At 36.3% G+C, this 72089-nt stretch overlaps 1 long non-coding RNA gene across 1 annotated transcript; it reads right to left on the bottom strand.

Moving 5' to 3' along the window:
- Positions 1-55703: 55703 nt before the first annotated feature.
- On the bottom strand, positions 55704-61123 carry LOC127461893 (uncharacterized). The gene is made up of 3 exons (XR_007900226.1): positions 60976-61123; positions 58138-58175; positions 55704-56040 (listed from the first exon to the last, which is right to left on the bottom strand). It is a non-coding gene; the product is annotated as an uncharacterized LOC127461893 (long non-coding RNA).
- Positions 61124-72089: the final 10966 nt, after the last annotated feature.

Here is a 72089-nt window from a genome sequence, read left to right as displayed (position 1 = left end):
TTTATGATTCTGCACTGTGAATTTTGGGGCAAAGTTATACTTCAGTAAAATCAACAAGTTAGGCTCCAAAGGCCTCACACACTACCATGGTACTGCAATAATTTTTGCTGGGTTCAGAGACAAATTTTTCTCTAAAGAGTTTCTGGAAATGTGTCCTTCACATCATATCGATTCATATCTCTCTTGCAATGATACATTAATTTCCAAAATTATTTGTGATAACAGATAGCATTGAATATATTAGATGTTCATCCTCTGTCTGCACATTTTTACCTGGCCTCCAAACTCAGGTGCTCCAAATTTCCTGGCAGTTCATCTGCATGGATGGCCTGGCTTGAGTCATCAAGGAGCATGCAGTGAGGTAAACTACAATTCTGAGTGCATCAGTATATGATAGACCCTAGCAGCCATATTTGCATTAATTTTGGAGGGAAAAAAATATTTTTAGATTAACTGAGATATCCTCTAATTACCAATAGTGTTAATTTGATGAGGGTCTCTGTGATTTAAACATATGTCTGGTGGTTAGGAAATATGGTCATTCAATATTTTTGCATTAAACTTTTCTGATACTTCTGTGCCATATTTTTTATATTTTGCAAAGAATATGCAATCAAAAACTGTATTAAAGTTACACAAAAATTGTTTGATACTTTATATGGTTGAAAATATCTAGATACAAATAAAAAGTGTGTGAATTTTTTCCATGTGAATATTTATGGGACTTTTTAATTGAGTACCTACTTAATCAAAGACAAATTAGATCCTGTATGATCCTAATTACAGGGCTACTACAGCTAACAGAGTGTCTACATTTATACATCTTAAATTAATCAATCTTCATTCACTGAATATTTGAACAGATTTTCTTAACATGACTGTATTTTTAAATGGAATGAATCAGCTGCTGCAGCACAGTGCTCAGGTTCAGTCTAGAGAACAAAAGGGTAGAATGACACCTCCCAGACATTGAGTCATGCTAGTTCTTGAGTGGTTTGCTATGCAGTGTTTCTGAATGAATCCTGAGAACATTATGACTACCCTAATTACTCCTGTGCATGAATCGAAAAAGGCACCTGGAATCTAAACAATTACAGACTCATTTGGCAGCTCCTGGCCTCAGGATACATGGATGGTTTGCTAGCCATCACATCAGGTGCAGCTGCTTTTTCTAATGTTCTCATGGGCTATTTTGCATCTAGGAACCAAGAAGTAAGACTGAGTATGACTTTTTTTCTGTTTTCCTTTTTTTTTTGTTCCCCAAAATAAAAAGAATTCTCCCTGTAAAAAGGACATACTTAATTAGAAACTAATCTACATCCAGAATCTATTTTTTCCTCCAAGTAAATGAAAACTGAGTTAAGATAATGAAAAGTACATCCAATTAATATCAAAGAGAGATGAAATTTTTTAGCAATCAGAAGCGTCATCAGATATGTACTGCTGTACCTCCAGTTGGTAACAACACAGCTTTTCTAAATTATGCTCTTCCAGTAGAAGTACCTTGAGTAGTGATGTATTATGCATATAGTATTTGTGATGAAAACAAAAATATATTTTCTGTGTATTTGAAATTGAAATGTGTGTCTATTCAATATTATTTTGTCGATTAAACTGAACCAGGGAGGCAAATCTTCAGGGCACTTTAGCTTGTGAACTTTAAAAGCAGTGAAAAAATTAATTTGTCCCCATGCAGTAACTCACTGAGAGTGATGTCACATCTCTAGTGTGAAGTGAGAAGTACATCAGGGCCTCATGCCATCCATGAAGACTGTTTATACTGGAAATGCCTGCCCAGACTCAGGTTGCTGTCAAATTCTGTGCACTGCACTGGAATGTTGGCTTCTGCTTAAGTTTGCATCACTGTGTCTGTGTGATCACTGGCTCCCAGGGCACCACAAATACCACTTCTTGTAAGAGATTAAGGAGAAAAAAGCAAGTAGGATATGCTCATAATGTTCTTGTAAAGAAATAATAAACCTTACTTTTTTTTTTCTCTTGCAAATATAGTGCAGTAATTCAAAGGAGCTATCATTTGGTTATTGTCAGTTGTGACTACAGGACTGAGATCTGGGAAAGACCAGCTACATCAGAAGTCTGGCTGTCTGTCCATTTAAGCCTATGGAAATATCGCAGTTGTCTCAAATGGAAAGAAGAAAGTTTCTCCTCCTTCATCCCATTGACACAATGAGGAAAACACAGATCATTGCTAATAATTAAATTTTAGAACTCATCTAATTCGTTACAAATTAATATCTACATGTAGATAAGCAAGTTACAAATATCCTTTAGGAAGGAATGCATTTTCATTTATTCATCTTGCATAAAAGCATGTTTTTCAATCACCTTTTCTCAAATACTATACATCAGATCCTGGAATGGAAGCTGTCAGTTCATTCCATGCATGTGGATGAAGTCTTTGAGGATACCACTAATTGTTTTTGCTAAGGACATTGGTACAAGAAAGAAAAAGCAACTATTTCTCTTTTTGCTCTTCATTTTCCATCCTGCTTAATGGAGACAAACACAAGCTCTGTTTCTATCTGTTTATTGTTGCTAACCCAGTAGCAGACTGTGGGCTGAAGACAGAGTACTGGACTACTGATGTAGATGGAAAGGTGTTTTTATTTTCTCAAGTTTGCAGACTTTGTGGCAATCAGTCCTGGTTTTCCCAGATGCCAGTAGCGTGTTCCTTCTTCACTTTCAGGAGCAGAATCAACAGTGCCAGGGGACTGTTTAGAGGGGACAGAGTAAGGCTGATGAGCCAAATCAGACAGTCAAGATATAGACTGAAAAATCAGCATAACAGCACAGCCTGCAGTGCTCCTATAAATTCATTACCTGCCAGATACATTTATTTTACTTTTTGAAAGAATTTCTTAGGGCATTTCTTAATGTCATAGAGTACCTTACTGTAGTCCAATAATAGGACTGCAAGGACTAACAACTACTAATTTATTTTTAATCTTTTTACATGGTGGAAAAGCTCAGTCACACTCTCTTATACAACAATTTGAGAAGCTGGTTAAATATGAGATCTGACATTATTCACAAAATTACTGTGGTGGTAAAAGGGACTGCCTGACCAAAAGAGTAAAGAGAAGTAATATCAGGCAATGAAAAACCCATTGTAGAGCATTAACTGAAAAGATTTGCCACTATGAAGAAATTCTATTTGCTTTCTTCTAATACTGCTTATTCAGAACTTGCATCTGTTGATAATTCAGACTGTCAGACATTTCCTTTTGTATTACTTTTCTTTGGACCTTTAAAAGGTATAAAAGACCACTACATTTTCAAGGTTGTTTTCATAAGCCTCAATTAATCCTCGTGCAGTTCATTGAGTATATGACAAAGAAAACCATTTGTATATATCTAGTTAATGTTCTAAGGGAATAACAAATGACATCACTAAAAATAATCAATGACATGTAGTAATTCTGATCCCCAAACCACCTAATCCTTAGCTAGCTGGTAGCCACTGAGTTATGTGTGCCAAGAAAGCCTTGTATTTCAGTTTATTGAATAAAATTTTTGTGGAAGACAATTCTCAGGCTATTTATAGGTCAGCTATTTCACAGTATGATTTATATTAGTGACATTTTTCCCATGAGAACTGCGCAGGGAAAGCTGAAAGAAAGTACCCAGTGTCAATATAGAGACACTGGGGAGGAAACCCAGGAATTTGAAGGGATGCACAGTGCAGACACAGATGCCAGGCAAGACAGCACCCTGGCATAGCTGAAGTTGGCCCAGTTACATCTGTTTTTACTTGCTCAGGAAAATACCTTAGCCCTGATTACTGAAATGTATTGAAAACTGAAGTCAGTATCTACTATTTTTTTGTAGGTGAAGAGTAGAGAGAAAAACATACTACTCCAGAGGTTTTAATTTATATTTGCATTTAATTATAAGTCCGGAAGAGAGCAGGCCTTCTAAAAGGTAGGCAAAGTGCAACAAAACTAGCATAAACTACACTAAATTACACTTCTCTGCTGCACGAGGAGAGACTACTTTGCTGTCTGAGCTCTTTCAGCCCAAAACCAGGCTTAGCCCCTGTCAGAGTTCCACTGGAAGTCTGTTGAAAAGAAGACCTAGAAGAAGCTGTTGAAGGGTCTGTATGAGGAGTGGCTGAAGGAGCTGGGGTTGTTTAACCTGGAGATTCAGAGGAGACCTTATCAGTCTCTACAACTGCCTGAAAGAGGTTGTAACCGGGTGGGGGTTGATCTCTTCTCCAAGAAGCAAGTAATAGAATTAGGGGAAGTAGATTCAAAATGCTCCAGGAAGGTTTAGATTGAATATTAAGACAAAACTTTTCACCAAAAAGGGTTGTCAAGCATTGGAACAGGCTGCCCAGGGAAGTGGTTGGGTCACCATCCCTGGAGGTATTTAGAAGATGTGTAGATGTGACACTTAGGAACATGATTTAGTGGTGGACTTGGTAGTACTTGGTTAATGGCTGGACTCAATGATCCTAAGGTTCTTTCCCAACATATACAATTCCAAGGTTCTAAGAGACTCTGGAAATGTGTTTTCCCTATCTGCTTTTACTCCTATAGCTTTTGAAGACTTGGGTTTTGTTGCTGAGTTTGCACTGGTCACCAGTGCATGCAGCTGTCAGCACAGGAAGATTTAGGCTGCTCTGCACAGTTGCAAGTGCTTTTCTCTGGTAGATCATCAGTGACCAGAGACTCCTGCCAGCACTGTGCTAGCATTACACCTTGATCAATCCTTTCTTGTCTGTGTGGGGGTGTAAATGGCAAGATAAAAATTGCTGAATGCACCTGTAGTTTGCTCTAGACAAATTAAGAAACTAAAGGCAACATATAACCCTGAGTGGCAGACCCTGGTATGTGCAACCAAAGTTGAATTGCTTATGACAAGTGAATTTTCAAAGGGCCTGACTGTATGTGACAATGGCAAGGGGAAGGACAAACAAGTTTGCTCATCTGTGTCCAAACTCATGGCAAGGCATATATGGGCTGCTGAAAACTCATCTAGCTGAGACTGTTGAAAGAGCATATCAGTGTTATTTCTGGTGTTCTCATATGAGAAACTGATGCAAACTGACAAGCACTGTGTTTGCCTGTAAGGGCTGATATCTCCAGTGATTTTAGTCAGCTTAAGTGAGCTCTTCTTCCTGTATTTGCATCACTGTCTTACATTTTACTTAGAGAGCATTGGGACACAAATTAAAAAGGTGGGTTTATTAGTGATGGTTATCTCTAATGCTTCTGTAGGAACCCTACACTAGCAGAATATCAGATGATGACACTATTTGACCTCTTGACGAAGGCGACTTATGTTTTTATGATTATGGGAATCAGAAGAGATGCCCCTGGCAGTAATACTGCAGGGTAGGTGTGCTGTACAGTGATCTCCATGGCCTTGACCCAGGACACACACCAGCCAATACTGTAAAGGTGGTCTGAGTGTTTACTGTCCACTGGCACACACTGTTTTCCTCTGAAAAAAAAAGGCAGAAGAGGGAGAAAAGTTCAGAGACTTTTGTGACTGAAACAGTGGCTGCTCAGAGCCTGTAGATCAGTTGGCTCAAAAAGGAATCAAGAATAACCCACTAAAATGCAAGACTGAAATATGCATTTGTCTCAGGAAAGATGAGAAGAGAGTTGCCCAAAACTCCTGTACAGAACTTGGCAGAATAAAATGTGTTGAACTGTCAAATAGGTATAAAATTCATCTTCACGAGATTGAGGGAAATTTTCATTTCTCTTCCTTTCTCTTCAACACTTTTATAGCAAATTATACATTAAAAAACCCTGTAAATTCAGCTCCTTACCTAGGAAGCACAGTGTATTTTGAATAGTGATGCTGTAACAGGTAATGAGCATAGACGAGAAAACCAAGTTCAAAGATATCTCTCAGCCTCATACAACGTATTTCAAGTTTTGTTGACCACGATCAAATGAAGCCTTTTTAATTATCACAGATCTTATTGGCTGGCTGAATTTCACAGAACTTAATGTTAGAAATTTTTACATGAAAAACCAAACATCTTAACCAGACAGGTTAAGATGTAATTACATCCTTGCACATGCTAATGTGGGATTTGGCACGTACAAACAAATGCACTCACAGATTTCATAACACAGCGGTTAGAAGAGCCTTCTCAAACTTCTGTACTACTTTTGGTTGTTGTGGAAAATTAGGGAAAACAATAGAAAAGACATCCCTGAAGTGAGAGGGGAAAATTTAAAGGTTCGCTTAGCCACTGCATGACCAGGCTTATACTTATAATGGCAATGAGGCTGCAGCAGTCTAATTCATCAGACTAATGAAAGTGGCAATGCAAGTGAAGAGTAAGACTCCAGTTCATCTCCTGCCCTTTGAGGAGAAAAGCAATTTCAGTCACCCAGTGAAGTGTTCATGGTTTGCTTTGACTGCCATTTTGTCTCTAACTGTTGGACATTTCTAAAGCCATTACATGACATCTAACAGTCTTGAGGATTCAGCTCCAGACCCTGTCCTGACAGACTTTAGGTAGATTGTCCCAGGTACCAGTTTTACTGAAAAAATGTTTGTTATTCATTCCCCAAATTGAAATAGTTTTTATAATATTATAAATATTATCTTTTGTAATCAGTTTGTCACTGTTGAAATTGGTGTTATTTGAAATTAAATGGTTATTTATTAGCCTCATTTCTGTGTAATTCGACTTGTGTGCTAAAGACATTAGTCTAATAACATTTTGATGATCACAACACCTAAAATTTGCTTTTTCCTTGTCATATAGCAAAAATCTTCAGTGTGCACAAGAAAAGTAAGCATATATTTCACATTGGAATATTTTTTTTTAATGTGAATTGTTGTTGAACAAAGATAGAAAGTTGCATAAGAGATGAAATTAATTTATGTATGTAGATACGAATACAAAGCGTTATCAGAAAAGCTGTTACTCATTAAAAGTCAGAAAAAAATAATACAATCCTTCTTTTCCCTTATGACAGAAATACATCTAGTTCACCACAGGAATGAAATCCTTTTCTTGAGGATTTCACACTAATTTCCAGGGACATAATCAATTGAAACAAGATTTTATACAGTTCCTTAAATACATTCAGGTTGGTTTAAGTCCTTCTAGCAATGTTATCTAAAAGCAAAACAAAATACTGAGACTGTTAATAAATTTACATTCTTGTTTTATCTACCACAAACAAGGGAAACAGACATTTTAACTAGAAAGAGGAGAATAGTGAAACTAATGATGCATAACATGCCAAACAAACCAAATATTACAGGAACTACTCTTTTAGTAAACTCAGCTTCTAGTAATTGTAGGTATTATTGGTAATAGTAAGTACTTTTTCTACATGGTCTTAAGAGCTTAATTATTTTTTTGAGCAATCCTCAAAATTGCTCCCTTATTCCATTTTATTTTTAGTGTAGGCAAATAAATAACATTAGGAGACAATAATTTACTAGCAGCTCCCACAGCCACAGGATATCACGAGTGTCTTCCGGTCATCCAGGATCTCCTGCCCCACTTCTGGTCACTGTTGACTCTGCATGTGTCTGGAATGCTTATCACATGTCATGCATGACTGCTTTCTATCTTTGGGGAATCCTTTACTGAATTCTCTTAAAGTCTTATCCTTTAAGTCTGCAGTGTAACTCTGCCCACATGCCTTTTTCTTCTTTTGATATGATCTGGTTTTCCTAATTCTCTGGACTTCTTTACCATCTGCCTCATTTACCATCTGTTTTCTTTTTCACATTAAGGATAAACTGACTGTTCTGCAGTGCTGCTGTGTCTGCTGAGAGTTAGGTTCAAACATGGACCTATCATTGCCCAGTTTCTTGACTCAAGTCTTCTCAAAGAGGTGAAATTTCAGGCATGGAAATCTTGTTGGAATCATGCTCCCTGATTTTAAAGGGACTAAGAGTTCCCCCATGAGCTGTGGGAATAAAGCATCAGGCACCTACAGCAAACATGAACCACAAAAATAATGGAAACATTTCATTTTCCTTCTTTGGCCTTTTCCTTGTGTGCCAGTGGCAGGGTCGGTTGGAAATACAGTATTCATGGTGGTGAACAAAAGCTGTGTGTTACTATGAATGGATAGGTGTTCTGCCTTGCAGCCTAGTCCTGCCTGAATAGATGGCTGTATCCAGCACGTGTCTGGGCAAGGATTGTGTTGATCAGTTCACAGTACTGTCTTTCCTCCTAGCTTGTGCTCTGGACATTTGGGGAAGCAAATTTCTCTCTGTACCGTGGACTGATTCAAGATTTACCAAAGAGAGAAGTCTCATTTAAGATCTATTTAGAGATGGTGAGTTAGACAAACATTTTGCAGACCTTCTACTGCCCTTGCACAGGGACACGAACTTCACCCTAAGACTGTGGTTTGGCAATATATTGTCTGACTTTAGAACTCCTAACACCAGATCAAAAAATCTTAAGTATTGTTCCATCTGTGACAGTTCAAATGCAACAAAAAATGCTAATGTTCTGGCAGGTTTCTTGTAAGATCAGAAACATCTGTCCCTAACATCTTAACTTGAGCTTTGGTCAGCCCTAAGCAAATCTATCCCAAGAAGGTAGCAAACCCTGGTGCCACACAAGCATGACATTATGATACCTCACCATAACTCGTGGATAACTACATGGCTTGTGCAAAATTACAGCGTTGTGATAGATCTGATTCAGGTCAGGTGTGGATAAGTCTTGGTTTAGTTTTTAATGACTGTGGAAATGGTGCCTTAAGTAAAAGATTTGAAGGGTTAAGTGCACTTGTAATATTGAACACCTCCTTCAATGACTGAAAGAAAAAAAAAAAGAAGAAAATATAACTCATTTATGGGTACTGAAAGACAGAATATGATTTATAAGCTAAGAACAAATCAGATTGTTCTACCCCTTCCGCTGATTCTTTGTGGAAAGGTATGATCAAGATGATCAAGATGAAAATTCTCTGTTTTGAATTGAAAAGAAAATCCTGGGTTTTGTCCAGATAGAATTTTTTCAAAGAAAAGAAATGAACAACAGAGTCCTTCCTTTTGGTTTTCTTCAAGGCAGAAATGATGTCATCTACCAAGTTGTGTGGCAGCTGATGCTGGAGTCAAAGTGGGAAAATTCTTTTTCATTCATTCACCAGCCACTTCCAAGCACTTCTGTTAAGAAATAGAGAAGGAAATTGGCTATAAATAAGGGTGAACCATCTGTGCATAATTTCTAGTGATCATGGTATTACTATTTGGGTAGCAAAGCATCGTCAGCGATGGTTAAGGCATATCACTTATCTGGAAATGCCTAAAATCAATATAGAGTATTTCAACTGTTTACAGGAGGTGCCTTAATGATGCCCATTCTAGTTCTACTGAATGATTTTCATTGTGTAGTAGTATTACCTACTTTTTTACATAAAGAATTTGTCTAAAACTTGAAATTTAAGTGAATGTTAAGTGCTACCACTCTGCAGAACTCCATCTCTACTTTTTTTTTTTTTTTCTGATCTGTTGAAGTCTCCTAAAGATAATCCAAAATTCAGATTTAAACCCAAACTTTGTCACGGTTCATTGACAGCTGAGGTTCGCACTGAAACCTGCCTCTTGCCTCTAGCATTTCCATACATTTCTTTCACAGTACTGTTAGCAAAATGTGAATAAAGCATTCTGCAATGGATCAATTGATGTTATTCTACTGACCTAAGTGGAAGTATTTGTTGGAACAATTTGGTGGTCTTTGCGCTCCTAAATGTGACAATTACAGTACTGGCACGCATAGAAGCCATTATACAATGTCCTTACAGTGTGAGATTTCCAGCTACTGTTACCTTCCCCAAACCATCTTTTGTCTGAATTTCCCCTGTTGACAGCTGACCTGCTGAAGCAAGACCTTTTGCCTCAAACAGCAAGTGAGTGAAACACCACCTAACATGATGTGTTAGGTTTCGTCACACACCCCTTGGCATCTTGCTAAAGCAGCACAAACTAATAGAGCTTTCTCTTTCCGTTCTAACATAGCATATGTATGCCTAATATTAGGTGAATATCAAGAGAAACTTAAAGTCAACCGGAAAAGTTTAGCCACAGGTTCCAAGGGCTTTGGTGACACAGAAATTTAGTGCCATTTAGGGTGCCATCTTGACTGTGATGTGAGCTGGGAAGAGAAGCATACTTGGATCACCACCAACTGTTTTACCTTGTTAAATTTAGGTGAAATCAATGGCATGCATCTAAATTTTGAATGAAAAAAATTTATCAGAGCCAGCCCCTTTTTTTCTATTTTCACAAAGGACTTGGGATGTGTGTAAGTTTCTTGAAAGAAATTATATTTTAAAGTAAGTAGAATTTTTGTTTCTGATTCAACCTTTAGCTTTTGCTGTCAATACTTACATTTATATTAAGATGACTGTGTTAATTTTTGCAACCTCAAATGTTCACCAAAATTCTTCACAGCCTCACTCTTCTTTTATGAAGTTGATTTGTTTGAGTACAAGTTCTGTCAAGCTTTGAGGTTAATGTAATTTCCCCCTCTTCAACAACAGAAAATATGAAACATTATAAAATTTCCTAGCTTCAGAATCCAGACTAGATCTAGACTTTATTTCTTATCTGTGAAAATAAAAAACGACTAAGATATAAATTTAAATGTCTCTTGTTTATTATTCACTGGTTGAGGTTATTTGATAGAAAGACAATTTCCATGGCAGCTCATCATCTCAGCTGTTCATTACTTTGCAGTCACATTCCTCTCCATTTGATGTCTATTTTAGTCCAGCAAGGTCTGTTTACTTAATTTTCCTTAGTAAGAAAAAAAGTTATTTATTTCTTCAAAAAATATATATGTTCCAAGTGCAAAGTAACTATCTGGTATCTGAAACAAAGATTATCCTTGCATAAATTATTTTTGTAATTTTTCTATGTCATAACAGATTAACAAAAAGAGAAATGAGGGAAGATGATTCAGAAATACTGTCTCTAAAAGTACTCAAGTTTTCATCCTTTTCCAGCATTAGCAGGAATTTCCATTAGACATCCCTGTTTGATACTGGGACAACTTTTTCCCACTTAATTGAGAAATGCCAACAGTGGCACTGAGTAGTAGCTGCTTGAAGAGTACCGTTATCCTAATTTGCAAGAACTTTAGAAAGACGGCACATTTTAGCACTTTCAGAAAATGGAGGCATGTCTACAATAGAAGAAAAGAGCTTTCATCGCAGTGAAATCTATATATGTGGCATGTTCATATGCAAAATGCCACTTCAGCCAGAGAGTACTGTCTAAAATTCAGAACCTCAGATCACTTTCATCTGTTCTTTGCTAACGACAGGATACATTTTTACAGGATCAGCTGCAAAACCAGCTATATTCTCCTTTGCCAGAACAGAAAGTCTGTCAGTAATAGTCTCTTTCTGTAAGCAGATAAACTACAGCACTGCATAGAGGTGTGTAAGGATGCATAGAAAGGGTCAGAGGAGGAGTAATCTAAATGTCAGCAAAATACCTCATTACATGTCTCACAAAAAGGGTAGGGGATCACTGTTCTCCTTTTCACTGTATAACTGGCAGACATTCATCCACATAGGTTTTTATGTGCTCAATGAAAGGTGACTTATCTGTTTTACTGCACATATCTATCTCAGAAGGAGTTGTATCTCACTCCCCTCTGTCTCTCTCCCTGGCTAATGGACTTGAGAAGATCAGTTTTGACCAACTCTGTAACAGTGGGAGTCGAATAGTGTGGAAATAATATAAAGAAGGGAATGTCTGATACACATGTTGAAACCTCAGAAGTTCTGTGAAGTCGGCTAGAAGTATTGATCCTTACAGCTCCTAGACTCTTACACAAAGTTTAGGCATGGAAAATAGGAAAAATTCTTAGGGTACATTAATTTTGAAGGCCAATATTGTTGATTTCCATACACAACAATTAATTTTTATCACCTAGAATGAAAAAAGTAATGTCTAATACATGGGCAGAAAAAAAACCCAGAAGCATTTGAGAAGCTAAAAATTAAACAGAAGAAGTCACATTGATTGAATTTTTGGTTGTTTGCAGATAAAATTCTCTTGCTGATATTCATCTGTTCCCTGTGCTAAACAGGAAAAGTACAGATCTCTTGCATCTATCAGTCTTCTTATGAAATCATGCTCATTTCCCTGCTTTGATAAAAATGATGCACCATAGCCGTTACTCACACAGCTATTCCAGTTTAAAAGTTAATGCTACTTGAGATTTAGTCATGTTGAATTTTAGCTTATACAAATGAATCCAGTATTAAATATTTTGTGCAACTGCAAACTCTACTTTTTATCCACAAATAACACAAAGATACCTTAGCAGTATTTTTCTAAGTAAACCTCTTACGGAATTTAGTAATTTGCCCTGGAATTTCACTAAAAACCAAGCAAAGTTAATTTATGCTTGCTCACAGACATGCAGGTACCCTTTCAAACATCATATCCATATTACTCCCCAAAATTGCAGATTATCACATTAAAGTAGACATTCTTTAGTCCAGTTGTGTAACATAGTGACAATAAAAGAAATTACTGAGTTTCAGTCCCAGTGGAGTAAAAGATCTAGATACAGAGTTAAACTGACAATATATAGTCAACAAATGTTGTATATAAACACTTCATAAGATTTAGTTAGTATGTGGTTTTACTAATAACACAAGGAAATGAAATATGAACAGAAAAGCAGAAAGAATTTCTATTTCCTGGTAAAACATTAGCATAAAGATTCATCGCTAAGGTGATAATATTTTTAATGTTGACCTAACAAGACCATTTTCATTCCAACAGGAACATTTCTCATTTTCATCATAATTTAAAATGTCCTACTTCATTACTAGTATATTTTGTAAAAATATCTTTTATTGTATGATGAGAAGAAAGCAGTCATTCTTCTTTTGTTTTGATCCTTTAATTTTTTGAACGGGAAGACAAATAGCTTTGTGCTTTGGAAGACATGAGAGTATTTTCTTGGTTGAGTTGCTACACAGCAGTGTCATGGCCTCTTGAATTATCTTCCTCTTCATAACACCAAAAACATTTCCAGTTTCTGCTGACACTGCCAATTCTTCAGAGGCCTGATAATTATGACATCGCTTCTTGCAAAAAAGGGATAGGTACAAGTCTTTATATATATATCAAATAAACACTTTTACTCTCATATTGCCCTTGGATAGCAACCAATGTGTTTCTTTGTATCAGTTTCTTTTACAACAATTTAATAATGGTTGTATGTGTTGACCTTTTTGGCAAAGTCAAATGGAAGGTAAAGTCCTTGATTTTCTGCCTCACTCCTATTTCTTATTTTTCCTATATTTTATTGTATAGTGGACGTGTGTTTGCATGTATGGTGGGCCACAGATTTGTTCATTTATGAATACTGGGAACACTTTCTGCTGCCTGAACAGATGGAATCAAACGCCTGCACTTGCCAAATTTTTGTATTGATTGTTTCTAAGATGCTTTAACTGTGTCAGATATTCCTATGAGTTATAATAACAAAACTACTTAAAAGTGACAAATTTATGAAAATGTCAAACCTTAAAGTGCCCTGCTTTTTACATTTCATATCATCAATTTAATGGATATGACTTTTGCAGGTAACCTTTTCCAAGGTAATAATTAGCATCTTTTTTATCAAAGGTTTGCTTTTTAAAAGGTGCTCACCACATACTTTTGTCCCTAAAATGTACAGTTCTCCCATTACCTACTCACTTGTTTGTTTTTCTTGTTTTCTGAAACCTCAATGCATGAACATATTGTGTAGAAATGTGGCCTCCTGTAGGAGAGAAGAAACATTCACGCACCAGTGTCTGCTTTAATAACGTGTTTGGCTTTCAAATTTCAGCATATAGTTAAAAAGTATACCAGATCCTTTATCAATATCCCATCAAAATCAGCCAAAGCTTCCTCAGGGCTCTGATGCACTTTCATATCAAGTCCTACTGATATTAATAATTAAAAGCAATAGTGATTCTGAGGATTACTCAAGAGAAAATCATGCTTTATTGTATTATAAATCAAGCTCAACAAGTAAAGAACTAAGTAAGACAGTTACTTTCTTGCCCAATTGGTGTTTTGTAAATGCTGGTGTTTAATATCTAGGTTTGTAGAAGTACACATTCTATGTTCAGGACAGGTCACAGAGTGGTTTAACCCATTAGGATGTCACAGAATACAATGAACTTGATCATCTTATTCCAGAGCATAACAAATATTTTTTTTCATCTGATGACTGTCCACTATTCCATTTGACGTGACTGACTGGCATTCAATGAGGCAAGGTTAAAGACTTTACTGGATTTATTAGATACAGGCTTGCATTCCATTGCTAAAAATGTTGAGAGTTGCACAAACACTAATATGATTCATGGTTGCTTAGATGTAATTCATACAGATCTTTCATTTAGTTTCACTCAACAGCACCACTCATATTCAAGAAACTGTCATCACATGAATGTAAAGAGTGAAGGTTTTCCTAAACTGCTGCTTAAACTTCCAACTCATGATCAAAGAGTAGAGATGGGGGGAAATATGATAAAAGAGGATTAAAAAGTACTAAAACAGAATTTCAAGTGAAAATTGTAGTGGTTTTCCCAAATCAAAAGTGTAACTCATGAATTTCACTTCAAAGTAAAAGAACTACTTTAGTAATCTCAAAGCATTGTGATTTGATTCAAACTTTTACTCTTAGTAAAAATTAATTTATATTCATTAAAATGTTATTTCTCATGAAAAAATGAACTCTCCATTTTGAGAGATCAAGATATGCTACTCTGAACTTTCCTGAAATCCATGTTTGAGCATTTATAACTGACAAAAATGGATCTTTTCTTGAAACAGTCTTTTGGTTGTTCTTTAATGAAAGGTTGTTTTTTTTTTTTCTGTGAAAAAAATTCTGATTTTTCACCTGTAGGAACACAATATCAAATACTAGGGTATCCAGTGTGTCAAAACCAGCCCATGCACTGTAAATCTGAATGACAAGCAAGGGAATTGTAAGCACTTCCTGTCTAAAACCTCAAGTCTTTAAAGGACAGAGCAACAGGAGAGTACTGATAGAGCTATCTAGAAAAAGTTGGCATATTTCTGTTACAAAAGCGCTCCTGAACAAAGCTCCACTTCTCCCTCTTCTGGAGACTTTCTTCATCACTGTAATATGACTGATGACACTTTAAATGTCTTGTCATTCTTGACTGAAAGTCCCTCTGGCTATATCTGTGTTATCTTCCCAGAGTAGATCTGAGGCTGGAATGATAGATAGCCATTAGTGATGGATGACTTGATGAATTATCATTTTCCCTGTTGACATTGAAGAGGACCACTGAAGGTGGATTTACTATTGATCAGCTTTTACACAAAGAGTTGGAGCTGAGGCAGTATGTAAGCTATTGGTATTGCAGGAGAGGTGTTAACTGCATTTCACACCGACTCCTGGCCGGGACAGATTCCAGTGGTTTTTTTAATTGGGCTCACCCCTATGTAGGTATATGGAAACAGAGGTGATCTGCTGTTTCAGTATTGGCTCATCACAAGTCAACATGCTGAGATGCATAAGTCCACACAGACCTTGGTTTTTAATAAGAATGCCCACTGAACCCTAACACAGACATGTGAGAAAATCTCATAGAAATTTTTTTCTTCTCCAATAATGATGAATCATGTTAAAGTTAGTTGGTTATGAAAGACTTTCAATATTGCAGTAAATCAATATATTCTTTTTGTTACCAAGTCTCAAAACACAAGCACATGACATTGACACTTATAAATTCTTATTTTAATAACCATGAAAAAGTTGTTGATGGAAACTGAAAATATCACATATGCCAGTGAAAGCAAAAGTAACAGGACATTTATAAATTTCTAGTGTTGGATCTTAAAGCAAGAAATTCTCTCTCTCTCTGAAACAGTTTATTGTACACAGGACAGAAGTAATGCATCTCCCATTCTAACTGAAGTCTCAGAAATTTGAGAGTATTAGTGTATTTATAGAACTAATTGACAGTAGATGAATTGCTACCATTAACAACATGGCTCAAACATCATGACTGTCTGACAAAAATCATTCTCATTCTTCCTTTTCAATCTAAAACTTACTTTTTTCTCTTGGATAGAGCTGAATTCACCTTATTTGACTGAATATTAAATAAGTGACAGAAATTAAGCTGCATATACTCTTTAGACTTTATATTAATTTAAAGTCATTAATGAAAGTATATAACCTTTATAGTGAAGGCAGAAGAATTCTGTCAATTTTAGACTTTCATAGAAGAAAATTATAAAAATACTGGAAATGGGCATTTATAAGCATTGGGGTATTCCGAATATATGACGCTAACCAACATTAGTGCACTTGAAATTGTGTGGCTTATGAACGTCTGAAATGTATAAAACACTTTTAAAGTATACTTACAGAGAAAGTACTTGATATAACAAACTTGCAGGTGAGAATTACTTGACCTTATAAAAGTAGCTTCTGCTTTTAGAAGGCAAAAGCAACTTATTTAGTACTCTTCTGATGAAGAGTAACATTAATAGGATGATTATGAGCAGTAATGCACATCGATTCAATCAACTCAAAACATTCTGCAGTTAATTACTATCTGAAAATCAGTATCTGAACATCCAAAAAAACAACACAAGTTGCCTGCACTCAGTATCCAGGCTCTCCTCAGGACATGTTGGATGTCAGAAAACAAATGAAAATGTTAATATGATTTAGTGCTGCAGTACTTTCTCGCTGCTATTGGCTATTAATGATCTCATTGTACTTCTTGCAGTTAATTAAATGCTTGTGTTTGAGTCAGACTTTACACTGTCATTTCACTCACCAGTGTCTGTTAGCTGTCTATGATATTCTTTATGTTTTTGTTTTCAGATTTTTGTTCCACTGGAAATAATCTAAGCAGTCTAAGGTATGCCTCTTTTGATTACAGTAGTAGGGACTTACTGGTAATTGTCACCTCAGTACTTGTTTAATGTGCATCACAGCCCTTTAGGTTCCTCCTCAGAACTGTAAATACACTAGTTTATAACATTCAAATCTGGTTTTGTGTTGCCTTTAATCTACTTTGCTCTAGTTCCTTCCAAAATGGACAAGACAAGTAAATGAGGAAGCTGTAGGAGAAACTTGGGTGTAGTATAAGAACATCGAATATAGAATAAGAACTGAAGTATCCCTGAGTGGTCTTTCAGCTGTTTAAGGTACATTTCAGTCATACCTCAAAATAACTGCCAGTCTGGATACACTGATGCAAAACTGGCAAGTTTTAAGCCTGCATATAAATTGTTTACAGACTTTCAAAATCCCATTATCACCCCAAAGTGTCCATAATACAGGTAATGTCAGCTCTGTCTTCCACGTGCTTAGTACAGCTCAGGAGAGACAGCAAACTTTGATACAGTATTCTTGATGATTACTCTGGCTATTTTCCATTGATCCTGCTATGCAGAAATCCTTTCCCTTGGCTACAGGCAGCTTAGAGAAGCTTTGATCCCTTATTCCCCTTTTAATTCTGTCAGAACAGATATTATCACTTTACCATAGACTTACTACAGCTCAGTCCTGACCTTTCTAACTAAGTGGCACATCTCTAATAACAAAATAATGTTCCCTCATCCTGAAACTGAATGTTGTAACATAGTTCAGATTAGGTTGGTTGGACTTCTTCCAACAAGTAGATTTGCTTCATCCATACCCTTTACTGGCCCTCACATTGTCCCTCTCATCATACCCCTAAACTGTTTGGGAATATGCTATTTGGCTCAAGTCAAGTAACCTGCAGATAAGTTGATCATAGGGCAGTGCTTGAGCCTGACCCCGCTTAGTTTCTTAGTGAAGATATAGCCAGTAATTTCACAAGCAGCAAACTCAAATTACAAGTGAAAAAAGAGAAATCAGAACTGAATCCATCCTGCAAACACCCATGATACCTTACTCATGAAAAAAAGATTAGCTACTGCAATCATGTTTGCTTTTTTGAGAATCATTGTTTTAGAAATCAGGAAGAACTGCAGTTATTGATACATTAAACAAAGCAGGAATGCAAAGAAGCAAAGAATCACTCATGCTAATGGTACATATAAAGAAACTGCTCATGAAATAATTCCAGATAATGCATTAATGTGAAGCATACAGCAAAGACCCTCAAATATTTACTCATTTCATAATCCAAATATCTAATAACATGGTTAAAAGTGGTTGATTTAAAAGAAAGCTTTTACTCAAGAAAATTAATTTCTAAAATTTGTTGCAGTGTTTGTATTTAATATAATAAATCTGATCTGGTTTAGAAATAAAATGCTCTAAGTATCTCGGTCTCTGATGAGTAAGGTCCATGCTAGTGGGGCTCCTAGTGTAACATTATTTTGGTGGTGCCAAATGCATCAACCATTTCATTAGAACAAAATAAACTTTCACTATCAGTACTAATCTTTGTAAATATATGCTGTTTGGAATTGATCATCAGTTGCTAATTAGCAGATAAGAATGTCAAGCTGCTTGTTTTGACTAACACTACAGTAAGTGATATTTTTTTTAGTCTGAGAGAACATTTAGTAATAAAGTCACCAATAAAGCAAAAGCAAAGGCCACAAGCAAAAGCAAAGGCCCCACACAGAAGCAAAGTAAAACAAAAGATTTATTCTGTAGTTCCCATCAACAGGTGATGTCAAACCACTTCCTGAGAAGCAGGGCTTTGGTATGTGTAGCGTGTAGCAGTCACTCCCAAAAAAAATCCTGATAATTAATGCCACACCTCATCCCACCCCGACTCCCATTTCCCCTAGATTTTATCACTGAGCAGATGCCATACAGTATGGAGTATTCCTTTCCTCATTTAGGATCAAGTATTTGTGTTCAGATTGATGTTATGTGTATGTTTAACTTTCTTCTAAAACAGTAAGGATTTAATATGACCTTTATTTTAAACATAAGTCAAAGCTATCTAGTGAATGAAATTGAGTAAAAGTTGAAGATTGGGCACATGTTAATTGATTTACAGAATCAAAATTTCAGATTTCTGGGCAAAAAATTATTTAAGTCCTGACTGACATAGAAAAATTAACCATGTTCATTGTTACACTGAAGAATACTCATTTCATAATTCAGTTAGACAGTAAAGTGGTTGGATCACTATAAATTGGGCTTTAATTAATATAATTACATAAAGTAAAAGGATGCATTAATATTCTATGGATTAGCAAGCTAAATAAAATTTTTAACCTCACTAGTGAAGTTTCCCCAAAACTGCAGTAAAAACATGCCTTGCAATGAAAGTACAGTGGTGTTCTAGACCCAGCCAAGTGCTCAAATCATCGGGCTACAGAGTCAGACCTCATCTGGCTCATTTTTTGTTCCCAAAAACGTTGATTTTTGCTGGCCTAATGTGCAGAAATAAATGTTTTGTAAAAGTAATGAAGGATGTCCCAAAATACAGTTTCCTTTGAACTGACCCTCCCATTTGATCCTGTGCCTATATAGCTCGTACACATGTCCCAAACGTGTAAGTTCTAGATTTAAATTTCTACATTTAATGAAGTGGATGGATTCAGGTCTAGCGTTTTCTAAGTGACTGATCTACCCAGATATGATAACAAAGGTATACACTACTATCCTCCTTCTCTGTCAGTTCAGCCAAGGGGATGTTTCAGTCAATTATCAAAAATAGCCTCTAAGAGAAAACTCTTTGGCAGAGTAAAGGAAAACAAACAAAAATCACCAGAAAAGAAGAAAAAGTGCAATAATTTACATATTTAATCTTTCTTTTTTTCATTTTTTGTTCTCTGACACCAGTAAAATTAGATTATTTTTCATATGAGTAGATGTAGCTAAATACTTGTTAGGCTTTCATAAGACTTTTTAATTTAGGTGGCGAGTGTATATGTATATATGATTAAATTTATGTGTGTGAAAGATTTTACACTTCACTGTTACCCTACAAGATTGTTTACAACTAGATGAAAGGAAACAAACCCAATATTTATGTAACAAGATTGGTAGGAGGTCAATGCATTACAGTTTTATTTATTTTTTACTTCATTACTTTGCTTTTCAGATTATTCACTAGCAATGCATGGAGTTGTATTATACTGTGTGATGAAATTCTTGCTGGACAAACACATTTTGTGACTGTCCACTGAAATGCAGGAATATTTTCCTCCCTGTCTGCAGCTCACTGGTGATTTTACAGATGGATTTTGAATTATTTTTGGACCCAATGTTTTAAGAGATATTAGTGATAACTTAATTTAAAGCAAATCAGAGGTGTAATTGAAGATGTCAGAGGACATCATCAGACAGAATGAGAGAGTATAATACTTTTTTTAACCATACGTTTTAAAGCCTTTCAGTATATTTCTCCCATTTATTTTTGCACTATATTAAAATCAGTCTCAACCAATGTTTAGCATTTTTTGAATGACAGAAAAATGGACTGGAGGGTTCTATCTTATGGGTGTAATAATAGTACTGGTTATGAGACTGTGAGAAATATGAACACACAGACAGTTAGAAAAAGACCAAGGTAGTGTAGATATGAGTGCAGGTCAGCTATGGACATTGGAGGCATTGGCTTAAATACATATATTTTGGATTTGAGAAAATGCACATCTTCTGTTTGAATTTGACTTTTATGAAGTTCCATCAACAAATATCGATAAATCAAAAGGCACAACTGCAGTGGAAGTGTGTTACTGCACTTTCACTATGAATAGTTTTGTCAAAATTGTTTAAAAGGGAAAATCTAAAAGTTTATGTGCTTTTTTAGTACAGAACATTATTAAATGTCTTTGAGTTGTAGCTTGTAGAGAACCTTAAAACTACTACTGCAAATATTACTGATCTTTTACACTAGAACAAAGAAGTGTCATCATCTATGTTTTTTCTTAGATTTCCTCTTTTGCTGAGCTAGAAATTTTCAAACAGCAACAAACGCTGCCACTGATCTGTGCCTATGCAAACTTATCTGATAAGAAATCTGATTCAGAACCAGTTTAATTTTCAATGTAAGTGCAGAATTGCAACATAATTATTGGCAGTGATGAGAAATCTTGCAGTCTTATGCCAAGCTTATTTTAAGACCACTGTGGTTCATTCTTGCTGACGCCAGTCTACATCAATTACCATTACCAACAGTTTGGATCAGTGCCATTGATTAAGAATCACTGACCTTTGCAAAGATAACTGTGTAGAATTTACAAAAACCTAATTTCTGCACAATTTTAAGTAAAATACATGCGTCTTTTTTTTTTTTTTTTGAGAAATACATCATATAAGATGAAGGATTTCCCTCAGGGATCCAACTCAAACAGCTAGAAGTACTTGCCATGATGTTCTATATAATCAATTCTGACTGTTAGAAGTGTTCAGCTTTTAAATTTTAGCTAATTATGTATTAGATAATGCCCAATTGTACTAACTATACAAGATGGATAAAAAGTTTTATTTTTCACCCCCAAAACTCTTTAATGATTACAATTCAGCTTTTTCATTTCCTCTTGCTTTAGAATTAGCATTTAGTTAAGGCTCAGTTGACTGATGTTTTGCTTCATAATTAGAAAAGACTTTGCTTAAAAGTAATCATCCTTTTACATTTGACTGGTAACAAGGGGGAATGATGTATACAAACTGTATAATTGAAGACAGTATACCACTCAAAATTAATTTAGATGATTATTCACTGTAAACATGATAAAAATTACTGAGGTTTTTTTTGTATCCATAGGAATTTGATTTCTGGAAAGATTTCATATGTAGGGTAAATAATTCCAGAAGTCTCTATGTAAGAGGTGCAAAAATACTGCATCATGAGTCAAATTCATTAATAACACCATCAGCAAAAGTATTATATTTCTCAATGTTTATTTTACTTTGTAGAGGTATAAAGGAATTTTGATTCTCATATCCCTATTTTTGGATTGCTAGTAAATGTCCTGTATTAACAATTTAGAGAAAATAAAATTCAGGATTTTTTCAATGATAAAAAGACCATCAAGATTTTACCTTATCTACACAACCATTTTGCATATAACAATTTAATCCACTATCCTTAGTTGTATCCAGTTCATCTACTTGATCTTTTAAATCAAGTATCAGAATGCATGATTAACTGAAGTCAATCCTTGACCTCCCATATGAATCTCTCAAAGTCTAAGGCTGTATACTGCCTTTAAACTTTTATGAAGCCACCTAGCTTATTTCAGGATTGAAATTACAGGGCTTAATATATTCAAAGCTAATTATAAAGTCATTCTGAGTAGAATAGAGACAACCAAAGCAGATGGAATCCATTACCAATCATACTCCCGAGACTGTGTGGCATTATTAAAATGTATAATATTTCCACGTAGTGGTGCCTGTTTTAATCAATTTCTGTTTAGGTACCAACACCAGAGCTACTTCTATAAGCTTTACATAGATGTTACCTCCACTCATTGCAGCAACAGGTTCTGTCCTACTTGACTCTTTCATCTTAATTAAATGAACAAGTCCAAAATAAATTTGGATGCTTAAAGAGCAAAAAAACCTCAGAAAAAATAGTTCAGGATTAATTGAAATAAAAAGAAATATAAGAAGCATGTTTAACAGCTGATGGGTAAGACAATGTTACTTTGGATGGACCAAGAAAGAAATTGTTTTCCATTTGGAAGCCCCAAGGAAAAATCTGGAAAAAAAAAAAATTTCTTGTTAGCATGCCTGCCCCCACTCCCCCTGCTTCCTTCATCTTAAGGAAGAGAAAAAGTAGGGAAGCAGGACAGTAAATGCCACTAGATTTTTAACTTCTAGTAAGCTTTCAAAATTCATTTAGCCAGACTGAAATATATTTCCTACTCAGACAGAAGTGTACTTAACCATCTGCACTCCAAACTAGTCCACACTATCAGGTTGTGAGTGCAACTTAATATATCTTGCCTTCCATAGTAGCTGGTTAGCTGAATAATACCCTAACCACTGCTATATCATTTCCATTGCAGAGCTGGCTTGGGTCCACAGGTCCTAGGGCTCGTAGAGGGGTCTGTTTATCTGCAAAATCCACTTTGACATAATAGCACAGGAAAAAAAAATTATCAGTAGGAAATAACTTCTATTAGTTTGAAAAATTATCAAAATCAGATATGAAACTAAGCATAAAATTGCAAGTTTAATCATCTTAGCAGGAAACATAGCCAACATGTCCACAGGACTATTGATTATTCTCTACTGTTTCCAGTTTCACAGCTGAAGAACAGGCTCATGGGACTGAAGATGTGGAAAATAAGATTTATAATTTATAAATTAAGATAATGATGTCTTAAATTCCCGTCTCAACATTATGTTACTTTCCATTGTATATGACTCACACTTGAGCAAGTCTCCTGGTTCCTGCTGTCAGCTTATTGGAGACAGTCAGAAGAACTTCAAGTTACTTATTTTGATCTATAATCCTTTTTATCCAAAATTCATACTGTGTATGCTAGTTATACTTTCCAAATTAGATCATTAGTTAAAGAAATTGGGAAGCAATTTATCAAATACTGTAAAATAACACAGTAAATTCTTAGTGACTATCTGTTAAAAAGTCACTAGGAAAAGGCCATAAATGGCACTAGAAGTAGATCCCATTTAAGCAGAGATGAAGATTAATCCTTTTTCTTGAAGAATAAGAGCAGTGGACTCAAGACAACTGAGGCTCATATTGGATTCAAAGGTGAAGTTTCTGTTTCTTGGCATCTGCTCACCATGTGGATCTAGTATAGAAAAATCTGCCTCTGCCCTGGTGTGCAGCGCCTGCCCCCAGGAAAGGATTTTCAGATCTGAACAACTAGGTGGAGATGGTCATTGTGATGTTCTGTGTCGAACATATCTGTTTAGACCCCATCTGATATTTTCTGTAAGCTAGCCTGAAGCAATGCACTCCAGCCACTGAGTTGCAGTGCAACAACTTCTAGCCTTTGTGTGGGAAGAAAACATGCTTTATTTAGGAGTCCTAATCCAAGGTGCGCCTTCAAACCTGGCTGGCTTCCACTGATGTGGGATCACTTCAGTACAAAAAACTCTCACACCTGAAATCAAGGGAAAAAAGTCCCAGCCCTAAAATTTGTCTTTATGGAGGAAATTTTCTAACAGGGTAGCTTTTTTCCAAAGTACATCTAGGAAACTGTTACAACTGCCACTAAAAAGACTGCAACAGCACCCAGGTTGAATGGGTTCATGTTATCACTTCTTCAAAGTCTTAGCTCTTAATTCATCCAAGATGGGAACTAGTGAAAGTTTAATACTACCCAGGAATTCCACACTCCTGGATTTTTCAGTTTACTTTGAAGTACCACAAGTGAGATGACTCACCAGCTCAAGGTGCTTCTTCACTCACTGACCATAGCAGGGGTCTAGATGACTAGGTCAGACTAGAAGTCTAACTCTTACATAGCAAGATAAATCCCAAATTGACTTCATTGAGGTATATCTAGAAATTTCTTATAGATCTAACTCGAGTTAGGATAACACAGAGAGTGAGGAAAAAATATTTCAGCAGCAAGTATGCATCAAGTTATGTTCCATAAAACCTAAAATTATTCTTAAAAATAAGAAGGCTTTCTCCACTTGGGCAAGACAAAAATAAGTATTTAGCTGAAATGGTGTGAAAGCCAGCTTGTTTCTATGGTTGCGTATTATTGGATTTCTCATTTATGAACTTTAAAATTAATGTATGCAATAAAGCCAACCAACTGAGTAGAGTTCAATATGAAGCCTATGAAAAACCTATCACCTGCCCTTCTTATAAAGCACATGGAAGACATGTAGCACAAAAAAAACCTAATAGGGGAAACAAACTGATTAATATGGTAAAAATTCCTGCACTTGCAGCACTAATGTGTTTATTGGCAGAGATGCAAATATGCATGTAGCCTACTTTCATTTTCCCAGAGCACAACCGAATTAACACTGTCACGTTGCTCAGGGTAACAGACTCCCACCTAAGAGTCCTCCTACGTCACAAGATCAATGGGACCCTGGAAGTTACAGCAGAAAGAAATTATAATGTGCACAAAATTGTTGGAACTGATAAAGAAAACACATCTACCCTTCATGTATTTTTAAAGAGATTCTTTTTCATTATGACTTGTAAATGGCTCCTCTGTGAACTGCACAGATAAAATTAAAAGATGCTTTTTTCCCCCCAGCTTTTGGAAGTCTGCATGGATCCTGTCTCGAGGATGTTAGTATTTCAGGATTATAGATTAAGCTAGTCCACTTCCCTGTTTTGAGTCAAGGTCAAGTATAACTGAACAGTTTCTGACAGATATTTTTCTCCTATGTTAATCATAAAAACATTCAGAATGGAGATTCAACTTCCCAAACTAGCTTGATCCTCTGTTTGAAAACCCTTACAATTATCAATGTTTTCTAATAGCTCATCTTATTAACTGTTGAAGAAAATTTAAACTACTTTTTTGTTGTTTTTTTTTTATCTAGACCTGTGCTCTACGACTGTGTAATGTTATTCATTACCACTTTCTTTATTAAAATGTCACATATTTGAACTTCTTTGTGGTCCTTGCTCTGATTTTCTTAATGACACTGTTATCCTACCTTTTCCTCTGCAGCCTTAACAATCTCATTCCTGGATACAGATTATTTCCAAATTTCCTTTCTTACTGATTTTTCCTGAGTTCTGTCTAACTGACAAATGTTTGAAACTCTTCTTATATACCAGAAAGACCTTGGAATAGAATAATTACTGTCTTAACAGTAATGTGTCTTACAATGACATCTGGGTTTAATGGAAAAGCTACTAAGTTGAGAAGATATTTCCAGACTTTGTATTAAGCTTCTGCAGCATTGCATTCAGCTAGTTAATTCTCAATTTGTGGTTATGTATTTGATTTTCTTTCCTGGATGTGATATCTCCATGTAATACTAAGAAAAATCATCTTATTGATATCACCATTTCTCCAGTTTATCCACACCATTTGAATTCAAATCTGATCCTTCAGAGCATTTTTGGGCTAAATATTATACAGAGATTTTATAGTCATGGGCCCTATTTTATCATCCAAACATCCCACCAGATACATCCTTCTGATTTGACAACAGATCATTGACAACTGCTCTGAGAATGCTGGTTTTTAACCATTTGTACTCTGAATTATTAACACTTTTTTCTTTTCTGTCTTTCTCTGACTTCCCCACTGCAGCACTGGATAGAATGCTATGTCCAGAGGGATGTTGGTATCAAGATGCTGCAGTCATCCTTATGGAATTTACAGATCAGTAATCTCGTCAAAAGATGATGATCTGACATTATCTACTCTTGACAAATTCATATTAGTGGGTTCTTATTAGCTCTTAGGTGAATAAACATATTTCTGCATTGTTTCAAGAACCAAAGTTAAATGAACTGTTCTATAAATCTGTCACTCCTGTTTTTCTCCATCACAGTAAGTTTCATCTAACCTAAGCATATATATCATCTCTCCATCAGAGAGATGTACAGAATGTACAGATGTACTATGTACCAGATGTACCTGATGTACTGGTATTAACAGTAATAACAATTTCAGGTCAAAAATGCAGATGTCTTTGTGAAGTGTCAAAGCAGAAAAAAACATTGATGATATTCTCTGTCTCATTCATGATATGTTCAGGCTAAATTAAGTAAATATTGTTTCTTTAAAAAAAATATGCATTTATTAAAACATTTAAAAATAAATTTGATGTCCCTTACCAGTTGAAATGCTTGCTGCATGTCAAAATTTAGGATTTTTTTTCACTCTTGCCCTTTTTTCTGCATTAATTCATTTACTAGAGTTCTCTTTTTTTTTGATTTTCATATTATGCGGTAGCTATGATATCTTAACGCCCTGCTGAATAAATGTAGGAAATTGGTATATTAAGCAGTTTCTTTATTTAACTCATTTCAATATGATTTATTTTTATTTAAAAAAAAAAAGTTCTCTAAACAAGTTTGGAAGTAACCCTTCATTCCAAAGCTTAAATGAAAAGATAGTGTAAAAACAGAGGAGACCCTGTTAATTTGAAACTAAGACAGAAAAAATGCACTAATTTAATCATGTAATACATTCTGATTAAATATAAAAACAAGTTTTGTTTTTAAGTCAGAAATAAGTGGAGTGAATCTCAAAATGATTGTAGTTTTTGAATTTCTGGAAGGTAAAAAAAACAAACAAAAAAACCCCCCATACCCAAATGAACAACCCACAACACAAAGAAACAAACCCAACAAACCAACAAACGCAAACCAAGAAACTGTAGTTTTTAAGAAAGGTTTCCTCCTTGAGGCTGAGGAATACCCTCTGTAAAATGCTTACATGCGGAGAGAGGAAGTGAAAATTTGGTTATTACACATTGTTTATGCAACATAACTTTTCTGGCTTGTTTGTCCATTATCTCAACTAGAAGACTGAATTAAACTTTCCTAGCAAATATATCAGGGTTTTGGTTTTTTCTCTGTTTTGTATTTTTTTTTTTTTACCCTGGAAAAATGTCAGATTTGAGGTTAAAAAGTTTTAAAACTTTCACAATATTATAAAAGTGAAAGTAACAGAGACACTTGAACCTCTTATGGCAAGCAAAGATCTAAAAGTGAGACCTTTTTTTTAATGCATTTTAAAGCCTAAAGAGTGAATTTGAAAATATAACTTCAGTTCTCATTTAAAATATTTTGTTTACTACCATGGATTGTTTCTAAGTACACCTATCTACAAGAGATTCTAAACTGGGTGTGGGAAGAAACATCTTGAAGAAATGCATATCTTCTCATTAATGGTGGCCCCTGAACCAGAACAAAAAATGGAAATTACTTGAAGTCCACATGGTAAAAAAGCCTCTGTGTTATTATTACCAGTTGAAAAAATCATTTCTTCCCTTTCCCTGTACTGAAGACAAGTTTCTTGATGTTGATATGACAAACCAACAAACATGCAACCTGTCAAGAGAATCTTAAACACGATACAACTTGTTGGGTTCCAGATAATGAGAACTGGATATATACAAAAAAAAGGAGGGGGGGAACCAAGAAGTTGGAATTGCTCAGTGGATGAAGTGGAGACTTCTAGATTAGAGTGTGAAAAATCCCTCTCTAGATCCCATTTACACTACTGACTAGATCTCCACTGACTAAAAGGAGATAGTAGGCACTTGATTTACGTGTAGAAATCTTTGTTTAAGATTAAAAGTAAAGGACATAGCATTAAGTTCCCCATGATGGATGAGGGATGATGGGTGATTCATAGTGTGAAATAAAACACATCACACAACCAAACTGCTGACCTTTCTCCTTTGTGGTCAACTTTATTTTTTTTAAGAGGAGGAGATGGCATTTGGGTATATGAGTTTTGCTTTGTGATTGATAACCACAGACAAATATCACACTTTTCCTGTTCATGCACATATCCCATGACAAGACAATGAGATAAACACTACAGGACAGGGAAAATGATTGAGGAAGCCCCTGTGGAACTTAGACAATCATAGGTAAGTCAATATTAGAAAAATATACAGTCTTATTAGGGCAATATTGTAACACTTTTAGTTTCTCTTGATCTATGCCACAGTTTTACATTTGGTTCTTTTGTTCATTTGGCTAACAGCTTCTTAGACAACATAACAAGCAAGCAAATTATGTTTACTAAACACTTGCATTTTGGCACTCAAGGGGACCATCAACTAGCTTTGCTCTAGTTAGTAATAAAAGAAGCATAGCGTCTAGTAAAATATCAGTGAGCTCATGACAATTGTGTGCGTCTTGAATATAACTGGAGTTTCAGATTTTTTTCCTAGCATCAGTTGTAGTAGACTAAAGAGAACAAACATGTAAGGATCAATTAAACCAAAACATTTATATGATTAGAGGAAGCCATATATGAGTGAGTGTCCAAAAGTTTAACTCTGACAATTAACGTGGGTTATGTGCTCATTATAAACCTGTATTTTGCAGTTAAACAAATTTTTAGCCTTTGTATGAGGTTGATCTTTGTCCCTGTTAACTGGAATGTATATATTTTCTTTTGCATTAAGTCAATTGAAAAAATATGCAGCAAGTGATTACTTTAATTCCTTTCCTCCATGTACATATATATATTCACAATGTGTACAAAGACACATTCTCTTGCACATGTGCACATACCTGTACATTTCTGAGTTGAGAGCAAATCCATCTTCAAAACCTTTTTTTTAATGCATTTTAAAGCCTAAGCAGTGAATTTGAAAATATAACTTCAGTTCTCATATAAAATATTTTGTTTACTACCATGGATTGTTTCTAAGTACACCTATCTACAAGAGATTCTAAACAACTCTTCCTTCAGACCTAATGTTAATGTTTCATGTGTTCCCGTGGCTGTTTCTGTATTGTACTCTGCTATTCTGAATAATGAAAGTAGTAAGACAGACTGGCACTCAGCAATAGCCTAGAGATTTGGGTAGATTTAACATAAAAGCAAGCCTGGTAGGAGAAACAGAAAATGGAAAATTACTTCTGCAGAAGTAACCTAGCCACAAGGGAAGACAGTGGTCCAGCTGCCTGTTTTTGCTATAAGCAAAGAGAATTGTAAATTGATTGAGCTTTTAGATGTGTTCAGGTAAGGGCCAATGCTAATTTTGTGATAATTTCTTCTCAGTTTTAATGTTCTACTGTGACACGCAGTGTTAATTATTTCTTGAAATGTGAAGTTTTCCTGAGAATAAGGTTTATGCAGACCAGAAAAATAGGCACCTGCTGCTTCCATCAAATTCTGCAGTTATTTATCAGCTGTTTCTGCGGATCCATTATATATGCAACAGAAAGCACAACGGGCAGAACAAAACAGCAGTCTAAAAAGAGAAACAAAGGTACTATTTTGGCAGTCCAACAGAATTAATTTATTTTCCATTTATCATCACACAGCTTGACTCCAAGGGTTTGGCAAAAGAAGCAAACCCAAATTGAGTCATATTACAAGATCCTATTCCTATATATTTTTAGGAATACATACAGCATTCCTCTTTCTCTTCTTCAGCAGCAGCAGCAGCAGCAGCAGCAGCTTTTGCACTTTAAGACTTCTTTAGGGCATCACATAATAACTTGCATTAAACCCACTTTTATTAATTCTATAGTAATATAGTCAAAAGTATAGTTCCTTTCCAAACTGCTTTGACAATGTGGTGAATACACACATTAAGTCTGACAAAAATCTGTAGTAGCTTTACACTATGGACAAAAGTCTGCTATTTCAGAAGGATGAGCTCATCAGTGTTGTGAAGCAAATGTGATTAAAAAGATTTGCATATTTTTCCCTAGACTACTTATTTCAGCATGACTGGCCTACAGTGAAAGAGAGATTACTATTTACTTTTATAATTTTTGTAGGTTTCCACTGTAGAGCAGTTTAGACTGATACTTCAAACAGCAGATGAAAATATGGAATATTTGCTGCAGAGTTTATAACTTAATATTGTGTGTGCGCTTAGTACATCGAACACAAGCTATAAAACATTTGTGAGTTTACGATTATATTACATAGGAAGGGATTTAATTAAAAATATTCTCAACTCTTAGTTAAGGTTTACCATGTTTGCATCTTATGGTGCCATCCTTTTTTTTCTTTCCTTTTTAGCATATACTCTCTGGATGTCTCTACCATTTAACATTATACACTTGTATGTCACACCTCTTATGTACTACCAATACAGGGAGTCTTCTGAACCCTGGTTTTCTGTTCTTTTTCAATTTTTCTCCTTTTTATTTTAGGGGAATTTTTTAAGATCCTACTTACTTCTCCTGTAGCCGTATTTTTTGTAGCTGTTTCGCAGGTTACTGTGCTTGAACCTATTCTCGTTTGACATCTTTTGAGGTTAGTATCGCCAAATGAGAACTATCTATGAGATCAACTACTTGCTGAATTTTGTCCAAAACCATCTTGGCTGCTTTCTGGCATAATTTTGTATAAATTTGCTGTCATCTGAAGCTCCACTAGGCTAAAATCTCTCCCACATGAATCTTTCCCTCTTAACTTTCTCAACTGTGATGTCATCCTTCTGCTGACATTTGAAACTCTCTGTGTTTCAGAGAGCTTTCTGGACTTTCATGACTGGAATATGTTTTATTTCATCTTCTGTAAAACTTCTCACTCCTATCTAGCCAGATTCGTTCTACTGCAAGTCTCTGATGGTACAGCTGTCCTTTGTCTGGACCCAGAAATGCCTTATTCTCTTCCTCACCTCATGTTCAGAATCATGTTCTCGTGTTCTCTCATGTTCAGAACAGAAATTGGCACTCCAGGCTGTGTAAGAAGCAGAATGCATATTTTCTATTAGAGAACAGCTTTTATCGGCAAAACCACGAGCAATTCCGAATTCAAATGTGAGATTTGGGAACATAGCTGTTGTCCAGCTGTTTATTGTGTTTGACTGCATGTGACCTGGTCAGATAGGCAATTCCATGTCAGGCAACTAGGAAAAAATATATCTCAGGGTTTGCACAAAACATGTAATGACCACTAAACAGTGGTAGTCCAAACTTTAGTCACAGGAAGCCTTTGTGACTGATTATCAACTAACCTTTCATTTTCTGCTACTGCTAATTTTGTCAGTGGTAAAGTGGGAGCTTCAGGCAAAGCTTTTTAGGCAGACCCTCCCACTGAATGACTAGGTGCAGAAAGAACGCCCTTGCTTTCTAAACTACTTCCCAGAAAGGAATCTAGATGCAACTGGATCCAGTCTTAGACCCAGACTTTGGTTTATGTCTAAATTAGGTTTAATTATGTCTAATTTAGGTTTATTTCAAAAGGATTATATAGGTGGAATTGAATCTTTATACAACTTTACTCCACAGGATTAAGGATGGCAAAACAAATAAATATATATATATAATTAATTTTTTAATTACAGTGCACTATTTTTGAAGCAACATTGAACTAATTATATTAAAGGTAGTAAAATCAATTATTAAGTAGAGACTGATGTTACTCACCCAAACCAACATCTGTGGGCAAATCTCTTTCACTTGGCCTTCATGAGTAACCTTGAGGAGCATCCACACTCAAGGGAGAAATCTCCACACACACACTCCAAGAGGAGTTATATTAGAAGACTCCTTGGTTCCTTAATCAGGTACTTTATTCTGCCACATCCTCAACTGTGTCAGTTTCTATCAGGATGTTTAACTTTGGGATTGATGAGTCAGGCTTGTGTTGGTATTATTTATCACCAAAAGCAGCATGACATCTTCTTGTCCATTCACCACTGATAACTCTGCAAATTGAGTATTAATCAAGTTGGTTTACCCCTACTCAAGGCTACATCCAGCTACACATGGTGGCCTGGCCTAAGACACTCTAGAGACAAGTTCTTGTAACAAAAGTGTTTGGAGTTTTGTCTTTTTGTTTTTAGTCCCCAGAGAAAATTACAAATGTAATCTCTTTTAGAAGAACATATTTTAATCAGTTTCCTCTTCTATTCATTAAAAAAGTAAGAATTACTCTTATCTGTGCCTCAGCGTGTTGCTATCATGTCATTGGACTTCAAATACTGCTTCAGGTATAAGATTAATTATTTTCTTTTTCATTCATCTTTAAGTTCTTCTTTTCTATGATTCATTCCACCAACTCAAAAAACAACTCAAAACCAGTAGAACTGTTTGGTCTTTGAACTGAGATTTGTCTCATCTAACTGTAAATGTCTACAATGTGGAAAAGCGTATGTGAGCTACAATGGTCCTGTTATTATTAATAGAAAAATAGAGAGACTCTTGAAGGGTAATTCACCTGAATTACTTTATTAATCTACTTTATACTGAATAAATTATATCATGGACAGTGAAGACAGTCTATGGTACAATTTCCCTGACAAAGGACTTGCTCCAATGTTATTGCAGTCCACTTACGGAGGCTGTGCACATGCAGGTTAATTGCTGGGAGCATTGTAAATTCATAAGTTACATTGCTAAAATCTCTTGCCCTCTGCTTGCTGTTAGACAACTGTTTAGCGTTGGGGGTGAGCCAAGGACATTAAGGAATTTTCACCATACAGTGACTCATGCCAAAAAACAAACAAACAAACAGCTAAAATAGGCCAAGGTAAAACAAACCTAGCAAGCAAATATCTTACAGTGCATGAGGGATGGTGGAAGCTTCCTCTCCCAGAAAAATATCACAGAAATGTTAACCCAAGTTATAAACCCAACCAATATAAAATTGTAGCAGTAAAAAATGGAACAAAAGCAAAACATTTATTTGACATAGTGTAGCTGTAGCTGTCTCTTAAATATTGTAGAGCATATCCTTTTCCTGTGATTTAATCCCAGATGGCAACTAAATACCACAGAACAGTATACTCATTTTCCCTCCCCCCTAGTGGGATGGGGAAGAAAACTGGAAAAAGTAAAACTCATGAATTGAAATACAAATAGTTTAATAATTGAAATAAAGCAAAAGATAATTATAATAATAACAACAATAGTAATGAAAAGAAGAAGGAGGAAGGAATAAAACCCAATAAAAAAAAGTGATGCATAATACACTTGCTCAACACTGACAAATGCCCAGCCAGTAGCCCAGCAGTGATCATCAACTCCTAGCAAACTCCCTCTAGTTTACATACTGAACATGACATTCTATGATGTGGAATATCCCTCTGGCTAGTTCAGGTCAGAGATCCTGGCCATGCCTCCTCCCAGCTTCTGATGACTTGCTCACTGGCAGAGCATGGGAAACTGAAAAATGCTTGGACTTGGAGCAAACACTGCTTAGTAATAACTAAAACATCAGTATATTTTCAAAAGAGGCCTTTGAAGGCAATGTTCTTGCCCCAGCTGACAGATAAAACCATAAACACAAATGGAAATGTTCCCTCTTTCACTCAGGATCTTCCTGACCTGTTCCAGCCAAAAGCCGGAACTGGCAAGAAAGTCTGTGTTTTCTGTTGCAGTGCTATGAGACAGGAAAGAACATTTTTTAGTCCAATTGTTTGTCACATTAATGAGGGGATGACTGACTCAGTCATTCTATCCATACTTTCTGGACGAACACTAATCAATGTAATTGTTGAATGAACTGTGTTTTCAGCATAAAATTCACCTTATTATTTCCACAAAACAAATTACAAAGTTCTCTTTTTGCACATTTTAAGAGTACACTAAGCAGCTTACAGGAAACAAAAGTTAAGAGTAGTGCTTTCTGTTTGATATTTTGTTTGCTGAAAAGACATATTCCCTCTAATCCAGATAAGGAAGTGGTATCCCTAAGAGAAAAAAACTTCTGCTGAACTTCATCTCTAGCTACGTAAAGCTTAAATATTACTAGATATGACTTCTCCCAGTTTTCCCACAAATATTCAATGATTCCTTTCTGCTTGAAAAGGCTTCAAAATACGTCTTAAAATGGCTTATGCTAAGAGGTCATGGACAACCATGACCAATTTCTGCAACTTCTCATCTAGGCTCCACATTCCATTAAGGAAACAATGCTTCACTGAATTCATTTGTAGTTTCTCATCAGAAGAAGAGTTCAGACCCCTATGAGAGACACTGAAACAAACTTCAAAGTTAGAATAAGGAATGGATTCCTCAATTCTGATTTGAGGAAGAAGTCATCCATCAGTCCCACAAGGTGACCACCAATTGAAGACTGAACAACTGGACCAGTGTTCAAGCAAAGTGAGAATGATGGAGAAAACTCTTGGGAATGTTCCCTTACCACTGGCTTCCGACAACTGACACTGAGATATTACTGATGGTTGTCTCACTGCTGTATACAACTCTGAAGCACGATTAAAACTATAATGTCTATTTTTGCCTACAGACTTTATAAAGGAAAGTCAAATTACCTGTCTTTATACATTTCATATTTAGGTTATGTATTATAAAAAGCATATACTTCATTTCAATATTTGCCTAAAATTATACCTATTTAGAATTCTCCCCTTCCAAAGGAAAAATCAACATAACAAAAATAGTAGGAAGTTAGCAATGTTTTTGTCAGCATTTTTTCAGTCCAAGGAAGTGGTGCAGAAGTAAACTCTTCTACGGCACTTTAAATAATCTGCCTCTCTTTCTCGGTAAGATACTGACATATCTTAACAATTTTGATACAAGCCTGTGTCATTGCACTGTCCTATCTTTAATAGACAGTTGCCTTTCCAGGACACAAGCAGAGTGACATTTTCTTGGTAATGATTTTTGCTTTTATTACAGTATGGAAGTTTAATCTACCATGATCTGGTACATCACCTGAGAAAAGAATTTCAAAGCAATCTTTTTCATGTAAAATCTGATCAGATATTTACAGGCCATCACTGATAATTATGGTTATTACAAGTTTATGACAAGGCTAATAAACAGATTCTTGGACAAACTCAGAAGAGAAACCTCCATGATAGCTTTATTATCTGACTCAAGGCCACATAATTGGAGAGATCTACCTCAAAGTCTTATTTTAGGATAACCAATAAAAAAGAAACTTACAAATGTAGCTCAACAGTCTGGAACAGTTTGAAAGTAAGGCCAAAAAGGAAACATTTTCTTCAAGGGTATTAAAAGTAAATGAATGTTGCATATGGTCATTAGGATTTATTTAAAATTAGCAAAGAATTTAATGAGACACACAGGAAAAATATTAAATAAATAAACTTATTTTTAGTATCTTAGCATTCAGAAGCATTTAAAATTATTCTCTCTGACTTTTCCTAGGTATGTAATTTCAGAAAACTTGAGCCCCTCAGGAAACACTTTACATTTTCATTTGTTCTGTAAATAAATATATTGTCCTTTTTCTTTTTTCCTGTGCCCAAAATACTGTATCATTCAGTAGTTTATTTTAGCCACTTAGGACATGTAGTCATCTGGAAGCTTTAAACTTTAAAACTGTATTGTGAAGATAAATCTCGAAGCATAAAAATTGCAGCTCAACCTGAATGAAGATACAAAGCGTAGGCCATAGGGACTCTCTCCTCATAGATGTCTTATAGAAAAATTCTTTGAATATTCCACTTCACAAATCTATGCTTCCTAGCTAAAAGTGCCATTAATGGATTTCACAGTAAGGCAAATTATTCCTCTCAGGTAGAGAAATCAAACAGCTGGTAGAGATGATATTCAAGTGTGTTTTTAAACCAGATGTCACTGTAAGAACAAACAATATCTTCTTTTCTTATACTAATTTTTTGTGTAATTTTAAGTCATATTAAGAATGCTATATATTTTTTTCAAAAACTGGAAAACATATTTTTTATGTTTCTTCAACTTTTTTTTTTTTTGGTGAAGGAGTGAGTGAGTAAGTGAGTGAGTGATGCTTATACTGCTGTCCCTCTATGATGGGAAATAACAACTTTTTGCAATGGAACATATAAAAGAATACAATAACAGAGATATAGGTTTTTTACAGTTTGCCAATCATGCATGGCGTGGGGAGAGCTGTTGTCCTTACACCCAGCAGTCACAGGACTCTGAAGATCATGGTCTGTCTTTCCAATTGGACTTTTTATGAAATAGTGGCATAAAGACACCTAAATTCAAAGGTTTATTTTTAAATACAGTTCACTCTAGTCACAACAAGATTTGACAATGTAATATTAGCTGCATATTTGTGTAGCTTTCTTGTGAAGATTTTTAGGTCTATTTCTAGAAAAATTGCAATGTTGGGATTTGTTCTGTTTTCCTTTTCACAAAAGTTTGGTACATTAGTGCTTGTGTTAAATTGTAAGCGTTGGTAGAAACACACAATTAGTGAAATCTCTCCCATTCACACAGGTGCAAGTTCAGTCTAGCTGACTGAACAATAGAACTCTGCTTCAGAACTATGGAAGAAAATGGAGTAGGGATGACATCATTACACAACCTACTTCAGAAGCTTTAGGGAAGCATTGTGTCTTAGGTCCTGCATAGATACTGAGGAAAGTAAAATTGTCTAATATCAACATTTAAAATGTAGAAAATGCTTTCAGGTTGAGAAGAGAAAAAAAATATTTTTCCCCATGATTGCAGAGGTTCTTCTACCCAGTTAACTCTCACACCAGCAGAAACTTTTCTAGTCTTCAACAGGAGATAAAATAATCGTCAACAGGAGATGAAATAATCTTCAACAGGAGATAAAATAATAAATCAGATAAAAAAGTCTTTTCAAAGAAAGAAGAAAATACGGGAAAACCCGACATCCTTAAGCCAATTATGTTGAGTGAAAATTAAGTTTTAAAACATTAATAAATTTTTTTTTTCTCTTTGCCATATAAGGAGGTTGTCTTTTTTGGTTACACTTAATTCAGGTCATCTGGAGCACCATCTTTTGTGACAGCTACATCTTTGGCCCTTTCTGTGTGTAAATGAGATGAACCATGAAGTATTTTGCTGCTCCAGAATTTCCTTACTTTAGGAAAATCCCAGCTCGCTATTAAGTTTAACTTCTCTGACTTTTGTATTATTTGAAAAGTACAAAAAAAAGACAGATGGGGGCAAGGCAATCAATAAGGGATGTGGTAGTGATAAGGTGTAAAATAATATGGTTTTTAAGAGGAATATGATCATGTTAGACTTGTACTAGGAGATATTGAACTACAGGTAAGAGGTGCTCAGCCTGCGCAGGGTGTGCAGACTTGGTTAAATACTTTCCTTCATTTAGGAGAAGAACATTACAAATGTTCCTATTTTCTTTCATTTTTAAAATGGCCTTATGTTTGGTTCTATTCTTGTTCTTGTTCTTCTCCTCCATGTCACAGCCTTTTCAGCCTGTCAGCTCTTTACTCTTTGTTTTTAAGCATGTCAATGAGGTTCAGATTTCAGCCTGTGAAATCCAAAGCTCCTTCAGTTTTCCCTGCTATAGACACAGGCTGAGCCCATGCACCTTAGAGGTTTCATGTACATACCTGTTAACATTCAACATGTAAAAACCCATAGCCTTCATATTTCTGATTGATCAAGATGCTTGTGTGCAAGCATTAAACCAACAAAGATGGTTTGCAACCACTTTGCACTTGTGAGTGTGTATGGGATCTGTCATGTTTGAATCTCTTCTCTAATGCTCATGATGTGGAACAAGTCTGACCTCTGACTAAACTGGACTTGGTACCCAAGTACATCCAGCCCAGTTTGTCATACGAGCATGTCCGTCACTTCACCTTCCACTCAGTGGAGCATGATTCTATGCATGCACAATTAATATGGTCTGTGATTGCCAAATATCTCTAGTCCCTAATGGTCCTATTGGGACCACTTATGCATAGTAAGCTTCCAGGACTCTGTGAATTCCATACAGATGGATAAAGAAGCCTTATAATGGTAAATGGTACCTTAGAAAATGTGCAGGTAGGGAGACTGCCTTGGAAACACATTCATGGCAACCTTTCCATTTGGTTGGTAAGCATTTTCAGCTATGCATTTACCACATATTTTTGATCTACAGCCAATTTTCTTCAGCCCTTTATTCACCTCCTGTGGAGTACACAGCTTCATATATATTTTTGCAAAGCCATGTCTTGACTAGAGTTACTGCTATTATGCAATAGAACTCCTTCCAAATCACAGCCAAAACTACAAACAGCCTGGAGAAATAGTCAATGGTATCTCAAGGGAAATTAAAAAATCCCCTAGTCTTTTACTACCTATATTTAACCTATTTTGTATGAAGATTTTATGTCATTAAGCATAGGGGAAATAGTGCGGCCAATATTTCAGACCCTCAGGCTTCCATTAGAAATGGGCTACCTCAAAAATTGTATTCAACAGTAAGTATTTAAACTGTATGCAGATCATTATACCAGTATCACAAAATTGACTCTCAGTGTAAGTCTGAGATTTTTCTCCTGAAGAGGGAACCACTCCACAGTACATTAGCTTCTTTTCTGTATTGTATTTCAACAGACAAAAAAATAAGCAAAAAAGCTATTAACTAATTTTAAGTTTTGTGAAATAGATTACATAAGATAAGGCTGCTGGTGCACTAAAGTTGTAAAATATATACATTCTAATAAGCATTGAAAAGAAATTCTAATTCTTTTGCTCAGCAAGCAGAAAGTCTTATATTTCAGAAGTATTTTTAACTTGTGGAAAACCTACTTCACAAAGGGAGAGAAAAACATTTCCAAGCATTACCTGACCTTTTTGAAATCCTTGCTTGCAAAAAACATTATGCTGGAGCCTTATGTATCAGGAAAATTGACCCAAAAGGCATACCCACCATAGCTGTTGCCAGTAGAAAACATTGTTAGTTTGAAATTCATCCTGTTCTCTTTTGCCACTCCTGAAAATGTACTCTCTTCAAAAGGCTTCATGCTGGGAGGTGTGCAGAGGAGTTTCTGTGGCTGATTATCTAGCTGCGAAGCATTATCTGTTTGTTATGAACTCACAAAGCAATGAGGACACAGCAAAAATGTACATGTCCAATGCCTTGTGCTTGCTATTGCTGCCCTATTAGTGAGGGAAGGAGAGAATTATGTAACATCACACAGCTTATAAAAGTTGTGTGCTGACTTCAGTTATGTAGCACTCCCTAAAACATGGGCCTGTTTCTTGCTAGCAAGGACAATTTGGTGCCAATTTTGGTAATAAGATCATTTTTAAATGCCTTAATAAAAGCATTCGGTGGTGTACATTACGCTCCCACGTGGACAGCATCATTAATGCTTTGACTTTTTCCTTCTGAGAAAGCAGGAGGCTGGGTACTAAAATTAGAAATTAGTCATGTTACTAGGAAGTTAGAGTTTTATATATGCAACATAATCTATTCTCATATATACTGTTCTGCAGTATTTAATTGCAAGATTTGAAAAAAGTTCTGAATGAAGAGTAAAAAAATTTCCAAGAAAAACAATATTTTAGACTTTTTTTTAAATTTCTAGATTATTTAATTGACAAAGAGATGCTAACTGAAAACTTGATATAAAATTCTTGACATTAAAAACTAACTTTTCATAAAATTACATTATTTTACATACCACTAGTCTTTCTTACAACCATACACTTTTATTCTTACTTCAGCAAAGTTTCACAAGTAAACATGTAAGAAAAGAGTATCATTTAGGCAAATAGCAATTGGTTGACTCAAGAACTATCATCTGAATGACATTTTAGCTATATTATATTACTTGTCTCCAATAAGTAGGCCTGGATACAAACCTTAGGTCTGAACTTTATATTCAGGACCTACACATCATCTTCCTTTTAATTGGCAGAACCCAAATACTCTGTTCTAAACACGCATATCACTTTGGAGACTGAACTCACTGCAATGTTCGCCTCAGAAACATTTTAAAATAAGTTCAGCCTGCAAACTGAGACTCTGGTTAGGGTTAGTTCATCAAGAATTAATTAGTCTTCTTTTCCACTACTTTCAAGGTGTTTGTGGCAATTGTTGTGAGTGCCTGTAAGATGAAGCAATCTGGCTTGAGCAGAGAGATCAGACTCCCTGGCTACTTCTACCATGCTGGAGAAAAAGCGCTACAAAGCACAACAAAGGAAGAACAGGCTTGCTTTGAACATTGGTCTCCTACTGAACCTTCATTCAGCAGTGGACTCAAGCACTAAGCAATTAGAAGAAAGATTATTCATTAAATCCTTATTGATTATGTAGTTGCACATACAGTCCAAAATCAATCTGAATCTCCTAAAATCCCATTGTATACATTTTCCAGACCACCCTTCTTCTGAGACCCGACCTTACAATAATTTTTTGTCCAATTTATCCTTTTACTGGTCCTATTGAACTCTATCTGAAATGTTCAGCAGATGTAAAATCTCCCCGATGCCTGTTGTAAAAGGTGTGATAACTTTTCAATATACACTGCTAGTTGTATCCATATCTTCTTAGTCTATACTATGAATTACAGATTTCAGTTTAAAGAATCACATCTTTGGTTTAATGCATAATTGTTGTTTAAGGGCACTGAAAGCTTCTAGGTTTTGTGGCAGCTAGTTAAGAACTGATTTCATAGCAACAGAAAGTAAGCTGGCTTCTCTGTTTTATATCACTTGTACTGATATCAAATAGACAAGGACATAAAAGACACCCTCTAGTTTGTCTCTGTGTACTAAGCATAAAAAGAAGAAGAAAGGTTTTACAATTCAGAGCAATTCTGTCAAAAGATTACTTTATACAGGTACTTATTCCACTTCTCATTTGCATATTAAATCCTTCTTGACAGATCTCTCAGTGGAGAGTAAATTAGAAAAGTTAACCTCTCTTTATCCATTATGTATGTGCTGCATAGTCTAAAATGACTGTTTTCTTCACATACTGTGTGCTAAGGTATAAAATTAATATAAAAACTGGATCTAGAATATATTTTTTGTTTGCTAGAAATAAGAGCATAAAAGCATTAGGAATGGTTTTCTTTTTAATTAACCACTGATATTTTAATGTGTCAAGATGTATGCTGCAATAGAGAGCTTTTGAAACTACCCTGAAGAGAAATGACAAATGATTATCTATAAGTTAATGAATTGAGTTCTGTAATGGACTGGGTAGAGCTAATTGATATGAAGTAATAAGAAAATCTAGCAAGAGCTGAAAGGGAAAAATCTTCAACCTGACGTGAAATGACCAAGGAGAACTGATGACAGAGAATAAGTAAGCAGCAGAGTCTGTAAAACTGTCACTAGAGTTCCTGCTGAGTGAGGTTGCACTGAAGAATTATTGTATGACTTCCACCGTATAAAGGAGGATTCCTGATAGCATAAAGTGACATCTAATCTCAGTCCATAGAAAAATCAAAGAAGAAAGACTGAAATACATATATTTCAGTTTCAGACACCATGTTTCTAATTGGATGTTTACTATATTGTCTTCAAGAAGACCTAGTAGACTGTTTTAGTCTTATTTTCAACAGTATACCCTCTCTAACACTTAATTTGGCTAAAATAGGTAGAATTTTCACATAGTCAGAACTGCCATCAGCAAGATGAACAGGTCCACGTCTTCCCTGTGCTGGGGACCCCAGAGCTAAATGCAATATTCCAGTGGGTCTCACCAAAGCAGAGTAGAGGGTCAGAATCACCTCCCTCGGCCTGCCGGTCGCACTCCATTTTGATGTAGCCCAGGATCCTCAGCTGTGCCAGTGCAACTCCTTGCATGTCCATACAAAAAATGGACTAGTGAAATTGCTCAATTTAAAATAAAACTTATCCTCAAAATCTGTATCTTATATTTAAAAGGGACCATTAAACAGAACTGTCAGATGACCAACTGATCTAGCAGAATAAGGAGGAGAGTTACCTCCAGTGAGAAGCAGAAAAAAGAGATCTAGAGGATGATGAGATGACAATTTTTTGATAGGGTGTGTTTAAAGTGAATGATGGAAAGAGAGTTCAGCAGCTACAGATAAGTGCTCTCCCAGAAAGTGAGATGAGTTATTTAGCTTGGAAAAATGTAAATCACAGCTCCCAAATCCTGTATTAGCATCCTAATTACTTGCACACAATGTGTTAAGAAGGACTGGGTTATATAATTCATTACCTGTCCTGATGAAGACAGTTCAGAGGCTTGAAGGGCCATTGAGCAAGAAAGAGGAGCCACATCTCTGTAGCTTGGTGATTCAAGCATTTGTCTGGGAGAAGGGTAGCCAACTTTCAAGGATTTCAAATGCATTTCATACTAAGCTGTACTTAATGAAAATAATTATTGCCCTCAATGAGCTAAAAGGTGCTTAATCTGTGAAATTCAATATGACATATTCATCCTATGATGGTCTAAAGTTGAGTATTTAGGCATCCAGTAATGGCAGGATTTAAAACTCACCCTTATTTTCAGCATTTCCTCTTGGCCAAATTTGGTAACTCCCAAACTGACACACTGACTGTTGTGATCCTGTGAAAAAGTCCCATGTGTTTCCCCAGTCTAGAAGGAGAGTTGAGATTTACCACTAACTGCAGATTCCAGTCTCAAAGTCTATGCTTCTAAATTAGGCATTGTAATACTAAGTAACACAATGCATAAATCACCTCGTGAAAGTACTCCTAAATGCTCAGGGTGTTTTGTGGCTGTGAGATTGGATAATCAGATAACTCTTTAGTGCTTCTAATATGTTGTCCAAATTCTGACTTCAGATACAAGTAACTGATCCCGATAAAGTTAAAAAAAATCTTTATATATTCTTTTTAAGTGAAATGTCTAAAAGGCATCTTTTTCTGAAGTGGGCATAAATGTTTGACTTTCTGTGGCTGAAAAAGTCCGCTATGTCTGAGTCATGTTTCTGGTACAAGCTCACCACAGCCTGAGAAATTTGCAAAAGTGCAAACAGAGTGGAATTTTCCATAAACTGGTGCCACCATAATATGCACTGTGCAAAGTTCAGTTTATAAACATTTAGAAAAAAAAACATAAAAAACCAGAAGTCTGTAACTGGATGAGATATTTGAAATGTTTCTAAGAAGCTTTTGGCAAAGTGCAAAAGTAGATATTTGATCATGGATTATCTACTAAGTTTAGCTGACTCACATAGATTTCAGAGAAAGTAGAGCTTTATTATTATTAGTGACATAGAAAGAATATCAAACAAATAACAGAAACTTCATACCTACAGTGTGTGCGTCCCAGAATGTATAAATATTACAGTGATGACAAACAACTGGGTAGCAATTTTTTCCTTGATTAGTTAGGTCTCCGAAATTCAGGTATGTGTTTTCAGAATGGTGATAGACCTGAAAAGGGTCATTTATCCTAGGCACACTTGTACATAGGCAAGTTTTAGTCTCAAGGAAAAGGGCTGCAAAGAGCCTACTCCTTCCCCAACCTGCTTCTCCAAGGCAGGGAGACCTGTCCCACTATCAGCTAGTTGCCTGTGGGTGTCTGAGTTCTAGAAGGAAACAAAGCTGCATACCTCTGATGAACCATTTCTAGCAACCAAGTGTTCCTGCATTTTGAGAGTTGAACATGAGACTGGCATTTTGTGAGCAACAGTCAGCTCACAAAACACAACCAGAACATATACCAGAACAGTGGTATATGTCAACAAGGAGAGGCAGGAATTTAAACTCAAGATTGGTAGGCAAACACAGCCCACTGGTGACGTGAAGAGCACTATACACCTTTCAGTATACAGTCCTAAAAGTTTTGATTGCAAAACAAAACTGCATTTAATTTATAGTTGAGCAGGACATTGTACTAGTCTGATATCAGATAGAACTATAACTTAGTAGCAGTTTAAATCCAGATCCTGAATGAATCGTCCCAAACTTAGCAAGTGTTTGAGATACTGCCTTAATTACCGTTTTCCTTATTTTGACTTTCAAAGCAATTCATAAACAAAACAGATATACAAGTTCACTCTACTAAGATGAGAGCATCTGTTACTCTAGGACAAAACTCTTCTGCCTTTGAATTAGAATCAACATGAGCTTAAAGTCACGCATAAGTATGAGCAGTATGCTGATCTGAAGTAATAATGATAATTCTATCATTTAACAAGAAGCCCTGCATGTTTTTAAATATAACTTTAAATTTAACTTGAAGTAGCAAATTACTTCTCAATGTTCAGTGACACACAGAAGAGAGACCAAAAATAGAATAAATGTACTCTTGATTTGCATAAAAATCATACTAAGAAAGAATGTGCTATGGTTAGAAAGATAAAAACAACAATGCAATGAGAACAGCAGGAAATAATGTAATTCTTGCATGAATTGTTCCTGGGTTCAGACATTGGATATTTCAAAGAAAAGCTAAATGTGTTTCTGAACAATTTTACATCTGTAGAGTTCAAAAACTGGTGAAATATTGCTGTTTAAAATCTAAATGTAATAAGCACCAAGAAGGCTTTGCCAAAGTAGATATTGACAAAGAGCAGCCAAGGGATTACTCATAAAAAAGGGAACAGAAGCAAATCAGTCATCTGCATCTTAAGGGAAATGGAAAATAAACTCACAGAAATCTCTGGCAGTGGAGTTTGTAAAAATTATGGCTATCAAAGTGATATGGGAGAAAATGAGAATGTGATATTAACTCTGTCCTCAAGATTTTAGGCAAAAATTTCTGTTTATTGCTTTCCTAGTTTAATTCCTAGTTCTTCCACTAACAGCTACAACCTTCTCAGTTGCTCCCTTAACATATCACATTACAAAGTATCAGCTACCTACAACCAATTGGTCACTCCCAGTATGACATAAAAAGGATAAATGTGATGCTTCAGTCTCTGATTTTTCTCAGATCATTTTAATATTATTGATGTAAAAAAACCTCTTCACTGGGCAAAGAAAAAGATTTACTACTCTAATTGTAAGTGTTGTGTCTGAATGCTTTAGCAGATGAGAAACTGGAATGATGTAGGATGTACCTAAAAAAATCTCTTTAAACTGAAGATATTTAAAGAAAACAAACCCACACCCACCACTCTAATAGAATACTTTGACAACTTAACGGACTTCTCTTTGAAGAGAGTTTTTTATTAGGGACAAATGAAATGCAAAAATACATATTCCATGCAAACTGGACATATTTGTAGAACAACTCATGTTACAAAAGTATGTTACATTCACCTATTCTTAGGTAAATATAAGTAAACAAGAAAAATAAGTATAACTTCAATTAAGAAACATCACCTCCATTCTCTTCTCTTCTGATGCAGATTTACATCATCATGTCCCTAGCCTGTCCTGATCTAGGTATCAACAGAGGTTGTTAGATATCAAAAAAATTTTGATAAAAAGTGTTTACCTTCCTTTGCATTGCTTGGGATGTCTTCTTTTTATTGTCTTGGGAATAAAGAATATGTAGGGGATTAATAACTGTGAGGTGCAAGGGTGAGGAGTCAAAATGGCACTTATCAAACCATTTTTGCAGTCCATCTTGTTCCCTGCCAAAGAAAACCTCACTCAGCCCAGCAGCTTGTGAAGAGACTGCTCCAACTGGCCACAGACAAAGCCTTCTGAGAAGTGGCTTGTGCTTGTCATGCTGCTGTCAGGTATAAGCGGGCCATTGGGAAGGGCACTGAACAGGTGACCTACCTGGTGGATGAGGGGAAGATTGTGCATGTGGTCTATCTGGACTTCAGCAAAGTCTTTGACACCATCTCCCGTAGCATATTCCTGAAAAAGCTGGCAGCCCACGGCTTGGACAGGGGCACCCTGTGCTGGGTTAGGAACTGGCTGGAGGGCCGGGCCCAGAGAGTGGTGGTGAATGGTGCTGCATCCAGTTGGCAGCCGGTCACTGGTGGTGTCCCCCAGGGATCAGTGTTGGGCCCAGTTCTGTTTAATATCTTTACTGATGATCTGAACGAGGGGATTGAGTCCACCATCAGCAAATTTGCAGGTGAAACTAAGTTGGGGGGGAGTGTCAATCAGCCGGAAGGCAGGAGGGCTCTGAAGAGGGTCCTGGACAGACTGGAGAGATGGTCTGATTCCAATGGGATGAGGTTCAACAAGGCCAAGTGCTGAATCCTGCACTTTGGCCACAACAACCCCATGCAGAGCTACAGGCTGAGGACAGAGTGGCTGGAGAGTGGCCAGGCAGAAAATGATCTGGGAGTCTGGATTGACAGGAAGCTGAACAGGAGCCAGCAGTGTGCCCAGGTGGCCAAGAAGGCCAATGGCATCCTGGCCTGGATCAGGAACAGTGTGGCCAGCAGGACCAGGGAAGTGATTCTTCCTCTGTACTCAGCACTGATGAGGCCACACCTCGAGTACTGTGTGCAGCTCTGGGCCCCTCAGTTCAGGAAGGATATTGAGGTGCTGGAGCAGGTCCAGAGAAGAGCACCAAGGCTGGTGAAGGGACTTGAACACAAGTCCTATGAGGAGAGGCTGAGGAAGCTGGGGTTGTTTAACCTGGAGAAGAGGAGGCTCAGGGGAGACTTCATCACTCTTTACAACTGCCAGGTGGGCGTTGGTCTCTTCTCCCAGGCAATCAGCAGTAAGACAAAAGGGCATGGTCTTAAGCTGTGCCGTGGCAGGTTTAGGTTAGGTATTAGGAAGAAATTCTTTACAGAGAGGGTAATCAGGCATTGGAATGGGCTGCCCAGGGAAGTGATGGATTTTCCATCCATGGAGGTTTTTAGGATGAGAATGGATGTGGCACTTAGTGCCATGGTCTAGTAACCACAGTGGTGTTGGATCAAGGGTTGGACTTGATGATCTCAGAGGTCTTTTCCAACCTGGGTGATTCTATGATTCTATGACAACCACCATATTTCTGTGGGGGCTTCACAATATTAAAGAGCCTGGATGGCTCAGAGAAGCTATTTAATACAAGTAAATTTCTTTATGTGCAATTTGCCTATTTTCTTTATGTCTCACCCCAATATTTCCACCTCTGTGAAGGATAATGGGAAAGATTGTCACCAGGTAGAACGGGGAATAAGTGGGTAGGCTGCACTGGTAAGAACGGCAGAGAAAGGTTGTGTATAATTTTCTCTGGAGTTTGAAATAGCTGCCAGTCATCATGAAGTATGTGACAAAAGACCTTAGAGAGGATCCAAAATTTTTCCTCTGAGGTCCAAATGCAATCTGGAAGCATCTTGTCTAACTTTGCTGGTCCTCATTTACACAAAGAATTAACCTATCATGATGTCATGTGAGTGTTGCATATAAAGGGATTGACAAAATGGTTACTTCTGGGAGCTGGCCTTCTTTCCTTTTTAGAACTTATAATTATAGTGCCTGAAATAAGATATTGCCAAGTACCAGATGTACTTGGCAATAGAGTACCAAAACCCACATGCTCATTCTTTCTGTTTTGTTTTTGTTTGTTGGTTTTCTACTTTCTTTTTTTGTTTTCTTCTTACACTCTTACATCTTTCATGGAAGGACTACCACATTCGGGCACCAGCCAAAGGAGTAATTCAGTTTGTGTTTGAGTCTGCCTTCAGTGAGACTATACATTGCTGAGTCAAACATTGGAGCTGAAGTGTTGTCCCAGATTTGATCTAGAACACTCACCAATTTTGACTCTGACTTGGTAAAGCATTTAAACATATGCACGATGCTCAGTTTTTACTCCCCCTGATCCGAGCAAGACACTAAGGTACCAATGTGGTAAAAAGCATTAACAATTAAAAATGCACATCACTGTTCTGCTGGTATAAATATTTTCTCTTAAACAATTTATAATAGGGCCAATCCTGTAGTTATGCAGCCTGTGCTCTGGCTTTCAGTTGCATTTCTTTCCATATTCAAATGCCTTTTGAATTCAGTTCTACTCTCTGGGCTAAAATGAACACTTGTAAGAATACGGTAATTAAACAATTACAAAAATGTGAACATTCTATGCTGAACAACCACAGGCCCCTTTCGAACAACCTTTTTGTTCTTTCTTCATCATCTGTAATTTTCCTGGCTTTTTATTTATGTTCCCCAGCTTTCAAACTGGTTTTATGGGACCCTCGTAATTTCTTTGTAACTTGGTTGTTGTTGCAGACTCTCACTACACTTCTCTGATGTGTAAAAAAATACAAACCCAGCAAGGTGTGAAGATTCAGTAATCTGTGGAATCAGCTCTGAATCACAGCTTCTATTGGTTTTGCCAGCTTTTACTTGGGGCAGGGTTTATAAAATAGCCTAAGCAGCCGCAAAAAAAGAGATTTGGCTTAACTGCTCATGGTCCATAGTGATCAACTGCAGGAATAACCTCATGAAATAAAGGCCACATTTGGTCTGTCAGCATTGGGAAATGTCGGCTTCCAGATCACCTGTGCTTCAAATATGAAAGAACTTAACATTTTCTGAAAGATTTTGTGAAATATGGCTGTGTCATTTTTTAAAGAAATTAATTGTAAAACCTGCAAGTCAGCTGAATAGATATGAGGATTTTTTTTACATAAAATATGTTATTTTCATGTAAAATCTTTTAATGCCATCTAGCAGACTGGCTTTCAAAATGCAAATATTTTGTGGTCTTACATTATTTCCTACTGCATGTAGCTATTTTTACTTGTTGCCAAGCAGCATCAAGTGCTAGATCTCTTAGTAGTCACCCAAACAGAAGATAGATGCAACAAACACTAAATGACATGCAGTACCAAATGTAAGCATAGAATGGTCTAAACCTTGTGAATCACTTCAGAACCCTGAAATATTTATCGAAAACAAGAGTCGTGGTGAAAAACTTCCAATACTATTTGTTAAATTGATGCCTTAAGGCCCTTTCAGTTTTTTTGATTTTGCTAATTTTTATAAGCTTTATATATAACTATAGTAGAAGTAGATTTTAGAAGTAGCTATATTGTATTCCTCACATTTTAGCACCCTTTAGTTTACACATTCCTCAACCTTCTTACCCTATTCCATGCTCCCCATATCAATTCTACCCCTGAATTCCGTAGAAATGTTTAGTCTCTTGTCAAGGCAAGGCCTGTGCTGTTTAGAGAACTCTCATATCTTGGCCTGAACAACAGAACACAGTCAAGAACTGTGTGACTGTGTACCCTTTGTGCTCTGAAGATGGTGATGGTGATGAAGAGGTGGTCCCAAAAAGTCCCCAGACCCAATTCCCAGGAGGTGGGCCCGGGGTGGACCAGAGCAAAGGCTACGGGGTGGAAACACTTGGGATTGGACAGATATTATTATAAAATGTAACATCTCAGGCACAGCCGGCACGTGTGTCCTGTAACATCTATGCCTTGGCACAAATTAAACCCTTTCCTTATCTCACCCTCAGTTAACTGGTCCTGAGTTTTTTCTTTAGCATCAGCTGCTGGCATCAAAATTAACAGGTTATTTTATGGCTAGAAAGAAGTAGTCTTTATGACAGTACTGCACTGTAGTTCTTCAACAGCTGTGAAGTCTGGCATACTGATCCCAGGTAAGAATGAAGCTCTAATGTTTGTAAGTCTTCAAATGAGAGATCTCATGATCTGTGGAGCATTTTTATTATAAAATAATTGAAATATATAGAATAATATATATTGTAATATATACACTGTATATAGAACATATTATTCATATGATATATTCAAGATAACGCAGTATTATGTTGTATGAGAAGCAATCTAGTTTTCTCATGTTCCAAAAATAGTCAATGGATAGACAGACTTCTCCAAAGAGAAATTCAGGGCATTCTGCTGAGTTTCTGCACTGTAACATCTTCTCAAGGAGCTCTTTTCTCCTCATCAGTTATACAGGCAGCTCAGAGAGACAGAAGAAGCAGCAAAGTAAGATGTGTGAAGTTATGTGATGAAACCTTCTCCTGCCAGTTCTAATTCTAATGAACTGGAGGTCAGAATATTGCACATCACAAAGGCATAAGGCAGACAATACGAATGAATATGCTCACAGGTATATATGAACTGCTTCTAAAACAAAAAGGAGGGATAGAAAAGGGAAGAAGAGTACCAATTCTTTCTTTCTTCTGTCAATGGGAACTTTGTAAAATGTTTCGTTTGGTAGAGATTCAATAATATTATTTTTTAGGTTTGCTTCTCATGGGCCCATTGTCAACTGCAGTGGGATTTTGTGCTCTTTTTGGGGGTTGTTTTGGCTTTTTTTTTTTTTACAATGTAATCTTAATTCAATCCCATAAATCCCACAATTAACTACATCTCAGGACCTCACACTCAGATTTGCTCAAGAGAGGCCCAAAATGGGAAAAGTAAGTAATAACAGATCGTGTCTGTGGAGTATAGTACTGTTTGGGACAGGTTGTCACACACTGATTGCTGACTAGTGTCCAAGTCTAGAAGCACAGATGTGCATACCAAACATGGTGAGAGAAATCAGAACCAGAAAAGATAGGAAAAAGGAAAAAAAATAAAATATATCAACAATAAAAAGAAGGAAAACATACTACATATCCTCATGGGGAATCAGAAATTCCTATAATTTTAAGATTACATTAGCTTGTAATATATTACTACTTTTTCTGCTTTCTAGAAGTTTTAATACTCGCCTTTGTTATTTCATCCTGTATAGGAGAGTGCATGGCTGCATAGTTTGAATACTTGCATCTGGCTTTATACTGGAGTGTGCTGTAACTACTTTTCATAAGCCAAGCATCTTGTGAAAATGGCAACAGATTTCAAAAGCTAAATTTAAGATAATACCAATTGCCTCTTACCATCTATGAATTTGTTGAGAGGTATTGTATGCTAACAGGCAATGCAAAGATTGCCAAAGAATTTTGGAAAATGAAAATTGATCTGGAACTACAGGAAGAGGAATTAAATCTATTTACTTATAGGTCTCACTTGGTTACAACAAAATATTTAAATCCAAATGCTGAAGGGAAATTTCCAGGGAAGCTTTTCAGCAAAAGCAAGCATTCAGGTGTTGTCTCTGGCTTTGAATCACTTACTAAGAACTTTGCCTCCTCTGCTTATGTCACATGCTGCCAGCAAAAGTTTTACTGAAACCATCAAGGTAACTCATGAATTAAAGATTTTCTCAGTATGAGCAAAAGAAACTCTTTGCTTCAGCTGCTTTTGTAGATACCCAGGTACCCATTAATACACATTATTTCCTTAGTCTTTGGTTATTATTGATTAGTCTATTAAAACTTCTGTCTATGAATCACATCAGTGAAAATCATTTCTACTACATACTTCCATTTAATCTAAATGTATAAGTAGTCCTACTGACTTCAGTAAAATTACCTACACAAAGTCATGAGCATATATATGTCCCTAGAATGAAGGTTTATTTGGAGGATATTTAAAATAGATTAAAAAATTCATATCTGAACTTTTATTTCTATCAGGTCAAAATCACTGGAACAAAAAGAAAGACAGAGAAAAGTGTTTTCTGTAGAGATTCTTAGCATAAACATAGTGACTCTCCAGAAATGCAGTAACAGGTAATTTTAGACTTCCAAAAATCAAAATGTCAAAAATAATTTACTTGTTGAATTCTTAAGGTTTAAGTTTCTGCTCTTTTTTTCCTTCCCTTCCTGCCATCCTTGTTTCATGTTTTCTGCTCCACTCAGACAAGGTAAATGGGCTGCCTCCTGTTCTACTGACAGTCACTGTGCTTTAAATACTTGTACACTGTATTCAACATATAGGCTTTTAGCTAACAAATAAAAACAGTTATACCATCCATCACAGTCTAGGCTGAAGCAAATGTTACTTTTTTTCTAGGAAAATCTGATACAGACCAATTTTCAGACAGAAAAGTCAGCCTTCTGCTCCAAGTCCAATCTCATAAATCTGGTCTGCTGTTTTATAGTCCTTGGCCAAGTTTTCAGTCACATACAGTCCAGCCTCTTGGGAAGAGGGCTAACTAGTCTGAGGAAACAAAAAGAGAGGAACAAAATAGAATATTTGAAGTCACCAGTTTATGCAATAAGTCGTCTTCCAATGCCAAGTGAAATTATTTGCAAAATATGATTCTAGTGACAAAAACATTACTAATGTTAGCTTGTCTCTTGAAAAGACAACTCTACCTCCTTACCCACCTTATAATACTTTTCAGATCACTATGAGCTTGTCTTATTGCAATTTAGTAATTACATTGTTGCCTAAAGAAAACTCAGGGAGAAAAACTCCAGGGCAACTTAACTTGGAGGTAAGGGAAGGGAAGGTTTTAATGAAGCCTCTCAGGCATCGGGGTTACAAGTCATGCGCGTGCTCCCCCCCGAACCAGTGCTACAATTTTATAATAATGTCCATCCAATGCCTGATTTATCGACCCCCCCAACTTTGCCCCGTTCCACCCTCTGACCCACCCCTCAGGAATTGAGTCTGGAGGCATTTGGGGACCCTTCCTTCCTCATCTTCCTGTTCTTCAGGGTACACTGTCCTTGGAGCTTGTCCAAAGTTCTGGGTGATATCTGGTGGTCCAGGCCAGGGAGCAGATATTCTTAAACAAAATGAAGGCCTACCCTGGAAAGAAGACTAAATATGTTACTGGAATTTAGGGGGACTTGATATGGGGAATATGGAATGGGGTAAGAGGGTTGGATGTATGTGTAACTACTGTGCTAAAGGGTGAGGGAATAAATGCAGCTGCTTCTAAAATCTACTTTCACTACATAACTAATTCTAAAACCTATAAAAATTAAAAAAATCAAAAACTCCAAGGCAACACGTTGCTTGGGTATGATTGTTTTCACAGTTTTTTTAGTATAAACTAAAATACAGAAGGAACTTTTAACTAGTTGTATTTGAGAAAAAAAGTTGTTGGCCACACCAGCAGTAGAAGCAAAGGTGGCAGGAATACAGCTTATTGTTAACCAACCTACTTAAGTTAGTGAGTTACAGGATGTCCTGGAGAAAATTCCTCTTAATATGCCAGTTAGCTGGGGTTCCACTGTACTTGCAAAATTGATGTTAAGGACTTGAATCGGTATTTATGTTTTTAATCAACGTTTGCATGAAAATATACATGAGCAATATTTTAAATTTCTATCAACTATGTGTCTACAACTATGTAGACATACTTTCTTCTCCTCTGTGTTTATGAGAAACCAGAGGTGCGTTCTGTGTAAGGTAGAAAGAATGAAAACTCTCAATGATTTAAAATGGCATCAAGATACTCTTGGTAGAGGTGATGATTCTGAGAATAAAAACCCAATAGCTACTATTCTATTAAATGCAAACTCTTCTCTGCTAGTAAATAAGGAAAGATAAAGCAACATGTTCCAGCATTAAAGGTTTACTGCCATGAAAAGCTATATAGTGTACTATTCTCTCTGTGAGACCATGAAACACCACGAAAACAAACCATAATGCATCAGTGGGTTGAGACATTGGTGAGTCACAGCATAAGTATTTTTTCAGAACAGAAACTGCATAACAAAATTGTTCAAGTAGCCAAGAAGTATGTAGAAACCTGCATATTTTTCATAAGAATAAACATTACTGAATCCTCAATCAAGACAGGCAAACAGTGAAAATGTTTCTGGATGTATTCAAATGACATTTTAAATGAATACTCTGGTTATATTACACTGGGGTGTTTTTTTCTGTCAGCGAACTTTCTGTCACAAGTAGACAATGAAAGTGAAGTTCAAATCACAACAATTATTCCTATGTGAAGAAAAGTGTTTAGTACATATGAATACTGAGCTAAGACATTGCACTGTTTTTCAAGTATTGGAGGAAAACTATGCCATAAACATTCTCTAAGCAACCAGCAGACTCTCAATTGTAAATAAGCACAATAAATGAGCAGCGTAAGAGATGTACAAGTTTCTTTATAAATAATTTTAAATACTAATAAAGTGAAGGCATTATCTATAACATATCAAGGGGCTAAACTCATCAAACCACACATTTGGTATGTACCACTAGTTTATTGGTATTCCAAAGCTAAAATTTTGGCTGAGTTCTCAAGTAGTCATGAAGTATATGTAGCATGTGGGTGATCAAATTGGCAGCTTCAGTAACTGCCTTCCATCCCCCTGCTGGTTTAAGTCTCTTCCTCTCTCTCTGGCTGTTAAAGGAGGATCTTCTGAGAGGGCAATGCCCAGTGTTGACGTGTCTGTCTCCACTGATTGTAGAGGAACACAAAGGATAGCCGCCTCCTATCCCAAATACCTATAGCTATTTAATAGGAGATGATGCACTGATGCTACCCTACTGCAGCAAGAAGGACTTGGTTTACTTGGGTGTCTCATTGCACTGAGAATACCAGAGTTCCCAGGATATATTTAAACAAGAAAACTTTAAGTCTTAAACCAATATTACTGGGAGGGTATTATCAGCCAAAAATAACAAAATCTGAGTAATTCAAATTCCTACCAAACATGGAATGTAATATCACTGATTAGATTTTGATTAATTTCTCCATGTTTTTCTCATGCTCAAATGATATAAACATCATAGTTGCTATCAGTGAAGAAATACAGCAGAATTTGCTATAAGCCTTTGTTTTTAGCTTCCTAAAAGATCTGTATTCTGATTTCCTATTTGTATTATCTATGTTCATAGCATTATATTTTTCTAATTTTCTATCAGGACATATGGCATGGATTCATGGTAAATTCTTTACTGTGAGGGTGGTGAGGCACTGGAACAGGTTGTCCAGAGAAGTTGTGGCTGCCCCATCCCTGGAAGCGTTTAAGGTCAGGTGAGATGGGGTTCTGAGCAATCTGGCCTAGTGGAAGATGTCACTGTCCATGGCAGTGGGTTGGAACTAGATGATCTTTAAGGTCCCTTCCAACTCAAACCATTCTATGATTCTATGATTTAGGAAATTTTAGTAAGTTGCATAGTAAAATGAATACATCGGTTCTGTAAGTGAGTGTCTTGGCATCAAGTCATGGCTACTCAGTGGTTTTACTATAAGCAGACACTGAACTAGATGTCTGCACAGATTTCTAAATTTTGTTCTTCATAAAAGTAAACAAAAATCTAAATAGCATGTTAAAATAGAAATGTTTTGCTAGAGAAAGCAAAATGTGTGTACTGTGTTTATTTCAAAGTTATTTATTAATACTTAATTTAAAAAAGAATATATACAGAAATGTTGATCAGAGGACAAAGTTCTCTCAATAAAAGGTTCTGGGCAAGATTTCAAAGTTACTGACTACAGATCACTCAAAAAAAGGGCCTACATTTACAAATTTAAGTGTTCAGCGTTATCTGATGATTATTTTGAGGTGTTTCAAATTAACTCCTCAATCATTTTTGAAACTATTTCTTCTAAATATGCCCTGAAATTAAATTATATGTTGCAACTGATTAATACAGATTATAATTTTTAAAATATTTGTTGCAAAAGACAACTTTGAATGATGGATGATATTAGTACATAATTTTCTTACCAGAAGTAAAATAATAACTGAAGTAGTGTGGTGGTTTTGGACAAGCACTGGAGAATTGGAACTCTGAATAAGTCACTCCCCTTTTGGTCTTTTTCCTCCCCCCTGCCCTCTCCTGTAATGAAGGGGCAATACGGGGAAATATAAGTAAGAATAACAATTTACTAAAGGAAACAGCCATAACTACAAAGATACAGACGAAAACGGTTTAAACCATTGGAGCAGCTCTAACCTGTAGCAGGGGTGGCTGCAACATGGGGCCTGATTTGCAAAGCAGTAGAGTGGTTTTTCGAGGTTTGGGGTGGCTCTCCTTTCAGCTGGGACTCACAGAGTGACCCCAACTTGCAGTGAAGAGGTTGTCTCTCTCTCACTGGGAAAATGACGATGATGGTGCTTCTGTTTCTACCCTCTGGCTTTAAAAGGGGCCTGTCCATTCCCTTCTGCAACTCAGACCAGGAAAAAACGGTTCTGCTTCCCATGCTGAAAGAGACAGTCCATCAAAAATGATGAAATAGGATAGAATACATGATTAGTCATACCCACCCAATGCTAAACCCCTCCTTCTTTGCCTATAACTAGGGCAAGTAATTATGCAGAATCCCCTTTTAAAGTTGTAAATGTTCAGTATGATGAAGGAAGCAACTGTGTACATCACTGTTGCCATTTTCCCTGATTCCAGGATCTTACAGAAAAATATCACACTAACTGAGCTGTTTCAAAAGCTCTTTTACACTAGCTTTGCATTAGAATTTCAAAAACTCAAACTTGTTTAAAAAAATTTGAATTTCTTCACATTTCATGTTTCAGAAAAGAGTACCTAGCTGATCTGCAATGAAGACTTTACAGACATATTTAGCTTAGAACTTACTGGTGACCTCTTCAAATGAACAGCTATATTAATTCTTGTAGCTGAGTAAAACTTTCACAATGACATTCTCAACTATTTTATGGATCTCTAGAGGGGATCAAACTGATGTGATTCACCTCAGGTTGGGCTAGGCTCATCAGCTCCTCTCTATCACCCCATTTTTAAATGAAGATCCTCAAGCAAGGCCTCTTTCCTTAGCATATACATCATTGACTTCTTTGTGTATTCCCAAATCCAAAGTTTTGAGTTTTCAGAGTAGCATAGCATGAGACATTGGATCATTTAAATGTATTCTTTTATTATTGGGTCCAAACTAACTCATGTGTTCGAGGTGAAGGGTAGCCTCGGAACTCATATGGCAGGGCTCATGGAGCCCACCTGGAGTAGCTGTCGGTCAAAAGCGCAGCCTGGGAGTTGCCCACACCACATCCCCTGCAACTCCTAACCCAGGTCTGATTGCCTACATCACCCCTCACTCCGGCCTGGAGGGCACTGAGTGCTCATTGCCGGATGTCCTGCCTGGGAGGAGTGGCCACGGTCGCCAAAACACATAAATACAGGAGCACATGGGCTCCATCTCATCTTTTCCTCTCTGGAGTCTGCCATTGCTATGTGGAACTGGACTTCCATAGGACTCTTTGGTGGTAAGTATTTAATAATCTGTTTCTTCACTTAATCTCTTCCTTCTTATTTTCTTCTTAATGTCTTCTCTCTGTATATCTTTAATCCTTTTCCTTCTCTTAGTCTCTTTCTTTCTTTACTTACTTAATATTTTGGGCAACTTAAAACCAGTGGGTTGGATTCTGCGTGGGTTGGTCAGTGCTGGGTCAGTGCTTTGTGGAATGCTCTACTTGATTGTATGTTAGCCCTTTAAACTTTTGCCAAGATCCTTATTTCCTCCTAAAATTAAAAGTGTCTCATGAGAAAAGCCAGTAGATTCTCTTTAGGCTATCTCAAGGTGTTAAGTACCAAAGGCTCTGCAAAAGTTCTTTGGACAGAACTTCTGGAGTCTTGTATATTTTTAAAAATTAATAATATTCCCAGTTAAGGTTATGGCTCTGGGACTGCAGTCTTATACATAGGGACAAAGCTCCCCTACCTCCTCCTTCTTGCGCACCTACTGGGATGTAGCTTCTCTTCCTATGGAAATCTCTTTAACCAGTTATTACAGAACAAAAATATGAAAGCTTTTTCCTACATCCATTCTAACAAGTGAATACATAAAATGGCTGCAACTTTTCCTGGCTTATTGCTGAAATACTCATTTCTAGAGAATATTTTGGACACCAGGAAGAATTTTTGGTGATAAGACAACAGTGGAGTGGCATTAAACAATATGAAAGAAAAAGGATGAGCAGAATAGCCCCATGATAATATTCATATTTATTCAGGAAGCAGAATAACTCTAGGTCTTTGTATTTTTATTTGTTGACATGTAGACCTGTACTAAAAGAGAAGCCAGAATTAAATTGACATGTAGCCTTCATCATTCTGAACTTTTACCTGTCTGTCCCTTTCTTTACTTAAGCTGCTTATAGGTTTTAAGCATTTGAGGAGATCTATGTCTTACTAAGAATTTACAACAAACAGGAAACAGAAACATAAATCTTTGTATGGTTCTGTGGATACTATCTCAAAAGAATCAATAATGCAGACATGTTATTTGAAGACTTCTACAAATAAAATGTTTTCCTGTAATACTGTCTTACCTTGATTATTGTGTAGACTGCTTCCACAAATGTGTTTCCTGTCACATGAATGGAACATGACCTCTGATTAGAAAAAGTAATAAGTTAAACTCTAAAAATCTAATAGAAATCTCTTTTTTTTTCAGTCCAAAAATCATCCAGTGCATGCCACAATTTAAAAATGGACAAATATAAAGCTGGATATTCTGTCTGAAGCCTCGTGAACAATAGACTAAACAACCTCAATGTCAAGCCTAACCTGCCTTTATCTTGCTTTAAAAAATATACACAGTGAGAGAAATGGACCAGAAACAATGTTTTCTTTGGAGCTTTATTGTCCTTCTAATATTGGCCAAATAAACAAGAGTCTAAATTCACAGAATAGGAGCAGAGTTGATCAGTCCTTAATGACATTCACAACCATGAAATCTTAACTTTAAATGTGGATACTGGAGCCCAAACCCTCTATTTCTTAATCAATGGATGCATTTCTGGATGGGTCTTTCTCAGTCTTGTTTAGCATTCAGAAGTATAATAGAGAACAGACTGGAGCACACATTTCTTTACCTGCCTTTAAATGGTTCTGAAAACTAAGGGGGTAGGGAAATATTCTCTGTAGATCCATGCAAAGTAGAAAAGCTCTGGCCGAACACAGTGAGACCAAATAAATTTTTGTTTTTAATGGTGAGAGGCTGAGCCATCACTCCTAGATGGTGAACGAGGTCCCTTGGAATAGACCTACTAGTTAAAGACCACCTCCTCCTGTGGGTATTTCAAGAGGAAAAAAGTATCACACCATAATTTCACAATTCCAGCCATAACCAGATTCCGGGGCATATATCTTGTGCTTGCATTCTCCTATATAATGTTTATTACATATCATCTCTTATTTTCAAAGGGTAATGCTTTTTTTTTTTAATGCTTTGCAGTCTACTAATATGATTTTAACCACTGAAAATGGGTGTGCATAGGTAGAGAATAATGCAGCTGACTCTGTATGTCAATACTGATTTTAGAAAGAAATGTGAATCATATTTGATTGTAAATTCAAAGCAATATTTGAACAAGCAAGAATACAATTATGACAACTTGCAATTTGCTATGATTAACAATAGTCCTGCTCATTTGAAAAACGGTGTGGACTTCTTAGTGACTACAGGTTACCAGGTCTATTGCTTTGTATTCCAGCTGAGAGGTATCATTTCCAGCAGCTAATGTTGTCTCCTGCCATGCTGAAATTGTCTTCTATCAGCAGTTTCATAGAAATAAGAGTAACACCTAGTGAATCATTAACACTTTCAACATTTTTTCTGGGGATGAAAATGGTGGATAAAGACCCCTTATTAATCTCTCAACCAAGACCAATCCTGCTAAAGATCTGATGAAATTTCAGCCTTAAATAGTTTAACAGTATTACATGACAAGATTAAATATTAAATAATTATATTAAGTCTGCCTGGTGTGTCTAAGTTTTTATTTTGATAATGCATCTGGTATAAGGGTCCAATGAAATACAAGACTTCTCCAAAAAAAAATACAAGCTCTTCATTCCTTTTCAATAACATGATATAAAGAAAATGCAAGACCAGGATTATTTTTCACATTATTTTCACCTTATACAACAATTAAAAACCAAATCCCTTGGGCCTTACTAAACATTTAGGTTATCTTTATTTTCATGAAAATGTAATCAACACATTCTAACCATGAAAGAAAATGAAAGAGATATTTCTGATAATCATACTTAGGGCAATTTAGAAATTATTCTTTGGTAAGACTGGCTGAAAAGTGACTGCAGAGCTTCCATTTTAACAGGATTTGCACACTGTTTCATGAGTCTGGTAGTGCTTTAAGGTTTAAATGAACATAATGTTCCTTTGCTATCTATTACCGTAGCGTCATCAAAAAGTACTGGTACTGAAATACCTTTTGCTGTAATATAGTTTCTTTTACCTATTTGCTGTTCAAAGAAAACAAGGCAGCCAAAATCTATCAGGAGGCCGGAAGGGTGAGCTGTAGTTTTCATATCTACTGATTTACAGCGCTGAAAGGTAGATGGATTTTATTGCAAAAATATATATCTCTTTTTTCCAAGGCAATAAAGGTGTCTAACAAGTCATAATGGAGCACAGCATAACTTTATTAATTCATGCCATAAGGAAAGTAAATTTTCCAAGTTTTTAAATCAAAGGCATGTTTCGGTTGCGGTTCTGTGAAGCCTACCACTTAAAAATATTACAGTTATCAGAATAAAATACTACAGTCTTCTGAGAGATCTGTATTCAGCTTGTGATGATGTAATTGCATGTCAAAATTCAGCAAAATCATTAGATTTCCACAGTGTACCAGATACCAGCAGGTCAGGACCTATCGTAAGCAGAACTTGCAATCAGGAGATAGCTTCATGACACAAATTAAAAATTAGCTATCAGTTAAGATCTGTGATTCAGTTTCATTAAAATTCATTATATGCTGATTGAGATAATTTCTGGGTGGAATTTTGAATATCCATAGAGATAAAAATGATGGGTACATTTGTATGAACTTTACTAAAATCAAAGCAGGAAAGTTTCTCAGGAAGCGATTTTTAGGATACTGCATTCTACCTAATTGCATGCCCAGATAATCTTAGGTATCAGTGATAGCTCTCCTTTTGACACTGTTGGAAAACTGTGTGTGTGTGAGGGGGAGAGGGAGATAGCAGTGCCTCGCTGCCTTTATTCCACCTCATATACCGGTGATACTCAATCTTCAGAGTTACAAAGTGGAAGTAACAGAGTTAAAAAGCCTCTTGCCCCAAAAGTAGTGAAGGGCTTAATACCTTTCAGAGGGCAAAAAAGAAATTCTTACTGTGCTTACCTTCCTGTTCCAGGGCTAGATGTGCTCAGCTGTAGAGTGACAGATAGTTGAAATCATTCTGTCCAGCATCAGTAAGGACTTCTTAATGACAGGACTTTAAAACTGTAATTAAATTTCCCAAAAGATCCTATCCTGTATATCCAGGTTTCCCGAGATCTGGAGCTGGTCTTGAATGTTTCTATATGTGTGCTGATTTACATAAATGCTATAGCGTAATATAGCCTCCAGCATGTTACAACACTCACTGCTTACAAAAAAACCTGGAGTCACCAAAGGAGAGAAAAGAGCTTAAGAGTAAACTTACTTAAATGTGTGTTGCTCAAAGGTACCACAGTAAAATTATCAGTTCAACTCCTTCAGAAACAGAAAAAAAAACACCTAGAAGGAATTTTCTACGAAGGTCTTAATGTTGAAACCTTCAGAAATTTGATATATCTGAAATATTACCCTGCAACTGATACATATTCTTTTCAAAAGAGCAGATACTTGACACCCCAAACAGTCCTAAATACAATTGTGTTTCAACAGGTAATTGCTGACTTTTTAACATTGGTCAGGAATTCTTCAGTTTTTGTTTTCATAAAGATACATTTATTTAATTGTCCAGTGTGAAGGACCAGGAATCAGAATGGGGAAAATTTCAGAAGTGGAAAAAGATGTACAGTGATTGAAAGGACTTTATGATACAGATTTTACAGTAATTATGTATATACACATTGTATGCTTCCCCAGAATTTGTATTTCCCAGGCATGTTCAGGCTTTTCCACTTCCCTGCTTTCCTGCGGATTGGCTGGAGAAGCTGCAGAGAGGAGACAGCCTCCATTTGCCCCTTTTCTCTCACGTTCCTCCCTCTTTCGCCTGTGCCCCTATCCTGATTTGCTTCCCCGTTTGTCTGTCTCATGCTCCACCCCTTGTCCTGGCCCTTTCCCCACCTAAAACTAGTAAAACCCAGACACACCTCAATAAAGGATCCATTTTGCATCTCTACCTGGTCCCCGAACCCATCTGTGCTGTGTCATGGCCCCATTCCCCTCCCCGCTCGGACTGTGGCAGTCCAGGGACCAGGTCTCATGAAAACTTTGACACGTATTTTTGAGACTGCACTGAGCGTAGTTTTCAAGAACATGGCTCACAGCAAGATCAAAATCCCACATGGTAATTGTATGTGGCTATATCTGCCTCAGACATTCCCTTCAGCCAAACTCTGAGCATCGAAGAGTATGTAACCTCTGACACAGCATTGTGCAAACCCTCTTAACTGGCTTCTTCAACAGTCCTGCTTCCTGTCTCACCAGTATAACAAGTGCAGAGTTTGCACTTGACCATGTGACATCTCTCACATGTCACATCTCTGGGAAGCATTTGGCCCCTCATGTTGGAGTAGTTCCAGTCATGATAGTTAAGATACAATAGAAGCTGTGACTGAAATCCTACACAATCCCAGTACTTAGGTAAGACAGAGGTAGACACTTTCATGCTATGCAATTTTAGACCCCCAAATCTGTTCCTGAAGGTAGAGACAATTGTGAAATATCAACAGGTATTCACTGTTTTCTTTTTTAAAAGTTAGTTCTATATTCATAAATTCCACAGCATCTTTTATTTTTTGGACTTCTAGATATTCTTTCTGCATAATAATTTGACAGAAGTGGTTCTTCTCTTTGAAATTCTTGTCATCTGAAGTATCTGATTTCTTCTAACAGTTCTGCAGATAGAAATTTCCCTATCCAAGTTTGCCTAAATACACATGAAGAAAGATAAAGATGAAATTTAAATTTTGATTTTGTGTGGGCTTACAATATCTCTCATTAAAGTAATTTCAACATTTATGTATTCATATTCCCAGAATCCTTAGAGGGTAGACAAGTATTATAATCCTTTTTATAGATGAAAAACTTTGCTGCTGTCAAACAAGTTAGTTACTCACCCTACAAGTTTTACAGACTTCTGAATATAATCTGGACATCTTGAGTTGCAGCCAAGGATTTCACTTAAATGTTATCTCCCCTTTCTTAGTGTCAAAAAAAAGGAGACAAATCTAGGAAGAGTATAAGAAAATATATGAATGCCTGGCAATATTTCCTCAGTTGTATTGCATATAGCTGAATAAGAAAGTAAACCAGAGGATAAAGTAAAACAAAAGTCTTCCTATCAAACTACAGGACAGGTCCAGATGATCTCTCATTGTTTCTGTCTTCATTAAGAAGAACTGGGGACATATCTGCAGAAATCACCAGATTGTGTCGGGGACCTTATGTCCATGCTGTATGTGTTTCAGGATGCTTTACTTTGAACTGTGTCCAGCCTGGTCTCATGCACTGAGCATTCTCAGACGCTGCAGTGCTTTAGATGTAATTTGGGAATGCACCTTTTGGCTTCTCTTATCCAAATGAAATTCGGTTTATTTGCTCTGAGTCTTCCATGCAATAAGGACCAAAGCCCAGTGAATGGAAGCTGCCAGGATGTTTTCTTTAGTGTGCTCCAGATTCAAGTGAAAATGATGAAGAGGGCATATCCTTTTTATCTGTTGTACCACTTAGGTGCTACATCTAGTTTGCTTTGGAATGGCCTGAACTTGGAATTAGAGGAGATTTTGGGAATTCCCTGTCTTCTCTCCACTCTTTCTCCACTAGCTATGGAAAGACAGCTCTGGGATTTTGAGCAGCAAATTGTGTGCCTCTCTCACCACTCTACACTGGTATCTCTGAGCTCTACAGGACCTGCATCGTAATTTCTCCTCTCTAGAGGAAGGATAAGCAGCAACTTGGCCTTTAGATTGTATCTGGAAGGAGTTATACAGGCAGTTATCAAATGCTGGTGAAAGCAACTGTTACAAAAAAAAAATGCAACCAAATCAAGCCAAATAATTAATATCTCCTATATTTTATAAACTCATTGGATTAAAAGAATTTGCTACCCTAAAAAACAACAACAACAAGAAAGAAAGGAAAAACCACACACACACACAAAACCAAAAACCAAGAAAAACCCCACCCCAAAGTGAATGAAACAAAAAAACCCCAAACACACCCTCTGCCCAAGTTCACTGTTTTCATCTCTGGCGATTTGTAGGGACTTAAAAAACAGTTACAGAAAATTTTATCGCAATTTATGTAATACTGCAATTTAAAAAAAATCGGGACAACCTTATTTTGAAACTCATTTCAGTGTTATTTTAAATGCAGTTATAAATTGGTGTTGCTCTGTTTTTTCTTATCTTGCCATTACCTAGAAATAAATACTTAAAATAGATATGTACATGTGACTACATATTACTGGAAAATCACAACTTTAGTTTTAAATACCATAACATTGTAGGTACAGAATACTGCAGTATCATAAATAATACTGCAATTCCTTAGATAATATTAGCAGAATAAAATTGGTTTCTGCTAAATTTAGATGGCAAGCAGTATCATTCTTGATTTATATAGATCTTGTTATTTCTCTTCATATCATGTCAGATTCATGTCTAGATGTTCTACATTTCTGCTATGTCTTAGATATGAAAGGTACTTTAAAAACTTCTAGGAAAATAGATTGAGGAGAAATTTGCTGATTCTTCTGACTCTGTTTTATCAGCCTGGTTAACACTGTGCAAAATGAAATGACTTATTACGACAACTTCCATTGTCCCAGACATTACAGAGAAAAAAAATGCACAAATTCAGGGTTCAAAATGCCTCAAAGCAAGCCACACAAAAAATCGCTTTTTGTTATCAATAGAAGCAAAAAACAAACAAACAAAAAAAAAAACCAGCCAAAAAAACCAAACCCCTCCCCCCCAAAAAAAATAAAACAAACAAAAAAACCCAAACAGACTGTTAAAAGAAGTTATATTCAGAAAAAGAAGAATATAAATGAGAAGTCTATGAAGACATGAAACAGCGAAGCACTGTTCTGAGCAGAGTATTCCTAGTAGCAACTGAGTTGTAGCTCTATACACTTGTGGGAGACCAGGAGAAGTGTGCTGTGGAAGATTGTGTCTATGAGCAATGGAAAGCAAATATAAAATTTCTGTGGGGAAATTCTTGGAACACTAGAAGAATACACCTTTTCTACCTTTGTTTAATGAGTTGGATTGTTAAAGTACTTTATTGTCATCATTAATGTTAATGTTGAATGTTTGGAATGGTATTGCCTTATAATATCCCTTTGATTGTCAGTTTACCACATGCCCTTCAGTGTTTGGTATCTCAATTCACGCCCTTGTTTGTGATTGGTTCAAAAATGCTGCACTGCAGTATCTAATCATTAGTAATCCCTTGTTTGGATACCTCCGCCCTTGTTCTCCCTCCATTGGTTTGTATTTACATGCTCCTCCCAAACTCCTCCCCTTTTTCCAGTGCCTTCCCTCCTGACCCTGTTGAAGTCTGGTTCTCCCCTTGATAAAGGACCATTTTCGCCACTACTCCGAAGTGGTGGAACCCTCTTTCCTTATGGGTCGCGTCATACACTCACTTAAAAGGCAAACAAAATATCTCTAATTCTTCGATCCAATGATTAGGGAATTGAGGGAACTGTGGGTTTTAATACCACATGTGGAGAACAGTCTGGATGGCTACCTCCTAGGAATGCACATGGGCATACAGCATTAAGCAAGTATAAGAAGCATGAAGTTTCCTTCAGCCATATTTCCTCCTCCTATCAGACAGTAATATCCAGACTGTTATGAGAAGAGAAAGTGGGGCATTTTTTGTTATCACGTAAAAGAGAATAAGACAGAGTGACATATTCATTCAGTACTTTCAACAGATGAGGGTTAAGTAATACAGGAATTTTCTGCAGCAAAAAGAAAGATCTTCCAGATTTTAAAATTTTTCTCTTTGCATAGGTTAACAATGCTGCTACATCCCTGATAAAGAAGGCTAAAAAAACATAAACCAAGTAAGAACCTAGAATTTAACTCTTCTTGGAAACTTTTCGTTTTGTTCACCTGGTATAAAATGGCATAAGAAATAGGATGCTAGTCTTAGCCAGATCTAGGGTGGTGGTTCTTCACTCTATCAGCTGATGGTAGTGGGTTACATTCTTTGATTTTGTACTAGGTAGTCAAATCCTCCTGATGCCCTTTAGAAAAAGTAAAGACATAAGGTGAATGGGGACAAAATCCAGTAAAATGATGATCTAAGCAAATTGAATAGAAAAAATAACAGGAAAGCCTGTAGCATAACAAAATAAGTCAGTAACCTCAATGTTGGTCTTTCAGTATTGACTCTGTCGTCTGTAGAGGCTAAGTTAGAGCCCAAGTCTGAGAAAGACTGTGCTACTAGTTTCGACAGGAACTTGCCCAACTAAGACTCCAGAAGTCTTGCCTAACTCATTTAGAGAAAGCTCTGCTCTTTAGGGTTAGGCTTAGGAAGTGGTTAAAGAAAATGGAGAAACACACTCACTATTTATATAGCTCTTTAAGTTTATTCGGGACTGTACAATATGGTGTTATGACAGCCTCTGGCCAGGAAATCTTACAGTTAAACAGCATGAGCCTGAAACAATATGTTCAATTATGCAAATAAACATAGAGTGGCTCAAAGGGCCAGATGGTGTGAATCAGTCAAGTCTTACGAACTTAAGTGTTACCCAGGCAATTTGCAGGAGTTAAGAATCTTCCCTGAGATCTGTTAAGATAGGAGGCTTGGCAGAACATCTTCATTTACAGCTGTTTTGTGAGAAAAGGATGAGGAGTCACTGTGAGAATGCTGTCCAGGCACCAATGAAAAACAAAAGAAATCATTAAAAGAAAAGGAAACAAACAGAGTTCACATAGTGGAGAAGAGAAACTCATATAGTGTGATTACGGATGCACTTACAATCACACTTAGTAACTTTGACGAGCTAATACATCACAGATTTCTAGCTAAGTGGTAGTCTATTTGAGAATATTTTAGAAGGAAAAAGTTATAAATTTTCATCCTTTACACAGTAGATTTTATTTGGTTTTGTTTTCCTATTGGTTTTGGTTTTGTCTTCAAATGTTTGACAGCTGAATTTGTGCAAGGAAAATTAAAAATAAATGTGGCAAGCAATCAGACCTTTTGAAAAATTAAAACCAACACTTCTTGGACAGATGGATGCTCTTTCTTTTTCTTTATAGAGATGCTCTCTATTATGTACTAATGCCAGAAAGTACCCCAGTAGTTCACAAAAGCACTGCAATTTTTCCAAGCATAGGCTATACAAGCATCCCCACAGACTGTCTAGGAAACATCTCGGGACAGTTCATCGTTATTTGAATATGAGCTCCAAATGTAAAGCAGGAAAAAAAGGGCTCAGCTAAATCTTGAATTTATAGACAGTTACTAACATAGAGAATATATTTTAATTTTGGAGTAATCTCGAAGTCTGTGTTCAGCTCTATGCAGCATCCCAAATTCAAGAAAAGTGGTGAAAAAACTATTGGATGTTCAGATCTTAACCACAAGAATGACAATTGCATTGAAATGCATGACCTAAAGGTAGAGACATCTGGAGTCTGTCTGTTTAGAGAAGACAGATCTCAAAGTTTAAAGATTTTTAAAGAGGAAAGTTTAAAGCAAAGTTTAAAGAGGAAAAAGAAAATCTAGGAAATAAGACTACAGTTCAGCAGCAGGAAGCTGAAGTTAAACAAGTTGAAATTAGAGGAAAGGTAAATATTTCAGGTGAGTCTCAAAACTCTTTCTCTTTAAACAGCTTTATTCTAAATAACTAACTTTGTCTTCTATAATCCAAATTAAGCATCAAAGTAAAATAATATCCTGAAAACTAAGCATTAAAAAACACACAAAACCCAGAACATTACATATAAAATTGCATTCCGTGTTTTTTCAAATCTTGATCATAAAATTTGGTAGTATAAATTTTCCATGGTACAAATATATGCATATAGTAGCTTAAATCACAGAAATAAAATTATTATCTTGTGATGTACAAGTTCAGATGTTACACTTACTAGAGATGGATGAAAAATGAAAATAAAGCCTGCTCTAATAACATATTAAAAAAAAAAACCACAAAAAAACCACTATTAAATTTTAGTGACTTCTTTTTCTTATTAAATGTGAAATCTGTTGTACTCAGCAGCATGTCATCCACAGACCTTAGAAAAGGAATCATTGTTAATTAGGAAGATAGCTGGTGAATAGAAATGTAATTATTTTAAGTCTTCTACAAATATGCTTTTAATTGAAAAAAATTAAATGTTAAGAGGAGATCAGAAGAAAATATAAAGAACTGATAAATAATTGGCATATGGACTGATTTGATTAAAAAGAGATTAAAATTAAAGAACTAGAATGACTTGATGAATGTCACTAAATAAATAGCAAATGGAGGTGGCACTACATATCCGTAGGTAGCAAAAAAGTAGTGGGAGGAAAAGAAATGCTTGCATTTTGTTCTGAAATCAGCTCGCGGAAGAAGCCGGCTATAGGGCTGGCTACCATACAACCTACATACCTCTTCAAGATCAAGGAAGATTATCCACCTCTCTTTCTGAAAGATGAAAGTTTTGGAGTTCCGAAGGTAGGATTTTTTCATTTTAAATAGTACTTTGGTTAGTTTTCCACTTATTTTTCCCAATTAGCTCACAAAATTATCTTCCTAAATTATTTTCTTATGGGAACAATTGAGTTCTTTCTAACCGATGAGTGAACAGGGAATGCTGAGGCTCCTTAAGTAAAGAGCTCTTATGGAAGTCAGCTGTAAAAGGCAGCAGCTACCTTTTTGCTCTGCTGATTAAGGGACATGATGCCACTGAATACAGACACAGGAATTCCACTTCTTCAAATCAATAATGTATGTTTTCTCAGATTCTTCACCTTTGGACATTTTCTTATTTTCACAACTCAGGAGTTTAATATTCTACTCCACTATTCTACATCAGGGAGACAAACAGAGAAATATCTGCTATGATAAAATCAGTCATTTCCCAGCCCAATTTGTACTAATGTTAAAAGAAAAAAAATCTACCTTTGCCCTTATCGTAAGCAGGGAAATAGATTAAATATAATTAAAAGAAACAACCAAACAAATAAATTTGAAGTTTAGAATGTAGAAATAAAAACAATCCTATAATTTAATAATGGTTGTATTCACTTTTTAGTCAATATTTAGGTCACAATAAAGAGCAATGACAGAATCTTAGTAAGTACTCATAAAACATCAACTGCTTGTCTGTGGAGTGGAAGGAAGAAGGATAAGAAGGCACTGCAACTGAATGAAAGCTTAAGTCCTCTGTGCCACCACACTGTTAGTCATCATACCTCAGAAGTCATAACAACCTAGAGGAGGACCTCTATGCCACTATTTTAATTTATTTTTATTTTCTCAGAATATCTAGAATTCCATCTTCTAATGAATGTGTTCCCAAATAACTCTGATCTTCAGCTCATGAGAAGACATGGATTATTCTCACAGAATTATCTGTCTGTGCAACGAAAAGTTTGACAGTGTGACAAAATGATTTTAAAATCACATGGAAGCTGGGAACAGTACCAAACACTATCAACTTTAGAGTCATATTTTTAAGACTCAGTTTTCATGTGCAAACATCACAGAACATCACTGCGTATCTGTTTCATTCTTTTCTTCTAGGAGAAATCCTTTTCTCTTTTTTGGGCACAGGCACAAATATGTTCACAAGTGGACATAAAAGTAAACCAGGCATCAATTTGAAAACTTGTTCAGAAATAAGGATGAAAATTAGAAGAGGGTGAGGGGCAGGAAGGTGTAGAAAAGGTATGCTTGGTCATATGAGAAGAGGTAAAGACCAGAAGTCTTCAGCTCACTTTCAAAACTTGATGGGTGAAGTCTGTCCCACGGCTTCCTGTGTCTCTTTCTGTCTGTCTCTCCCTTTGTGGCGGATGGTGTCTAACAGAGTGCCCAAGCTAGGACAGTCTGCTGCCAATAAGCCCGTGGTAGATCATATTAGTGTAGACAAAGTGCTCCATGAGTGGCTGGTTAAATAGCCAGGCAAAAGGAATAGATTCACAGCTACCTGCCTGGAAAAGCAATGCTTGCTTACAAAAATACTGCAGCAAGTTAAACACTCAGGAGAGAAAATTAATGTGCCTCAAGAACAATATTGGCACAACAAATACTAATAAGCAGATTTGGAAAAAACAGTGAAGCTGAAGATGAGACAAGTTTTCCAGTAACCTTCAAAGAGAGAATTATCCCTGCTCCAGAGTACCTACCCTTTTCAAGGTGAAGCTTGCCATATTTATATGTGGGATGACATGATGCCTGTGACAATGGCAAATCAGACAAGATGCTGCCTGGTAGACCCTGTTAGTCCTATACAGAACTCTTTTAGCAGAGGACTTTGAATATAATGGGGGACTTGCTAGAATTAATTTTCATTAAAATATATAATAGTACCTAATTGAAATTGGGGAAATGCATTTGCTTATTACATTATAAATACAGCCGGACAAAGCAGCTCTGGAGTTATCCACTGGACATATTGGAGTATCCAAGTGTATTGAATACATAGGAGTAATCCATTTTTCAAGATGGATTTCTGCTCAAATGAAATTTCTTCAGTTGGCAGAATGTCATATCAATCTCTACTTTTAATGTGTGTTTTTTCCTGCACTGACTGTGCTTTGTTCTTGAATATAATGCAGTTCACTTGACCTTGCCAACATGAACTGTTAATCAGTTTCTCTCTTTTTTTTGGCATGCTTCTCTTCAGCTCAAAGGTTAAACTTACTGAAATCTTATTGAGGCATGAGATGTTGAAAGAGAAGAATTGTTTTTTTCTCTGGAGCAAGGACCTTAAAATCTGACACAAATATCAGTCAGTATAATTGTAAAAATGTAGACCATATGCCATTTTATTCTAATTGTTCTTGATAGAAAATGAATGTAAAAAGATTAGATTTAATGTAGCATTTTGGTAATTATTACACAAATTATGCATAAGTAGGGATGTGGGATTCTGTTATGAAAAAGAAGGGGTAACATCAGAGAAGAGTGATATCGCTTTAGGTGCTGCCTGTTAAAAAGAAAATAATAATGATGTGTTAAATAGGATTTATGAAAATCAGATTATGAGGCTTTCAAGTTAGGCAGTTTTCTAGAGGTGTAAAAAATAATGCCCCTTTTTATATCAAAGCAATCAGCTTTTGCGCTTACAGGGAGTTTATTTACTGACTATTACAGGAAATGTCCTGTTTTGCTGTCCAACTCAGCTAATTACTTTAAAGTTGAAGGAATAGATTAGTGGAAAATAATCATTCTAATGCCTACTAGCTTGCTGGAGCTTTGGTAGAGATGCAAACTATCCATTAATAGGGAATAAAATACATCATGATAGCATTAAAAATTCTTTTTGAAATCTCTGAAATAATAAAACAATTGTAACAATGTCAAGCTGTTTGAGGTCCTGATAAAACTTGTATATAATTTCAAATAGTTAAGAACTGAAGACTGTAATCTTACATAGTCAAGGGTTTGATATAATGACATATAAGCTTCTCTGAAGATTAGTGCTGCAATGCCTCTGATCAGAATCCCAATCCCTGAATTAAGTGCCCAGAACACTCAACATAAAGAGAATCAAGGGAGGTGGATTCTGCAAAATGGTGGTCCATGAATCTCACACACTGAAAAGGAAGCCTCCCAGAGTAAAGCACTGGGAAATGCTATCTGTGGCTGAAATCTTTCCTTGCACAACAGAGGCAGAACTAAAGTAAAATGCTAATTCCTGACGAGGATCCTAAGCTTTGCATTTCCACCTCACATTCTTGTTCTTTACTCTTCAGTGGCACTGTCTCAAACAGTAATGGAGTTATAAGGAAATAGTTTGAAATGGTTTTTTCTGGTCTCCCTTCTGCTATTTGAAAGTTAGCATATAGACTGAGGCAGCTGACTAGGATTCCCCTAAACCCAAGGCAGAAGATTAGCACTTCCCTTCTGCCTGGGTTAGACACCATCTTGGAAATAATCAATGTTCTGCTGAAAAAGGCCTCCAGCAACTAGACCTAACTTGAATCTCAACCCTGTTTTGAGCTGGAAGTCCAACTAGATGACTTCTGCAGGTCCTTTTTGATCTAAATTACCATTTGACTCTACAACCCTGGGATAGGACAACTCACAGAGTATCCTCAAGATGGGGATCTGGATAGAACCT

The sequence above is a fragment of the Manacus candei genome, unplaced genomic scaffold (genome assembly GCF_025592945.1).
Source record: "Manacus candei isolate 608988 ecotype Guabito, Panama unplaced genomic scaffold, ASM2559294v1 h1tg000114l, whole genome shotgun sequence".
Classification (NCBI taxonomy): Eukaryota; Metazoa; Chordata; class Aves; order Passeriformes; family Pipridae; genus Manacus; species Manacus candei.
This window is presented reverse-complemented; position numbering and strand designations above follow the sequence as displayed.